General features: G+C 42.5%; 6 protein-coding genes across 12 annotated transcripts in view; 3 read left to right on the top strand and 3 right to left on the bottom strand.

The window, feature by feature from the left end:
- The window catches only part of rev1 (REV1 DNA directed polymerase), a 27,642-nt gene extending 18,479 nt beyond the window's left edge, over positions 1-9,163 (top strand). For both annotated transcript variants that reach the window (XM_042084161.1, XM_042084160.1), the window contains exons 11-22: positions 100-254; positions 646-765; positions 1,116-1,336; positions 1,654-1,826; positions 2,218-2,498; positions 2,695-2,882; positions 3,637-3,894; positions 4,203-4,302; positions 6,393-6,598; positions 6,789-6,939; positions 7,113-7,215; positions 7,598-9,163. In XM_042084161.1, the coding sequence (XP_041940095.1) occupies positions 100-254; positions 646-765; positions 1,116-1,336; positions 1,654-1,826; positions 2,218-2,498; positions 2,695-2,882; positions 3,637-3,894; positions 4,203-4,302; positions 6,393-6,598; positions 6,789-6,939; positions 7,113-7,215; positions 7,598-7,709 (2,068 nt within the window). In that variant the 3' untranslated portion in view covers positions 7,710-9,163. The remainder of the gene's footprint in view (positions 1-99; positions 255-645; positions 766-1,115; positions 1,337-1,653; positions 1,827-2,217; positions 2,499-2,694; positions 2,883-3,636; positions 3,895-4,202; positions 4,303-6,392; positions 6,599-6,788; positions 6,940-7,112; positions 7,216-7,597) is intronic.
- A 284-nt stretch (positions 9,164-9,447) lies between these two features.
- Positions 9,448-12,714, top strand: ing1 (inhibitor of growth family, member 1). The gene is made up of 2 exons (XM_042084166.1): positions 9,448-9,850; positions 11,267-12,714. The coding sequence occupies exons 1-2, from the start codon at positions 9,712-9,714 to the stop codon at positions 12,052-12,054; spliced, it is 927 nt and encodes a 308-aa protein (XP_041940100.1). The 5' UTR covers positions 9,448-9,711; the 3' UTR covers positions 12,055-12,714.
- Positions 12,715-14,325: 1,611 nt separating this feature from the next.
- LOC121701985 (ubiquitin-conjugating enzyme E2 A-like) lies at positions 14,326-17,634 on the bottom strand. Its single transcript, XM_042084167.1, has 6 exons — positions 17,424-17,634; positions 16,535-16,615; positions 16,089-16,114; positions 15,892-15,981; positions 15,484-15,572; positions 14,326-15,260 (listed from the first exon to the last, which is right to left on the bottom strand). Exons 1-6 carry the CDS (start codon positions 17,465-17,467, stop codon positions 15,132-15,134), a joined length of 459 nt encoding a protein of 152 aa, XP_041940101.1. The 5' UTR covers positions 17,468-17,634; the 3' UTR covers positions 14,326-15,131.
- Positions 17,635-18,398: 764 nt separating this feature from the next.
- ankrd10b (ankyrin repeat domain 10b) lies at positions 18,399-46,289 on the bottom strand. Of its 4 annotated transcripts, XM_042084162.1 has the most exons (8): positions 45,923-46,288; positions 44,147-44,299; positions 39,573-39,664; positions 33,621-33,718; positions 30,256-30,328; positions 23,405-23,658; positions 22,008-22,103; positions 18,399-19,228 (listed from the first exon to the last, which is right to left on the bottom strand). In XM_042084162.1, exons 1-8 carry the CDS (start codon positions 46,127-46,129, stop codon positions 18,909-18,911), a joined length of 1,293 nt encoding a protein of 430 aa, XP_041940096.1. In that variant the 5' UTR covers positions 46,130-46,288; the 3' UTR covers positions 18,399-18,908. The 4 variants fall into 4 exon arrangements, with proteins under 4 accessions (XP_041940096.1, XP_041940098.1, XP_041940097.1 ...); XM_042084163.1 differs by lacking the exon at positions 18,399-19,228 and having other exon boundaries at positions 20,138-22,103; positions 45,923-46,289; XM_042084164.1 differs by lacking the exons at positions 30,256-30,328; positions 33,621-33,718 and having other exon boundaries at positions 45,923-46,286.
- A 3,640-nt stretch (positions 46,290-49,929) lies between these two features.
- Positions 49,930-64,372, top strand: mfsd6b (major facilitator superfamily domain containing 6b). Of its 3 annotated transcripts, XM_042083393.1 has the most exons (8): positions 50,042-50,302; positions 50,931-52,503; positions 56,647-56,744; positions 57,699-57,860; positions 60,213-60,311; positions 60,946-61,253; positions 61,679-61,685; positions 62,691-62,782. In XM_042083393.1, exons 2-8 carry the CDS (start codon positions 50,933-50,935, stop codon positions 62,699-62,701), a joined length of 2,256 nt encoding a protein of 751 aa, XP_041939327.1. In that variant the 5' UTR covers positions 50,042-50,302; positions 50,931-50,932; the 3' UTR covers positions 62,702-62,782. The 3 variants fall into 3 exon arrangements, with proteins under 3 accessions (XP_041939317.1, XP_041939327.1, XP_041939311.1); XM_042083383.1 differs by lacking the exons at positions 50,042-50,302; positions 61,679-61,685 and adding an exon at positions 49,930-50,035 and having other exon boundaries at positions 62,691-64,372; XM_042083377.1 differs by lacking the exon at positions 61,679-61,685 and having other exon boundaries at positions 62,691-64,371.
- Positions 64,373-65,218: 846 nt separating this feature from the next.
- The window catches only part of nemp2 (nuclear envelope integral membrane protein 2), a 9,080-nt gene continuing 3,858 nt past the window's right edge, over positions 65,219-70,440 (bottom strand). The window contains exons 7-9 of the mRNA XM_042078406.1: positions 68,366-68,591; positions 67,151-67,351; positions 65,219-65,612 (exon numbers count right to left, since the gene is read on the bottom strand). Coding sequence (XP_041934340.1) covers positions 65,219-65,612; positions 67,151-67,351; positions 68,366-68,591 — 821 coding nt within the window. The remainder of the gene's footprint in view (positions 65,613-67,150; positions 67,352-68,365; positions 68,592-70,440) is intronic.

Raw genomic sequence — 70,440 nt, 5'->3', positions numbered from 1 at the left:
CCCCCCCCTCTCTCTCTTGCATTCACCCCTCTCCCTGCTTCTCTGGTGTTCTGTGGCGTCTAGCGGTGCGGTCCCCTAACCCCTCCGTTCCCCCCGCAGCTTCACCCACCACATAGAGGCTCTGAGCTGTGACGAGGCTCTGTTGGACGCCACCGCCCTGCTGGCCGAAGTGGGCGTCACGCCTGACGAGCTGGCCAGCGCCATCCGGGCCGACGTAATGGAGAAGACTGGCTGCTCGGCCTCTGTGGGCATGGGTGAGTGGCGTGACCTTTGACCTTTGTGTGGTGGTGACCGCTGACTGTCTTTCCACGATAAGTACAGGGATTTTACATGTTCATTACAATCAGTTCTGTGATTTAACAGAACATTTATTTCTATATATATACCCACTAAATGTTATTGTAGATTTATTTTTTATCCAAACTGATGGCGTACTACGTGTCACATACACTTTTATCAGGATGAGAGTGAGCTTGTGTTTAATGTACCAGTAGAGCCACAGGAGTTGTGAGAATAGATAGGGTTTATTCAGACAGGTCTCTCTCTGTCCTGGACCATAACACGCATGTGAACATACCTCTCTCTGCTTCATCCCTGTCCCAGTCCTCTAATTAAAAACATCACTGGGTCCGCCCCTGTTTTCAGGCTCCAACATTCTCTTGGCGCGCATGGCCACACGGCGGGCCAAGCCCGAAGGCCAGTACCTGCTGAGGTCGGAGGACGTGGACGACTTCATAAGCGACCAGGCGGTCACCAGTCTGCCAGGTGAGACTCGCTCACTCCCCCTGCTGGCAGACAGTAGTAACGACGCTGATCAGTCATCCTGGTCTCCTTTGTGTTTCCCTAGAATAGCATATAGCATAATATGAGTCATGCAGCAGTATCAGTAGTGAATGGACAATTAAGAGTTTCAGTGATCATTGAGTTATGGTACGATGCAGGAATGCCCCATGTGCTAGCCAAGCTATAGGGTCACAGATAGCGTTGGGAAATATGCAGTTGAGTGTACATTGTATTATGTGACATGTCTTATTTAGCTTATTGGCTTATTTGTCTTGTTGCTGCTGTTGTTGTTGTTCATTACTGTATGTGTGTATGTGTGTGCGCGCTCGCAGGAGTGGGCCGCTCCATGGGCAGTAAGCTGGCGTCTCTGGGCGTGACCTCGTGTGGGGACCTGCAGCAGGTGTCCATGGCACGCCTGCAGCGGGAGTTTGGCCCGCGCACCGGGCAGACACTCTTCCGCTTCTGCCGCGGCCTGGACGATCGCCCTGTCCGCAGCGAAAAGGAAAGGAAGTCCGTCTCGGCCGAGATGAACTACAACATCCGCTTCACAAAGGTCACTCAAAAAGCCCATGCACGCATGTTTTACTTGTGTTAAATCCACACTCAGTTTCAGTAGGAATAGTGTATCATAGAGTTGTGTTAGATTAGGAGTTAAGCAAACAAAGCACAGCAAGTTCTATTTGATGGTTGGGCGGTTTTATGGTTTTTACTGTTCTTAATGATGAATGATTGAATTAAGTGTGTTTGTGTGTGTGTGTGTGTGTGTGTGTGTGTGTGTGTGTGCGCGCTACCAAAACATTATTTAATCACTTTACTGAAAGTCTGAATAGGGTCTTGAGGTTGACTGCGGCTGTGTCTCTTTCTCGGTAGGTGGAGGATGCGGAGTCATTCCTCAGCAATCTGTCCATGGAGGTGCAGAAGCGGCTGCAAGGGGCGGGGCTTAAAGGTCGTAGGGTCACTCTCAAGGTCATGATGCGCAAACCCGGAGCCCCAGTGGAGCCAGCCAAGTACGGAGGTCACGGCATCTGTGACAACCTAGCCAGGTGAGAGAGGCCGCATTCCCCCATCATGCATCTGACATTGGTCACTTGTAACTCCATAGCTTAATTGTGATGCCCTTGATTATAATTGATTTTACTTTGTTTATGTTCAAAATTCAGTGAAAATCTCCTTGTATTTGACAAGCTATCCATCAAATAGTTGAGCTTATAAAGGGCATGTTGGTGCACAGTCTTGGCTCTGTAAATGGCAAAGAAAATGGCTTTCACTTTAGCTTGCTTTAGGAGCACTGATTGGAAGGGGTAGTGTATTTGATTGGCTGTTGGGCTAAAATCAACAAAATGTCACCTGTACTTTTCCGCTTTTGTATGTTTGTGTGTGATGTTTTTCTCGTTTCTCTCTCTCACTCTCTGCCTCTCTCTGTCTTCCCTCCAGGTCAGTGACGTTAGGTAAAGCCACAGACAGTGGTCAGCTGATTGCTCAGGAGGCCATCAAACTGTTCCACGCCATGCGTCTGGAGGTGTCGGACATGCGGGGTGTGGGGCTGCAGGTGCAGCTGCTGGATGGGGGCCCCCAGGTGCAGGCGCCCCCCCAGGACTCCCGTTGCTCCATCAGGGACCTGCTGCTGGCCCGCCGCCCCCCCCACACTAACAACACCACCATCACCAGCACCAGCAGCAGCACGCCAGCCCCCAGCACTGCCCGACCAGATGCAGGTGAGGGAAGGTGTACAGGTGTGTGTGTGTGTGTGTGTGTGTGTTCGTAGGATTATAGGACTACATACATTGTGTGTGTGCGTGTGTTTATAGGATTATAGGACTACATACATTATGCGTTCAATGAAAATAATGCCTAAATGCTAAAACTGTCAAAGAGGACGTCAAATAAAAATATACTTGTACCATTTTCCAGATGCAATGCCCAGTGGTTCTTCCTCAGGATCATCCTCCAATCAGGACACTCGCTCCTCCAGCATGCCACCGCCCACTTCCTTCTCTGATCCAATCCCCAGTACCAGTAAAGGAGAGCCCCCGCCCCACACTCCAAACCACGCCCGCTCCCGTCTCAACCTCAGCATAGAAGTGCCCTCGCCCTCTCAGGTAACTACACTCCTGGACACAATGAGCTCTCAATAGACCTCGTAGGTTCGCCTACAAAAAGGACCCTAAGCTGCCATCTTTACCATCTAAGGAGAACCGTAGCTCTTGAGTTGACATAGAAGAACAAACTTAATTTCACTATGTGTAATTACAATGTAGTATTTCATTGTGTGATATTTGTGCTATGAATGTGGATATGTGGATGTACTTTTTTTTTCTGAGTGCATATGACATAAATGTGAATGTACAGTTGAAGATTGTAAAATGGAATTGATATATAAGAAAATTCATGATATAAAAGAAATGATCTAAAAGAAAATTCAGCTAACTGTAGTCTGCTTATTCAAAGATCTTGCCAAAGGACGGCAGTTGAAAATGAGCCAGCTGGCTAACACTGGCACATTTAGAGAAATGTTGATTAATGTGTGCCTTATCTAATGAATGAATGAATGAATGAATGAATGAATGAACAGATTAACTGAGGAAAGAAATACAGTGTTGGTTGTACTGACCAGTGCCATGTACAGTGGCCGGTACGGTGTTGGTTGTACTGACCAGTGCCATGTACAGTGGCCGGTACGGTGTTGGTTGTACTGACCAGTGCCATGTACAGTGGCCGGTACGGTGTTGGTTGTACTGACCAGTGCCATGTACAGTGGCCGGTACAGTGTTGGTTGTACTGACCAGTGCCATGTACAGTGGCCGGTACAGTGTTGGTTGTACTTGATTGGTGCCGTACGTACCTGTGGTGCAGGTGGACCGCTCCGTGCTGGAGGCGCTGCCCCCTGAGCTGAGGCAGCAGGTGGAGAGGACCTGGAGCCGGAGGGAAGAGAATGAGGAGCAGCCTGGCGCCTCCTGTTCCTCCCCCGTGCGTCCTCCTCCTCCTCGGGCCTCGGCCTGCGCCTCGCCACCTCCCCCCGAGCCTCCCCCGCCCCCGGGCACGCTGCTGCTGCAGATCCCCAACCAGATGGGCTCCACGGGCATCATCCTGGCACTGCCAGACTTCTCACAGGTGACCAGCACTGCCAGTCAGAGGAGTAAAAACAATATGGACATACATACACTTATATGCATGCAGTTTTGTAGAATGCTTATTATGCATTCATGCATATATACCACACATACCATACATTTCATACATACTTTGCACATGTGTATATGTGTATAAATCCACATACTGTATACTCAGTATACACGTTTATATCAACTAAATATTTCATTTCACACCATATCACACTCTCACTCCTTGCAAATAAGGTGGATTTAGCCACTGCTCTACTTCATACTGCATTTTCTGACCCTCACTCTGGTTTCTCGTAGGTCGACCCGGAAGTGTTTGCAGCGCTGCCGAAAGAGTTACAAGATGAGCTGTGTTCTGCTTACAATCGCAGAGAAAGTGCACAACCACAAGGCACTGAGGGTAGGCTGCTCTTCCTTTATATAATATCTTCATACAAGATCATATGATACATATTTCATATGATACATATTTCGGGCAGCTGTGGCCTACTGGTTAGCGCTTCGGACTTGTTACCGGAGGGTTGCCGGTTCGAACCCCGACCAGTAGGCACGGCTGAAGTGCCCTTGAGCAATTGGACAATTGGATGCTGCCACAAAAAAAAATTGGATGCTGCCACTTCAAAAGGACTGCAAAACCAAGGCCACAACTCTCAGTACTAAAAAATGTCTCTTTAATTTCCATCTCCTGCACCTGCATTCAAGGCCTGCTAAATTGTTCCCACCACAACCACTTGGCCTGTACCCTGTCTGTTCACCTCCCACCAGACGCCAGATATGTGCCCAGGGGCTTCCGTAGTAAAGGGCCAGTGAGGGCAGTACCCGACCACGGGCTGCAGGGCCAGGGGGCTCTCTGAACAAGGCGAGGCCTTATATGGATAAAAAGCAAAAGGAGCATTCAAAGGAAGGATAAAGACAAAGTGAAAAAAATTATAATATAATAAAATGAACGTAAAGAACACCATTTAAAAGACCACACTGGGTAAAATATGATGTGCAATACAATGATAAAAAAAAGAGTGCTGTCTTCTTATAGAAAACAAAAAGGGACAACGATTCTATCTGTCAGGACAAGTGACACAGTGTCTGTAATAATAAAAAATATGACCATAATATTATATGTCCAAGATAACATGTTGGCAAGGAAATTCCACATGTTCTCAGACAACGTCAAAATTAAGTCTCTTGAAAGCATACTGTTCTCCTTGTGTGCTGCCCCCTGCTGACTAAGTTTAAAAAGGCAAGTGTGCAGAAGCTTCAGGTAGCTTCTAGTGCTTTAGCGCAAGTGACCTGTTCCGTAATGCACACTATTGAGAAGTTGGATGTACCAAAGTATGACATGCACAAAATAAAACAAAAACAAAAACATACCATAACACAACACCACAACAGCAGTGACCACACTCCAGCACCGCTGCCCTCACATGGTCTGGGTGAACACTGCGCATTGTTGGAGACTTGCATCACCACTGGTGGGCATCTGTACCATACTGGCGTGGCCGTTAACGTGTGTAGTACAGAGTTCAGTGGCTTTCATGAGAAGGTGTCACCTAAAAAGAAAAAAAAGCAGTCAGATTGAAGATGTAAAAATATACTTAACAGAATACATGAACAGAAATTCCCATTCCCAATCCATGCCAATTGCAGAAGGGAAGGATTATCGATCCACAGAGGCCCCTGGGAGGTGTTTGCTCAATGGGTAATAATTATTTTACTGTTACATAATGATCATGCAACCCAGCGGTCATGGTGCCATTAAACTGCATCCATAGTCAAATCAGATATCAACTACTCCACATAGAAGCAGGATATGAGGAAGGAAATATGGTACATGCTGTGAAGGTTTGCCACAAATTTAACCTCTAAATAATAAAGCTGTCTCTGCACTCTGCATATAAAATGCGCTATATAAATAAAGAATTACTTACTTACTCTACACAAGGAATTGGGCATTAAGAGCTATTGGCTTGTCGTGATTGAAACGGCATTGTATGTAAGCTCATTAATCCTCAGTTTTTGTATGGAAATAAATATGCCTGCTCTCAGTAAGCGAACAAACGGAAGAAACGCAGAGTACGGACAATTTGGGCAGCCGTGGCCCACTGGTTAGCACCTCAGACTTGTAACCGGAGGGTTGCCGGTTCGAACCCCGACCAGTAGGCATGGCTGAAGTGCCCTTGAGCAAGGCGCCTAACCCCTCACTGCTCCCCGAGCGCCGCTGTTGTTGCAGGCAGCTCACTGCGCCGGGATTAGTGTGTGCTTCACCTCACTGAGTGTTCACTGTGTGCTGAGTGTGTTTCACTAATTCATGGATTGGGATAAATGCAGAGACCAAATTTCCCTTACGGGATCAAAGTAAGCAACACTTATACTTATATATACAAGTGTTTTGGCTATTGAGAGCTATTGGCTTATAGCTGGCATAGCTGTTTGTGTAAGCTAAATGAATGAATGTTGAAACCCCTGTGTTGTTGTCCTCCCTCTGTTCTCCAGTGAAGCAGAAGAACCCTCTTCTGCAGCTTAAGCAGCCAGCTGCTGGCAGGACCAAGCGCCGCTACAAGAAGAGGGACGCCAGCCCGGCCAAAAAGGGCCCCAGCCCTCTCAAAAGGCTCCACCCAGCCACCAGCCCTGCCAAGTCCAGCCCCTCCAAGCCGACCCCACCACCATTCCGGCTCAAAGACGACCCCAGCGGACTGAAGGTGACTTATGTACCTTTTTTTATGTTATAGTTTTATGCCTTTAGAAGAAAATGTATATTTCCTCCTCGCTGCCATGACATAGGAGTAAATGCATGTCAATGTTTGGTCATTCTGATGAGAGAAGCCTCCTGAACTCCTCAACTTTTTAATTACAGCTCTTTTAACTTTCATCCATTGCTGTGCCCCACAGACGGAGAATGGTCCATCCTCGTCATCCATGAAGCCGGACGTGCCAGAGGTGCTGTCCAAATTCACCCCCCGCCCTGCCCCCACCTTGGCTGGAGCCAGCGAGTTGAGCGATATCAGGACCCTGCTACGGGAATGGGTCACAACCATCTCAGGTGACTAGAGGGGTGGTATGAACAATAACATGCGCAGACATTACATGTTCTGAAATTGCTTTTGTGTTAAGTCATTTAATACACGTATGGGCAGTGAGGCTAGATTGATTCGGTATGTATTCCTGTATGATGCTACTTATTAGACATGCTTGTTTTGGCCTTGGGTTCCTCAGAGCCTATGGAGGAGGACATTCTGCAGGTGGTGAAATATTGCACTGAGCTTGTGGAGGACAAAGACCTTGAGAAACTTGACATTATCATCAAATACATGAAGAGGTAGGGATTACTCTTATATTACTGGGTCTCTGCCTAAATCTTTTATGGGCTGGGTTGAACTTCAGTAAAGATTTCCATTGAAAAATAAGTTTTAGCCGATGCATTGTGGGCTGGTTGTCTGGACATGAACTAAGCCTAGACACCTATAAAACCATGTGCACTCTATCAAGTACACAAAGTTAAAAACGGTGTTTAACCAAAGTCTTATATTAGTCTGTAGTCACATTATGTGGAAGAACCCTCTTGACATGTTCATTTCATAAGATATAATATGCATATGTAAAGGAAAACAACCCTGCTCCCATTGTTAACATCTGAACACAGTCCATGACCATGATCTCTTTCCTTTCTCCACCTGTCTGCCTCTTTCTGTTTTACCCAGGCTTATGCAGCAGTCTGTGGAGTCTGTTTGGAGTATGGCCTTTGATTTCATCGTTGACAATGTGCAGGTGGTTGTGCAGCAAACGTATGGCAGCACCCTAAAGATCACGTAGAGGGGCAGAGCTTTTCCTACCCAGCTGCCAGCTACGCTCACTGTGACATCAAGTGCACCTCAGCCAAACATTCATGGGCGTGTGTGACATGACAGTTGCTCAGTCCAAACATTGATGCACCCTTCTGTGACATCGTAATGTCTCAGCAAGACATCACACTGTGATGTCCATGTTCCATCATTATGACATCATAGATCCTGTTGTATTTCTTAATAAAACGGATATGGTCCTGTTGGTGGGAGAAACTATTGAGCAGAATGTACACGGTATGTGGGTATGGTCATTGGTATGTTATCAGTGAAAGTGCCCAGAACTCAGTATAGCTGTGCATGCCCATTGTGATACAATGGCACTTACAGTACATAATACAGCAGACATCCACAAAACTGCTGGCCGTGTTTGTAAGACTAAAATCAGTATCTACAAATAAAACAGATTTGGATTGCAATGAGACTGTGGGAGGTGGGGGGTAGATAAGTAATAAAGCACTCATGACCAACAGAAATATAATGAAAAGTTGGAACGTTCACTGACAGCTTTCATTTTAATTATACAACCCTTTTTCCTTAGTTTTTGTTCTTTATTCTTGTGCACTCTATCCTTAAGCTTTCATTTGAAATCCTTAGTCTTTTCCCTTTATTCTTTTACTTTACTTACTGTGTGTGTGTGTGTTTGTTTTTTTTCTTCTTCTGTGAACTATGCCAGTGCTGGCTGCAAACAGGTAGCGCCATGGAAGTAAAACGTTACTTTGCTCTCTAAAAACGTTCACTTTTGTGTTTTATACAAAATGTAAACAGAGCATTGGGCATTTTGACTTGCTGATAGAGCAGTGCCAAATTTTGTCCACTCGGTCCATATGTAAATAATGATACAGAATTTCATTTAGATAACATTTACATATAATTATATCAAAGAGTTTGTTTCTAAACAGAAGTCACGTTTGTTTTTGAAATATTGTTTACAATTTTGCAAAAGGATTGCATTTTTTAAGTTTGGCAAAAAATTTACCATTTCAGGTGTGTTGTGTTGCTAAATCTTTGTCTCGGAAATGCATCAACTTTTCACCTAAAAGGTGACAGCAGGGTAGTGTTATTATATATGAGAGGTAAAAGACTTGAGACTAAACTGAAATATGTTTTAATTCAGCACACACACACACTCACTCACAGAATGAATGTATTTCATAACTACACACTAATTCTGACTGGGCTCGGTGCTCATTTCAGAGACCTTGGTCCATTTAATATTTACAGGAAACGTCCCAACATGTTCACATTCTCGAGAGATTTCTGCGTTATACCATATCAACTTGTTTGGAGAAGGGTCTAGATGTTTCTATTGGTCAGTGAATGGTCTATATCACTACTGACCCGTGCCTGAAGACCTGAAGCTGTGACATTATTTGTATGTTTTTTCTAATGTAACTTGCTAATAAACTTGTTGGAACTCTGTTACGCTGTTGCAGAATTTAAATTCTTATGACTTTGAGCCCTATATTAAAGACTGACATTTATAAACAAGAAATGTGGTTCCATAAATGTACTGTACGGATTAAAATGGATTTTAATGAGTGAACCAGCACGAATTGATAAACAGTGGCCAATAATGACAATGTTACATGTTCGAGAGGGGGAAATCTAGGTTAGGCTATTACACGCTGGCCATAATATGTTTACAATTACACCATCTCCGCTGTCAAGTGAGAATAGGTCACTGAGCGTTTTAACAATCATGTTAGCTATGTGTTAATGGAACGTTTGGCCCCACTGGCTTGCCGTAACTCTACACTGTGTACAGATCGGTGTAGATAGCCAAGAGAAAACTCAATGGAAAAGACAATCGAACTATCTAGCAGTGCTAACTGGTTAGCTCTGTAACAAACTGCAGCTATCAACACAGTCGCGTCACTTGCAAGAAAATCAAGCTGTGTTCCCCACTACGTTGACTGCCGAGCAGCTGTTCCCTCCATTGCACTCGAGTCGCTACGTGAAACACCAGCAAAATGTTGAACCCCGCCAACGGGGACCCAGTACACGTTGTAACCAGATATGTCGAAGAGTATTTAGATTTGGTTGAATCATTGCCTCTCGACTTACAAAGATGTGTGTCTCTGATGAGGGAAATCGACGCAAAATATCAAGGTAATCAAAGTTAGCTGTTCTTAATACCAAAGTCGCTATAACGTTTGCTAGCTAGCTAATAGTATGCTCAAGCTATGGTAGCTACGTTGGTGGATGATGTGTTGCTAGCGAGCAATGAAACTGCTCATTTTTTGACAAAAATGTGGAACATGTTTCAGCCTTGATCAGGTTTGCCATCTCTAGCCATGAAGCTAGAGTTATCAATAACGTTGGGCTGTTGATTATAGGATGTTGATGGGGGCTCTCTAATGGCATAACGTTAACGTTACCTTTTTATTACGCAGATAATTCAGAGTTCGTTGATTTGACGTCGGCTAACAAGTACAGTCTTATGTGCCAACAACCTACATGGCCAACATTACACATTCTGGATACTGTGTTGAGTATAAACTTGATACATACTATAGATCAACGAATCGCTTAGTATTTTCCAGCCAGAAGCATGAGCTATTATGGCAACAGGATAAACCGCTAACATACACGTTAATGCCAGGTGTTCGCGGCGTGGGTTGAGTTGTTTTTCTCGGTGAATGCATGTGAATAAACTGCCTATTTACGAAAAGATATGCGCTTGTGTTGAGCGGATAGGACTCTTAAATTCTGTTTTTGATTTCTTGGCTTGGTTGGTGCTTCATAATCGACTTTGTATTACGTTACCGCTATTCATGTCTGGTGTTACGACGTTAGCTGAAGTTGAAGGGTGGTCTGATTTGCGAAGTTTAATCGTTAAGTATTTTATTGCAAAAGTCTGAAACAGATGATAGCACTGTTTTCTTGCGTTTAAGATGATCTATTTTGTAATCGAATTTATTACTTTCTACAGTCTTTTATTTACGTTGGTCTGAGAAATGTTACATGTAATGTTTACCCGTTAACTTATAGTGAACGAGTAAGGCTTGTGATGGCTAGCCAGTTTTAATAGTTTGAGAGCTTGCAGGAGATTGGTCTATGCCTCAGTGAGGGAGGGGTTTGGCATCGAGATACGCAGAGTTGATTGGTTAATCGTTACCGTAACCCAAAGAGGCGTGTCTAACTTTGATGGTGGTTTCTTGGGATGACCGGGCGGAGCTTGTACGAATGAAAAAATGCTTGACACAAAAGATTTCCTGTGTTTAAGACAGTACTGATCTGGTGAACGAATATTCCGTTGTACTGCAGATATTATTGTTATAAGTTAACCTTTGAAATATGCAGCTTACAACTGAAATATGCAGCTTACAACTTGATACAAAAATCATTAAAGCTATATTTTGTACACTAAGCCATGGTGAAAAGAAGCACCAGCATAAGCCTGCGGTAAATTTAAAAGCAAATCTGTGGAGGTATGAACCTTGGCTTCTCTTTATTACACCATGTTTTTCTTCTATAAGGTGACAGTAACATGGTATTGACCTACTATTTGTTGTTGTGTTTCAGAAATCCTACAGGAGCTGGATGAAACTTATGAGAAGCACCGACAGGAGACTGACCCAGTCCAGAGGAGGCGACTTCTCCACACGATCCAGCGAGCCCTGATCCGGACCCAGGAGCTGGGCGATGAAAAGATCCAGATCGCAGGCCAGATGGTGGAGCTGGTGGAGAATCGGACCCGGCAGGTGGACTGGCATGTGGAGCTGTTCCAGGCCTGCCAGGCCGGCTCGCCCGAGACCAACACCCCCGTGGGATCCACATCCGCCGTGACCCCCGTTGCCATGACTCCCCCCGCCATGACGTCTGGCAAGCCCAGCGTGGACAAGCGGCGCGAGGAGACCCCCAGCTCTGTGGACAAGTCCGGCGGCGGCAAGCGCTCGCGTCGGCAGAAGAACGGCGGCGAGAACCGCGAGAACTCCAACTACAGCACAGACCATGGCGATGAGGTGGTCGTTGGCACGCCCAAAGAGAAGCGCGCCAAGTCCTCCTCCTCCTCATCCTCGTCCAAGAAGAAGAAGCGGTCAAAGGCCAAACAAGAGAGGGAGGCGTCGCCCGCCGATCTGCCCATCGACCCCAACGAGCCTACGTACTGCCTGTGTGAGCAGGTCTCCTATGGCGAGATGATCGGCTGCGACAACGACGAGTGCCCTATCGAGTGGTTCCACTTCTCGTGCGTGGGTCTCCACCACAAACCCAAAGGGAAATGGTATTGTCCCAAATGCCGTGGCGAGAACGAAAAGACTATGGACAAGGCGCTGGAGAGGTCCAAAAAGGAGAGGGCGTACAACAGGTAGCTTCCTACCTGCAAACTCAACACCCCCCATCCTCTCATGAAACTGGACATGTTTTCAATTTTTCAATGTTTCACGTTTTTTTTCATTCTCACTCTGCCGTCCCTATGTGTGTCACAAAAAATAATGCGTTGAAGGTCTGACCTTAGGTGTTTTGTTCAGATTTAATCGTGTTGGATATGTTGCTGTCAAGAAGGGTTGTGTGTCCTCGGTTAAATGTTAACTTTATATTAAAAACAAGAGAAAAAATATGCTTGGTTAGATTTACTCCACACCACACACCATTCCTTTCTCCATTGCTTGTCATCTTTAATGTGGAACAGTAAGCCGTGATTCTAAACAAAGACTGCCCTAGGAAGTGACCCCTCCTCAAATGGACCAGGTTTTTCTCCGGAGGGCTTTGGTCTTTGTTTATATACAATCATTTTCCTTACATCTGCCTTGTGACCCACGCCCATCCAGCCCTCCTGGTACTGTGTTTTGTTACTTTGAAGAATGTCATGTTGGTGTGAGTACATTTTCAACCATACCCTTTCATGCTTATTTGTCTTTACTGATGCGAAAACTTGTCAAATCCTTTTTTTATTGTGAGCATACATTGTTATGTATATATATATTCCAAGTACCTCTGCATAATGGTTACATATTAAAAAAAGACATGTATGCAGGCTGAAGTTATTTATAAATATATCAAGTGGAGGAGCAATACTTATGAAGAAAATACCTGGGAAAAGTATGGACAGTTAAACAGTCTGTACATTGCCATTATTCAGGGTTCACACACTCTTAAATATATCTAATACAAAGACTTCCCAGTCTTAGTTCCAGTCCCAGCCTGCCATTATTTAAAGCAGAGAACACAAAGGTAAAGTACTCATAACAGTTTAAATGAGGCTTTACAGTAGATTTAAAAAAAGAGGGGGGCTTTAATGTGTGAGCACTTCTTAATGTATTAATAGTGCTGCAGTGTTACAGTGATGGCAGACTATGTGGTTGTTTGCATTGTCTATAACAAAGCATAAATTCAAGTACTTTCAGTAGCTCATGTCTGTCTTTTTCAAAAAACTTTCAAGGGCCTTCATTTTTCTCAAATTCAGGACTTGTGGGAACCCTGATATTGCCCTTGTCCTATTAAACAAGGGTTAATTCATCAGTCACAGGCTTAACGGTACAATACAGTACATTTGAACACAGTCCAGTCCACAACCTTTGCACTTAGGCGGGAAGTGGATTGAGCGCCTTTCAGTCTGGAATCGGTCCAGATGAAGGAGGAAGAATTCTGACGGTGACTGTAGGGCTCACTTCAGATCAGCACAGCCAACAGGTCAAACGTGTTGTCCAGAGCATTAAGATAGCAAGATCAAGGCTAACTACGTGATGACGTCTGAGTGCCCCGATTAATCATCCTCACCTCTTGTCAGATGCAGGTCAGAGCAGCTACGTCACAACTCCTTTCGTGTTTCACCATTTCTATGTGGTTCCGACAGCTGAGAGGATTTTTGTTGAGGATTAAGAGTTAAAAACCCAAGGCGCACATAGGGGAAGGGGCAAATGCACGACTCGGATTCTTTTCTGCTGGTCTGAGCAGAAATTGCCATTTTGTAGTAATATAGTTTATCTTGGGGCTTTGTGACTTAATAACAATACCGAAACTGAATGACTGATATTGTATGAGGTAGTGGACCACATTAATCTCATAAAAATCATAGGACGGCCTGGGTAGTTTCATCTTTGCCAGTTCATCTTGTTAATTTTTAGAGCAAAACCAAAGCTGTTAAATCCTTGTCTTGGAAATTTACCCATCGTCTGCACACACCCTCATCTTCAAAGCTGCAGAGTATTCCAAGTATTGACCCAAATGTTCAACTGACACCTGAAGCTTCTGGAGAACTGCAAGAGGAAAGGCAAGGACTTTTGTATCCTAAATATAACCCTCAGGCTCAGGTCATGCTTACAAAACTGAAAGAAATAGTCATGCAACTAATGCTGGTGCCTCAATAGTCATCAGGCAACTGAATTCACCCTACTGACAGTGAGTGACTACTGACTTACTACAATCATAATCAACCAATCAGACTGCTCTGAAGACATTAAATATTTAGTTAGGGGGCCCACACACTGACTGGAGCTCAAAAACACCTACAGTGGCAATATATTTTAGTCTTACTAAAAAGTCATATTGTGAATCTAATATCTTGTATAATGCTACATAACAAATGCCGATTGCCCCACACAAATGTCCTTGAAACAATAATTTGACAATTTCATAATAAATGTAGTTTCGCCTTTTATTTTTTTTTTTTATTATTTACAAGTGCTGGAAAGAAAAAAAATCCCATCCTGACGTGGACAACCAGTGCAAAATCTGTACAGAAATTCAGACGAACGTTTCCATAAACACATGAGTAAGAAATATGATTGTGGGGTCACTAGCATTCATGCGTGTAAAAGCTCAATACAGCTAAGGCGTGCACAAAGCATTGAACTGAGATTTCATGTATAAGTGATAGTGCCATGAGGCTAGTCTGAGACCAGTATCTGCCAGTCCATGGGTGGGGGGGGGGGGTGCCCATATCTCTTGGAAAAAGGAGATTTGTAACAATAGCACAACCAGTCCATGGATCATGATTCCACATATCCTATTTAAAAAAAAAAAAAAAAAAAAAAAAAAAAAAATCCTTTGAATCCCCTTCTGTCCTTTTGTTGAGAACTTAGGCAGCCTTGGGAATGGAGTAAAGAAGCATTGATGTCGGTGACATACCACAATATTCTTGCATCAGAGAGCATCTCCAAAGTCAGCTGAGGGCTAAATTCTTGTAAAAAGCATCCTGTGATCAGACAAATTGAGCAGAGGGGATGGGGAGCACTTGAGGCAAAAAAAAGAAAAAAGAAAGAAAACAGGCGCAATCCTACACAGTGAGAAAGGTAAAGTGCATAAAAACTTAAAATCATAACAAGTAGGGCAGGGGGGGAAATCAAGAGATATATCCCACTAACTGGAAACCCACACAAAGCTCATATTTAAAGAAAAAAAAAACAAACAAACAAACAAACAATAGCTTGTTAGCAGGTGTGCGTGGTCAACTGTCCCTCCAACTCTGCTCCACAATGGCTGACACGCGTTTCTCATACTCCCGCTTGTTTTCTTGATAAAGCTGAGCTGCCTGACTATTCGCTGGACTGTTTGGGTTTGGTTCATCTAACAGGGACTGTAAAAGAAAAATGAACAGCAATCAAGAAAGGGGGATCAGTCTCCACAGTTGAAAATACAAACAAATAAACAAAACAAAAAAAAACATAACTAAAACAATGATAATAAAATAATGATAATAAAATAATAATAATAATAAAACAGCATATGCTCGCTGCTAGACAGATTTTGTGGTGTTTAACATTTTGTCGTTGGTTTTACTTTAGCGTGTCTTAACTTACCTGAATTGAAGTGAGAATAGAAGACACATCATATGTTGGGCTCCAGCGATTTTGTAGGATATCTAAGCATATACTCCCATCTGCATACACTAAAAGATAATAATCAGAGACCAAAATGTTAAATCATTAGTAATATACGGGTGGGGGGGGGGGGGGGGGGGGGGGCATATTTCCATATCATAGCACAACTTAAGTCAAGTCATGAAAGCAAACATGTAAATCAGCCCCTGTTCAGGATATTTGTCATGGAGGATGGCCCAACATTATCACAAGCAGCAAATCTGTGACCGTACAAGAATGTGCTGCAATAAAATCTAATTTTCCAAGGGCAACCTCAAACTGATTATTGATAAACATTATTGGTCATGCTCATGGGACTGCTTAGTAGTGGCCAAAAGAGGAATGTACCATTTGGATGAAACATCTTTGAGACAAACCGCACTGTTGGAGGTTTGTTTGGATATTCTTCTGTGAATTCGACTGTAAGTTTAAACGTGCCTATGAAATAAAAAAAAGAGAGCCAGAACAGTCACAGTAAAGTTGTCAAACACAAACTGTAAACACTCAAAACCTAATTAAGCTTCATAAAATCAAACCTCCCTTACCATCTTCAAACGGAGTTCCTTCTGGCCTGTACACAGAAAAAAACAACAACATCGGAAGGTGTAAATATTTACTAGACAACAGCCCCAGGAATGAGGAGCTAAGGTAGTGCTTGTAGCTGACTGCTTGTGCGGTATTTAGACTGACCTATTTAGGACACACATATTGCTACATGTGCGAAGTTGTAGATCATCTCTGCAGGCATGGCTACCATGACAAGCAACCAACCTAGCAATGCTAAAGTATCATTGTGTCAATCAAATTGCTACAGCGAGAGTATTTGCTTAATTAACTTGCAAGAGACCTCTGAATAATGGCCGACTTGTTGACTCTAAAACAACGGCCATCTGACAGCGGTTTCTTACACCATCTGCCGACAAATATGGCTATAGACGGCCACGATGTGCACTGTAGATACATGCATGCCCCGTTGCCAGGGTTTGCTTACCCGAATATGACTGCATTCCACACCATTATGTTGTTCTCGGATGGGGCTCCACTGACGCCTGCCGGGGGGTCCTCCTGGAGCCTAAGGTTCAACATCCATTTTAAGAAAAATAACGTAAGTTCCACGTGTCAGTTCGTTGAATTTCTAACCATATCCGTACACACTCCCAATACCCGTTACGGTGAACCTGTCTAACATAAGGTTTAGTGACTAATACCTTTTTCCAACACTAACGTTTGCTAGCGTAGCTAACACTCGCTGGTCACTATTTCAGAAGGTCGGAATAGCTTGTACTTTTAAGTAACGTTACCGTTAGGTTACTAAAATACTAAGTGCATTCTCATGTTCAATTTCAAGTCCAATCAAAACGACATGTGTAATAACCTCAGACTGTTTAGATAAATCAAATGAGTCCCAGGCAGCTATCTGCTAGCTCACTTACATCCGTATCGATAGATAACTTCTCTGCTTAGCAAGCTAACGTTAGCGTACACCAACGCCATGTAATCACTAGCACTCTAGCTAGCTGGCTAGCGTGAAGCTACCCAAGCTAGTTAATTTGTTGACCAGATGAAACACGGCAAAGCGGTAACGATAGCTGGAGAATTACTAGACATCTAAACATCATTCCACTAAAATGTCTCTATATACGAGATGTTACACATTAGCTTCATATCCCCGCCATGTTAAAAAACCTGCCTCGAACAGCTGACATATGTTCCATTAAGTTACTCGTTTATCGCTAACGTTAAACTGGCTGATGAACAGAAGGCTAGAACAGAAATCTACATAGCTTGCCAGCTATCTGGGCAGACAGCTACATTAACGTTAGCTTTAAACGTATCGACGTCAAACTAGCTCGGAGTCATCTGAAAATGTCATAACTCACCGTTTAAAATCTCTCATAAGTCGCCTTCTAGCTGGAGTAGACATATCTAAATATGTATATACACTGTACACAAATAAATGTCAATACCGAGAGAGTCTTGTTTACACCGCGGCTAAAAATAATATTACGATAGCTAATAGAACTGGCCAATAGCTATCTAGAATTACTACAGTATCCCCTTCCTCCTTGATGTCGCCTCCCTCAACTGAAAACGTACTGGTTGCTGCTGTAGGTGGTTTTTCTCTGTGTACTTTGAAGGCATTTCGGACTATACCATTTCAAATGGAGGGGGTTGACACTCTGATATTCGTATTTCTAAATACTAAGCATAACGTTATACGTCGTATGTCATGTAAATATATTGCACAAATGCATGATTAATGACATAACTTTAATAACACCAAAGTCTATAAACCATTCGCTATTTGAGCGTAGAAATCTACCCGGCATGTACACCAAATGTTTTAGTCTTCACCGATTATGGGCGTGGACAGAATGACGTACACAGAGTAGAGGGAGGTCAAAGTACCCCCAGCGATGAAAGTCGGTATCGCTGGTACAGTCGACAGGTGACTAGTGGGTGCGTGTACACGTGAAGTATTGAATTGGTTGGGAGGCCTGTGTGCTATGTAGACATGATTTGCATGGAGAACATTAACACTTGGTGGTGGTGGAAGAGACAGAAATTACAATGAATCATTCTGCATACACCCTCAGTAGTGTAACCATGTCTACCTTGCCTTATGTCGAACAGGTGCAGTCCGTCTTTGCCCCTAGAGCATTAAAGAGCCACTGACGTTGGCCACACTCATCCCATTGTAGTCGGCTTCATTCTCTCCCCCACTGACAGTACACGCATCCAAGCTGTTGTCGAGTTCTTTCTTTAAAACTGGTTCAGCAGTGCCACTGTCATACACCTAAAGTAGCCTAAGCCACCGGGGTTGTTTTTCTCCCCACAAATGAGCACATGGGGCATTTTACTTTAGTAATGTTTTTTAATACCATCTCTTTTTTTAAAGAACAAACTTATGTACAAAAAGAAAATAGTAACAGAACAAAACAATGCTTTTAAGCACAAGCTGTGTGATGCATACACACAAATAAAAACAAGATGCAGTTTATGTAAAGTTCAACTAAGACGCACTATAATACAAATACATAAGGTATATTTCATGATAGGCATTACTCATCAATAACAAAAGATCAGACGATAATGAATAACAAAAAAAAGGAAGGAAAGAAAAATAAATGCACATCAATGCATTAGGCCTCAATGGCTTCCTTATTTTTACTGTTAACATTTAGCTCTAAGCGCAAGTACAAAAAAAGGATAAGTTGCGTCCCTTTTGGTAAACATACAAGCCGACACATTTCTGTTAAACTACAGACTCCCTTCTTAAGAGGCACAGTTGCAGACTTTAAGCTTAAGGCAACTGATTCTGGACAGGCTGATAAGTGGATAATCCTTAAGGGCCAATGACACATTTAACATCCGTGGTAAAGGAGCATGGTGCTGTAGAGCATGTGGTCATAGTGTTCTTCAGCCTTCACAGAGGTGTGGTGGTCCATCTCACTGCCTCCATCCTCAATGTTTTCTGCCGTGTCCCCCAAGCCATGGTAGTTCCCGAAATGCAGCCCGTTGCCAATGTTACCGGTCTGGATGGCGTCACGCACGTTCCCTAAATGGCCTCCATGTCTGGTGTCGGCCATGAGGTCAACACAGTTACCAGGAAACCCATTTCTGTTCGCCTGGACGGTACTGAAGGGCTGAGGAACTGCCTGCAGACTTGAGCCATGGAGATCACCTGAAGTTGGAAAGGAGACCTCAGTCACATCCTGAACAACAAATAGGCAAGATGAAGCCACATAGCTGCCTGAAAATGGCTACATGGTGAAGATAATGAAAAATGCAAGTGCACATTTAATGGTAGGACTAACTGAACAGTGGTGCAACAGGGATGTTTTTAAGAGATTTGTCCAACAATCTCTTGTATACAAAAGCAATAAAATAGACACCATCCACGATAGCCCAGTTCCCAGTCCCTCTTTAGTTAAAAGCATTTGACCAGACCAACTACATTTTGGTGCCACCCTGATTGCAAAATCAATAGAGTCAATAAAGCATTATATAAGGCTGAGTGAGACCTTTGAACAATTGTCTTGGTTGTAGTAGGTCACGTCCTGATTCAAACAGATCCCTTGACATACAAATGGGAGACTAGGCATACTGCCCTACTTCTTAAACGTCTGGCCAACATCCCATTACACCTTACATCACAATGGGGCACACTGACAGCCATGACCCAAACAATCTAATCAATCTCACTTGAACTTGAACGCCAAGTTTGGAACATTGTTACAGTGAGTTGTAGAGCATCAAATTTACTTCTCTACAGTAAGGATCCACTCCGTGACATTTACTGTGCCATCATCAGAATGTTCAACACATTGTGAATTTGTTGTTTTCATGCATGCATTGGAAAGTGTTCTTCACTATAAAAGTATTTGGGGACCAGTAGGGGGCGCCAAGTACACAAACAAAAGTCAGTTGGTGAAGAGTCTGCTTGCTGTGGACTGTTCTATTAGTTTGTTACTAGTCATAATGAGTCAAAAGCAATAAATTAATTATTCACCACCATATGATCTCTCTCGCCCACTCTCTGCTTTAAGAGATTAGCATCAGATCCACACACAAGCATCCAAACAAGGCATTATGGTATTTCAAGACTGAACATTTAATGGAGTTCAACAAAAAATACAAATACGTTCAACTGTTTCAGTGTTCATCACCACGCTACACTCTACATCAGAGATGCAGTCATTAACATGGATAATCCTGTCTGGACGTTACTTCAGCGATCACCAGAAAAGACCGCCATTTCATTGGACCAGGAAGTTCAGGCTGAAACAAAGTATCTTCTTTTGATTAGCCTTAATGTCCAACATGTATTTTCTTCCCTTTAAAGCATTGTTACATAGGAAAAGGCATTTTTCTAAAGCATCAGTTTCACTACACCATTGTCTTTGAGTTGCCATTACACTTTTTAAAAATAAACTCATAACTTCCAAAATAATCACTTATTTTCCAACATCTGCACTTGACACCTAAAACAAGCTGAATATTAAACACAACAAAGGGTTAAAAAAAATAAAAACACTACCCTCATATCGAAGGGCCCCATACATGTAGAGATTATAAAGAATGTTTTTTTTTTCTTTTTTTTATCATTTAACTCAAAGAACTGATACAGAGAAAACTACCCTAACATAGTCCCACTCCGCTTCTAATGGAAAAGGATAGGCAGACAGAGGGTTAAACAGCACCTTGCCACAACCTAGGAGCGCACAGAGAAGCTGCACAGCGAAGGTTAATGTATGTCATACATTCATGTAGATATGCTTTGGCATAACGAGAATACAAAATTAATTATAACAAAATAAAAAGGAAACACATGAGACATGTCAAAGTTGGACTTTGCACCGCAAAATGCCCAACACCATCAAAGGGATAAGTAGGCCTATTTTTTTGCACAATTCTGGGGCAATAGTATTTCCTCGGGAGTTACCTCTTCTCAGGGAGATTGAACAATGCAGATGACAGAAGTCACATATGTAGCAGGAAGCTTGTAATCAGCATCGTTCGCCCAAAGGGCTTAACGACTTATGGTATCAGAGTTACAGTACCAGCTCTAAACACAGTACATGCATACAGTGGGCTTGACTTGCACAAGGACCATTGCTAATGTTATTGCATGTCTGAGCATGACATCCTAGAATGGACACCAGCGATGCATAAAAGTTCCAAATAACTTGAATGAGGAATGTATCTAATGAAATGGAATCTTGCATTTCACACTAGAACAATATTGATGCAACATACAAATAATATGGATTTTGCAACAATGATCAGACAGGACAAGGAGATGACAATTCATATGATAATGTATTCTGGAGGGGCATAAATGGTTTGGCCAGTTTTTCAACTATATACACAAGCATGCCTGTGTACTGACTGGAGGATGCGTTTTAGTTTTCATGAAAACAAAAACGTATTCAAGTTTTACTACCATAACAAAATGCTAGCGCTACCACACACAGGCAGAGTTGTACAGACGTAGGGTGGTAGGAAGTAGGGAAGTCAGAGGGACAAGAGCCTACCAGAACGAGATGCTATATATGAACATCTCTCCATTCAACATGGGACGAGTAAGCCAAACCCACTCAACGCAACACCACACAGGTCACATTCAACATGGGACAAGTAAACCAAACCCACTCAACGCAACACCACACAGGTCACATTGACCTCACTGGCGTTTTTTTTTTTTCCTAACACGCTCAAATCTGAAAACGACTTGGCCAGTGAGGGGGTGCCAGCCAGCCACTAAGGCCACTACAGGTAAGCGTAGGAGTTGGTGACACGGCACGGGATGTGCATGGAGGCCACTGTGATGATCTCCAGCTCCTTGGGAGCGGTGGGCGAGCCGTCCATGGGCACGGCCTCCAGCTCGGGCTCAACGCCCATGTGCGCCTCCGGCGGCCCGACGCAGCCATTGGACCCAAAGGAGAAGGATCCATTCCCACCTGTGGTCGGTGCCGCTGAGCAAGACTCCATGTGCATGGCTTCCATCAGGTCCTCTTGGGCACAGCCGTTCAGGGCCTTCATGGGGAACTGGAGAGCTGTGGATAGTGTGAGGGGGGTGCGGAGCACAGTTTATTACAACAGGATAAGGAAATATTGTCTGTAGAAGCAAGAAGGTTTTTTAGTAACCCTCTAAATTAAGAGTAATAAGCACTTGGGTAAGGAGGTTTAATGACTTTTGTGATTCACTGATATTTGATTTCATGAGGCCATTGAGCCAGGTGGTTTTCACACATCAGATGAACCACAGGGTAGAGGTCTAATAGTTGAGGGTTTAATTAAGTTTTTTTCAGATGTCAAAAAAAGATTTTCAGAAATGTAACAGCTCTACAGCTCTACCACTATAGCCTGTTTGTGCACATCTTTAGAAATGAACCCCTAACATTAAGGTAGCACCCTGCAGTACCCCTGCAGTAACTGAGCTACCTGAACTCTCAAATCCAAAACCACTACATGCCTGCCAGACAAGCTCTGCATTTTCCAGGCTGTTCAGGAATTATGGAAGTAAAGTAACACGTATGAAATTCTGCAGTGCGCACAACATATAGCTGTAAGGCCAGGGGCAATGCATGTGGGTCAGTCTAACCGTGATGAATGCCGTTTCCTGACTAGGCGTGATGGCTAATTTTTGAAAATATGATCATGTCTTGGCACCAAGCTGAGAGTGGGTCACCATAACACTCTAGATGTGTGGAGCTAAAGGATGAAGTTGGTCCTATTGATTTTGCCAGGCTGTAAATGATCAATCACATGCTTAGAGATGGAGGTTGCTGCAGTAAAATGAGTTATCTCTGGCTGTAGGAGAAAGACAGTTCCCAGAGAACATCTCTCTCCATTAGAGTATGGGAGCATTAGGGGACTGGCATTACGCCAGAGGATGCATCAACGCAAATGTTTTAGTTTCAGGTTTGTCGTCTATTTACAGCCTCAAAATACTAGGCAATTAAGCAATCGATAACTTACAAACTTCCATCTACGAAATCTCCTAAGGCATCCAAACTTTTATTTTGTTGTCCTTTGTTTAATCTCACAATTCAATGCAGAAACTGATAACCCATATCACACATCCAGAAGAACAGTAAAACTGTATATCTCAATGAATAAATGACTTAGCTACATCACTTATTCTTAGAAGGGGTGGAGCGAAAAATCCATAAAAGGCATGGATCTATATTATGATGCAATCATTAATGTGGGTGACGTATTGTGATTGTACCATCTACTGCATACTGTACCATCACTCTGATGCCCACCCCTTATCCTAAAATAATCAGTTTATAATATAATAACTTTATAAAATAATTAGTCTCCATACTCTCCACAAAACCCAAGGACTTACTGTCAGTTCTGGCCTTCTTGATGTGATCCGGCTCCATGCTGTCCAGGGACCTCTTTCTGCTGGGCGCCCCCTTGAGGAAGCTGCGCAGCTGGGTGATGGCCTGGTCCCCGTTGGCGATGGAGCCGTTGGTGGAGGAGCCATTGGTCATGCAGTTGAGCTGCTGGTTCTGCGCATTGGCCAGCAGCTGTGCGCACTCCTGAAAGCCCTGGGCATGGGCCAGGTCGGCAGCAGTCAGCCCACTGGCGTTCCTTAAGCTGCACGTCAAGAAAGCTGCCTGTTAGTGGGCTTTACTCCTCAGCGAGTGTGGATTCACATCCACACAAACACACACACACACACACACACACACACGTATACACGAACGCACACACACACACAAACAAATGAACAAACACACACTTACGCACACAAATACACAGTCAAACCCTGTCTGCTACTACTTCAAACTGATTAGATGGCCATCTTCATTCAGAATATGAAGTGTGATCCGCGAAAATAAAAATCATAGAAATTGAATTTAGAGTATGTAAAATCTCACATTTCTCATCAATCTGAAATTGTGAGACTAAAGTTGCAGTAGAACATGACAAAAAAATGCATTAGCACTTAAATATTGCCTGAATCAACCATAATAGCATAAACCCAAACCACATTCAGACTGCACTGCGTCCTCAATGAAAAGTAAGAAGCCAATTTCATTTAGTGTGAAGAAAATGTCTTCGTTTTGGCCATAAGAAAAGAACAAGATGACTTCATCCTGGAAAGCAGAATATTGAACAGGCAAGCAGGAATGACAAATCAGCAGGTCTCCACAATGAATAATCAGCTTGTATAGAGCGAGAAAGGCCGTCTCTGAAAGAGGTTCTCTCAAAGTAGTATCTGGGTGATCCTCTTGAAGATGTACACAGAATAGGAGTCATGAAGCTGGATGATATGGTAGTCAAGATCCTTCAATGGCAATCAAAAAGGCAGCTCCATGAAGTCTGTTTCTGAGCAAGAAAACAAGGATCATAGGTTCTCTCTGTTCATGAAATGTGTAAAAGAAAACAGTCTTGATGGTTCCATCACAAACATGAAGAGCAGATGGGTTGATAAATACTGCAAAACAAATTGTTACCAAGGGGATCCACTTGATAGAACAGAAGGCTCAGGCCGACTCATGGCCTTGTGGATGTGGTATTTGGAGAAGCTTTTGTTGGCAAGAGAAACTGCTGAATAGGAGGGAAATGTGATCCTCTCAGAAGGGACGGTAGCTGCAGGAATAGATGGAGGAATAGATGGCACCTTTCTTTGAACGCCTCGGCTCTTCTCACCTACCTGGCCACGATCTCTCAGAGAACAATGCTGCATTTTTTCCCATCTCATTTGGAGTAAAGCAGTTTAAAGCAGGGATGGCTTAGAAGCAGTCTCAAAATGTAAGTTTGAGAATAGCCAGCTATCAGCAACAAGCAGGACAAAAATGAGGTAATGTTTCTCCTAAACCCCAATGATTAAACTCACCACTCTTAGAATTAAGCATCCAATACAGGCAAAGTGCAGTAACAGCTATGTTTTTGTCATATTCTACCACAAGCCATAACTGTTGGTGTTCAGGTAATGCATGAATGAACAAACCACACAAGGTTGGGGCACAATGGCTTTGGAACTTACCCATGAAGTCTTAGAAGGTGAGTGGCAACTGTGATCCCCAATTTGTTATAATGACCAGACACTTACACTGATGATGCTGGTTGGAAAGGCATGAATGTCCCCCTGGATTGTGTGTTATGGTGCTTATGCACTCAAGCTTATGTAATAGAAAACCTTAACCATTTTACACTTTTACACTTAACAGTCAGATGAGTTATTTGAACTGCTTCATATATTTATCTTGGTGGTTTATGCTACTTTAGTATCTGAAGACAAGTGGTGGGGTTTCAAATCCAAATTTCCAATCAGCTAACAGAGGTCACATTATGGGCACTATGACAGAATTTTCCATGAATACGGGAGGTCATTTATTTATACACTGCTTCCTTCTAAGGGAAGTGGTGGAGGCTAGAATTCCCTGAAATACATCCAGCCCCTCTCCTTTAAATAAATAAATAAATAAATAAATAAATAAATAAATGGACTGCCTGGAAGCTTCTTTGGCAGAGTGTCAAAAATTCCCAGAAGCTGACTGCACAGGAGAAACAAGTTCAGTACTTGTTGTTCTATAGCTCTTCAGCATCATCAGATTCTGTTTCCGTGGCAAACAATTATTGCAGCACAAACAAACTGGTCTTTGTCACAGAGTGGTGCCTGCCTGTATCCACGTGTCTGAAAACTCAAGCCTTTTTTTTTTTTTGCTTGTCCATGCCAGGCGGACACACTTCCCCCTTGTGTGGACACTGGGGTGCCTTTCTATTCCTCACATTCCACTCCATGTGACTAGGAAGTATGTGGTACAAGTGAAAAAGACTGTATGGAGAACACGTGTCTTGGCATTGCATTTCATTTATGAGGTCTCTCCATGGAAAGATGAATGTAAAGCTAAGCTACACATGTAGGCAATTTAGAAATGCATCTATGCCTCTATTGTATATGTATACAACTTTACCTATGTGACATGAGTGCATAAAACAATTTAACCACAAACACAGGGAGATATTCATTTGATTTAGATTCTAAGTTTCTGATTTAGTGACTGTTCATTCATTCATGAATTCCTGATGCATTGTTCCATTTGAAAACTCCTGTCTGTCTAAAGCACAGTACTCAAAACATTCAACCAAAATGAACATTTAGATGCACTTAAAAAAATAAATAAAAAAATAAAAAATCATTTATAGATTAAAATGTTTTTCATGAATCACTGTTGAACCAATGAATAAACATTCACATAATCCCCTCCCCATCCTCCCTCAAAGGCTGTCCAAATCTAATAGGGAAAAAAATAACGCTTCAAAGTAATTCATACTGATTTCCCCCCAAAATGTGTGCCAAGTACGACAGCAATCAGGCAGGTCTCTGCAGTTGATTATGGTCTTTGGTGCCATTGCCTTGTTACGGAGTAGGTCACATAAAATAGTGTACACAAAGCAGAATACTATTCAGCCAGAAACAATACGGACTGTACAATATTGGACAGACTGCAGAGGCACCCTCGCCCTAACTTAAAAGCAAGCCACCACTGATCAATACACAATCTATTATTGTACAATGTATTTATGGAAAGTCTACAAGCGAACAGTACATTACGATTTTGGCTGTAGGGACAAACGTTCCTATCCTTTCTTGCTAATGGAACTGTAAAGTCTTTTTTAACAGTATTAATTATACTTTCATATATTCAAAGCACCTTTTGTAACAGTAAAAATACACTTAATGCTGTGTGACCTACCTATAACAATATGATCAAAATCAAGAAGGTGACCAGTGCAACAACCCTTACACTGCTAACAAAATGGCAACACAAACTACAGCTAACCAACACAAGTTAGAAAATCTGGGAAATATGCACAGAAACCAATGGAACCAAGGAAAGTCTTACCCTTGCATTGTAACCACACTCTCATACAACTTCAACATTCACCCTGGGAGATATGGTTAAACTGTACTCCCCGACTTCAACTGACATATCACCACAAAGGTATTTAAGTGCACTATGTGCTTCTACACTATGACACCACACAGTTTTCATGGGTTGGAAAACTATGAAGATCAATTAACCAGCTTCACTAATGCAAGCAGCAATCCTGTGACTGAAAGAGCGCTCGTGACAAACTTGTGGACTTTTCCTGTGCTCACATAAACTGAAAGTTCCTGTACCATCCTACAGCCGGAAATCTGTGTATTGCTGATATAAGTAATATCTATGTATTGCTAATCTACATAATATCTATGTATCAAATTAGCTTTAATATTGATAGCCAGCATGTAATATTTCCTTCACCAGAACTTTAAATATCCTTTTGGGATTGTATAATAACATAGGTAAATTTGGAAGAATTTATAGCATATATCAGGTCCAAATAAATGGAGACTGAGCATATATTACGCAGCATTTTAATGAGCGTTTCCGGCAGCCTTTAAAATCTGAATGTCTAGACAATTTTTGTGGCAGACTTTCCACCAAACTCTTCTTGACCTTAGAAGCACAGAGGACTGTCTGGAGACCAGATTTAGCACACACAGCTAGAATAAACAGCAACAACCGTAACAACCTTTCTCTCACCAAAAGCTGCAGCAAGGTTCAATGTAACCAGTCTGCCCACTGTATGCAATGCCATTCACAAAAACAAGTTGTGTTTCTACCCACTAGCCAACTCAATAGGTTCATGCTTTATGCACATTATTCACATGTCTCACAGGCAATAGTGGCACCAAAGAGCAAGAGAACATTTCTGAAGACACCCATCCTCTCCTTACTCGTGTCTGTAGTATCTTGCTTGCTGCATTCAAATGATAACCCGGTCTCCGCTTGTTTGTGATTAACAGGATAAAACTAACTACTTTTAGAAATCACCACCAATTCTAGGATTCACTTTGACATTCCATTTTCAAGTCATTCGTTAAAAAATATTTGTAGTATCTTCAATAAAGCTGGCTATTCACTTTACATAGATTAGCTTTCCTTCCAGTGCACAGTCTTGTGTAAATATACATTAAATTGTAAAATTAACAGAAAACAAGACCATGACTTTTATTTGCAGTCAAAGCTCAAAGACTATATACTTCTAATACTACTACTTCTTATACAAGGTTGTGCACTGGAATGGTAGCACCAATGTTGAGCGCAACATATTTTGTTGTGTGATATGTGGGTGGGTTTTATGAAAGCCGTAACCCATTTAAACTCACCAATGAACTGGATAAAATTATATAAACCTAACCATGATTGGTAGGGCTTTGATAATTAGATTCAGGATATTTTTTTAATGTCAGCAAAATGCTGTTGAAAAGCGGCTGTCAATCTATAAAACCACTGTCTGAACTAAGGAACAGAGGAGCATTTTAAATGTGAAAAATGTGAAACATGTCCTCATCTTAACTGTGAGGACAACAACTTCGAATATGGTGGTTTACTGTGTTATCAGAGCATAGAACTGGGATAAGAACATACTGATGATTCTGCCATGTCAACTAAGCAAGTGATTTATATACAATGGCCTTTAATTAGCTGCCAACACAGTAAACCACCATTTTCATAGGACTAGGACATACTTTGATGATTTCTGCCATGTCAATTAAGCTAGTGATTTCTATGCGACAGCCTTTAATTAGTAGTTAACCTCACAGTAAATCACGACCTTCTGAACAATACAGAACTCTTCCCTCAGGGGCCCTTCCTTCCTAATCCTATGCCCCCCACTACCTCATTATTCCACTAAGATGGGCACAGTTGGAGTCACAATCGCATAACACGGAAGACAGGGGGTAGACAAAAGTGTGCTTTGTTGACCAGTACCCCCCCCCCCCCCCCCCCCACCCTAATCATCAGCCCCTTAAACATCAGCTCCCCAATCCCTCCCTTTCATTTCCCTCACTCATCTACAGCACATACAGTTCTCTCCTCGCGCTCATCTACTTCCTGTCCTTTATTTGCAGTGTGTCCTCGAAGCCCTCTTCCATCTGATGTAGAGCCCAAATCTGACAGCAGTCATTTTGCTTCTGTGAATTTGCCAACTTCTTAATGAGCTGTTGAGGGCATACCAGGCCACCACAACAAACAAAAGAGGAGAGAGGAGAGCTCATGGCACTGTGCCAGTTACAATCCTATTTTAAAGAAAAATAGAAGTAACTGCCACGGCAAATACTCTTATAAGACTCATTTTTACATTTTAGAAATGTTTACAAACTGCAGAGACACTGCCTTTATTACAACAGACAGATGTCACATGAAATGGCAGCTGTCTGTTACATAGTGTTACTGACAGAAATGGTATGACGTGATTCATATAAAATATGCCATTTGTTAGGAAGCGTTATTTTTGATTCCCCTTGCTGCAAAGCAGATTTGTTTGTCTTTGCTGCCCTCAGCACACATAAGACTAAATTCCTGCTGCTGTTTTCCTCCCTTCCTAATGGATCACCTGCAACACTGCTCAACACCATGCTTACAACTTCTGTGACTTACATAACATCGTCATTAGGCCTGACCTACACAACCTAGGGGTCCTATGATTAGTGTAAAAATGAAACAAATAAGTTCAATAAAATAAATACAAAAGGAATAAATAAAAGTTTTAGATTTTTTTTATGGGCATAGTTAAGTAAAAGCATGCATTTCTAATAAACATGACTATAAAAAAGTAAATCAAACTTTTAAAAAACTTTTCTACAAAAGCATCATTTCCTATCAGTAAAACCAATCACCGCAAGAAATACCTCAACAGATTGCCAGTGTGTAGAAACTGTAGGAAGCGATACAGAGACACACTCCTAATGCCACAACTGTGCGGTTTTCCAAGAAGGGAACTTGTGGCAGAGTCAGCAGATTCTATTTGGATTGCTCTCCCCCTTTTCTGGGATTACTTGAAAAAATCAAGTCATTTCGAATTCAATGGCTGCAAAACATGGTAGACGAGTAGATTTCTTCTTTTTTGTTCTTATTTGTTAACAGTTAACAGAGATTTAAAATATATATGTATATAGATGTATATCTGCAGAGGGTTTGGTCATCATGTCACTTTTCTTAAGGGCAAAGGTGACAGGTGATTAATTCAAAAGAACAGACCGTAATTATCATGTCATAAAAGGTTAATACTGCAGGTGACATTTGATCATAATAATAAAAAAAACAAGTCAAACTTCTATGCAGCAATAGACAGTGGTTAAATATGGATTAAGGGACATAATGTGCATCTAAGAAGTCAAGACCTGCTCACCTCACCCTGGTATCTATTCTGGCATCTATGTAGAACCTGATACCCAGCAACAAACCCCTGTTCCAACTAGGGGCTCATGGGAAAGAGAATAAATATGTAAACAAACAAAAAAAGAAAACAAGTGTTTTATAGTTACATCATTCAGACTAAGTAGAAGACTAGTAGTCTAATGTTTAGCATATTTTAGCTTAGCTTTTGCAAGGTTTTTATTGTGAAAATTTGCTATATGCTTGTATAACATTCAAAACTGGATATTGCATACATAGGTCCTCTCACACGCCCAATGAGAAACGTATTTACCAAGAGAAGAAAGTGAAGGGGGGGATGGAACAGGCCACTCAATTTGATGCCATTAAGAGAGTATGTAGCCTGAGTAGGGAGGATAATGCACATCATTCAACGCAGATAATGTCTGTATCCATCTCAGTAATGCATCTTTTATTTTTATTGACTGGCCCTAATGCATCATTTTACATACTTGAAAAGTAAGGGGGGGGGGGGGGGGGGGGCAAGAATGCTTTCAGACCACCAAGTCCAAGCATTAAATGGTCAAAGAAGGAATATTCCTTTATAAAAGGTTGAACATAAGAAAGTGACAGGAATGTGCATTTTGTTTGAGGCTCAAACGTTTAGGTAACCAGACATCCTTCATATCATTCTTCTTCTGATCTTCAAAGAGGAAAAAGGAGTGTCCAATGGATCAAAACAAAAAAGTACCTCAAGCTTTTTTGGAGGCCAAACTTGAGCAACCGTATACAATTGCATTAAAAAAAAAAAATGTGGGCCATACACGGATATGTTTAGGGTATGCATCTAAAATTTAGGAGGTACATTCTGATTAATTGTTTTCAAATTTTCTAGAATCTTCGGTAAGTCTTCACTACACAACAGAATGGCAAAATACGGAATAGATCCTTAATGGGAAAGTTTGTCTTGAGAGAACAGGAACCAGGGAAGTAGACCAGTTGAATAGTTGCAGGCCCATCATGAAAGTTGATGAAGGAGCTCTGGCAAAAGGGAGGTCAAGATAACTCTGACAGCAGCTATGACGACTGTTGCCAGAGTAAAAAGGTCAAAATTCTGGCGGTCATCTTGCCAGAGAGAAGGAAAAGTTCCAGTGGAGCTTCGGTGACTATGGTTGTTCAGAAAGAAAACCCATCAGCTGCTAGTTTTGTATAGTAGTAAGCAGTAGTGATAGTAAGACTTCGGAGAGGAAAGTATCAATATCCAGTTTTGTGGTCAAATCATAAAATGTCTTGTATTAAGGAAACTTTGAACTTTAACACAATTAAATTATTTTGCAATACGGTCTCTGAAGCCTACTTTGAATGCATTAACTGTCATTTTGTTCATTTAGTTATGAACATTTTTTAAACATCATTTAGGTTGTATACATTTATGCCACATTTTCATTTTTTCCCTACATTTTCTATTATTTAACATCTGACCAAAGTTTAACAGTGTGCAACATTTCTGAAAAAGAAAAGGTTTAATTCAGTCTGAACTTGATTTTGAAAAGAGTCTACAGAATGTTAAGGAAATTGGACAACACCAAGAAAGGCATACACAGGGCGCCTGCCAAAATCTTTTCGGCAGAGGAATGCTTCTTGTGGAATGCGGCCTTAGAAAACATTAGCAGGTCTGCAGTCTTTGCCTCCTCTAATCACACACGCTGGCACAGACACCTGGTTTACAAGCGCATCTCAGCAATCTCCTCGTATATAAGGATGACTCTCTGGGTCAAGATCCCCACAGAGAAAATGCCGCAGCAGCTTGTCTTCCAATTTCAAGAGTCAGTGAAACTGGGTCACACTATTTTTTCCAAGAAGAATACATTTAAAATACCCTATGGCAACACAGACTGTGTATAGTGAAACTGATCTCATAATATTTAGATTTTTGCAATCAATGGAAATTTCTTGCTAATGAGGCTACATTACTATCAGTGTTCTATTGCACCTGCACCATTTGGAAGCATTCTGCATCTGCATAGCAACTGCAATGTAAGACGTTTACTAACTTGGCTGCAGATACTAAGACTGACTGTGTGAAATAGTCCTCTGGGACATTTTCAGTGATCAAAGGACCAAAATGGATGGAGTGTTGGCCTACGTCTCCGTGGGACCTATAAAGCGTCCATCTTTATTTTAACTTAAGGTCAAATATGCTACAGACAATCAGTATTCTGCAAGTAGTTTGACGTTTGGCTTTTGGAATTTAGTGAATTTAACATTCTCTAACCATTATGTTATGGAACACCTTCAACTGCTTCTAATTTTGCTAACCATGCTGTTGTTAAATGGCACCAAAAGAACCAAGTATTTTCATAACAATACTTACATATTACCTACATATTATAATTGGTAATTACCAATTACCTTGCATATTTAAAATTGTATTCAAACTCTAAAAACGTGTATATTACTGTTCTTATTGGCATTGGTAGCTTGTTAGGCAATGACAGAGTGTGGCTTCACACCAAAATCCAGTTTGGACCAAGATAAGGGATAATTTGAATTTCAAATATGAACATTTAAATGAAACCACACCTCTGGCCTGCTCTTTTCTTTTTTTTTTTTTTTGCTGGGTCAATGCCTCCTACGACAATTCAGACAATTTCAACTCAGTGCCCTCCTAGTAGTGACTCATTTAAAGTTTGCAGAACCTGGTGAGATATCAATGTCTGTGCAGCAACAAAATGGCTACCCATTATTTTATTTTAATTATTTTATGTATTTATGCATTTAGCTGATTTACCAATTGCAGGGGCCAGTCTCCCTAAAGCAACTCAGGATTAAGTGCCTTGCTCAAGTGCTTGCACAATTTCCAAACAATGCACATAGAGCTACTCTATGTGTCATTATGCATTAACAGATGTCCATAGTGGGGAAAAGTCTCTTTTTAATAAGCGCTTGATAGCCAAGCCTTCTTTGCGCACATAAGCAGTTTTGTTGGTGATTTTGTATTTTCTGCTTTGGTTCTTTGCTGTTGTTATTATTGTTGTTGTAGCAGCAGAATTTCATGTCATAATGTGTAATGTTAAGGCTTAGGCTAGCTATTGATTGGCCACTGAGAAATCCACTACCTATAGCACAAGGAACGTAACACCTCTCCTATGTATATTTGAAAAGATTCAAGTCTGTGAAATGTCAAAAATAATAATTGCATTAAATAGGTCATATTTTTGTCTTACTATTGTTTAGCAAGTAATCAATCTAGACAGAAGGTGTGCTGTTAAATAAAATAACAGTTACAGTTTGAGAGTTGTTTTGTTTCATAAAAGTTTGTTTTGAACTGTTAAAACTAATATTTGCATTCAATGAAAAACAAAAGGGGGGGGGGGGGGGGACCATGAGCCCCTCTACCTGTTAGTCTTGCGCCTGGTCTGAGTCTCCTTGAATTACCTCTCACCCTTGACCTCCAGTACTGGCACAGACTAAACCTACTGCTAACTCTAAAACAGCTGTTGAGGGAATACAACAGAGTGAACGAGGAACGGTACTTACAACATGCTTCAATCCTGACTTAACCCTGCAGCATCATAACTACTAAGACCTTAGAAAACACATGAGTCACAGAGCAATTACAGTGATATCTGGTTTCTAAAAATAAAAACAAAATACTCAAGAGGCTGGAGACCAAATGCACATTTCTTCAATGATGCCATCACAAGAATAAGGTTGAGTGTAGCTGTGGGGGAAGTTGACGTTAAATATTAAGAAGATATCAGGTATCTGGTATCAGACTGGGTCCAAGTACCCAGTTTAATCAATGTATAACCAGTGAATTTGAATGCTGAGTGATATGCTTTCTGGACAAATATAAATATCTGGATAAATATTGCGGTCCCTTGCCACGTCACAAAGCAAGACATAGGCTACTCATTCACTCGCACACATAAAAGGCAATCTTAAACCCACAGCATAAATGCTTAGGAGGTTGACGGGAATATAACACTTGTATGTCTATCGAGAGATTATCATCTGTGAGGAAACTGGCCAGTTGTCTACATAAAGGCCTCCAGAGACTATGGGTAATTATGGTTTGTGGGATTCAAAACCTCTACTCTGTTCTAGCATACTGTTGGAAGCCAACAAGTAAACTGTGAGCATACAGAGAGACAATTTCATAAAGCGCTATGGATTATGGGAAATCCAAGAGAAAATCTGTCTAGACTGTATAGTATTTTTCCCCCCTAGTAATTTAATGGCAGAGGCATTAGCAGGTTATGCAGTCACAACAGAAGCCATCAACATCCACATCCATTACAGCGTCTTTGGGCTTTGGGCTGAAACTGCCTGGCTAATACATGTTTATATTTATAACCTCAAGCTCACAAAAGGGGCAATATGCAATGATATAAGCATTCAACTCTGAAATCTAAGATTTATGCAAATACTGAGTCATTATGTTTCTGTGGTTCCTGAGGGAATCAGCACACAGCTGAATTGACACATTATTCTCACTGACCTGATGATGATAATGCATTCAAACAAAAGGAAGATTTCAGAGCTAAAATTATCATCAAACAATCTTCTGAAAGGAAGAGCTGACTACATGCAAATAGAGGCTAAACCATGACACGTCTGAAGCTGAGCAAACACACACACAGCATTCAAAGCCACTGGAAGTTCTCAAATTCCCAGAATAGAAACTCTTGACAGGTAAGACAAATACTGGGGCACAACTGGCCCCAGAGAAAAGCTTCCTCTGCAGTGTCTTACTTCCTCCAGCAACTCACTTCTTATGAGACTTAAACCCTCTGCTACAGGGTATTCTGAAGTAAAGTACGTTTACATTTCACAGTTCAGCAGCTGGAAGAAGGAAAACACTACAGAGCCACTTAAGCCACCAAGAACCCTACTGGTACTCTTCCACAGATGACATCACAAACATACTCAAATTCAGTTCACTTTAGTCAATAACTCTCCACTATGGCAAGCCATTACTTGAAAGAGTGAGATCTAATTCAGTTCATAATACTTTGTCCTTTTTGATGATAGAAAATGATACAGATCCCAGCCTCAGTCAGTGTTAATCTCCAAACGGACTTTCAACTCTAAATGACCTCAAATGAGACATTTACATGTATTTCTTAATGTGAGGACAGGCCAGTAGAGATAATTATTTATACCAGACTGGTAGTTATACACAGTAAATGAACACTAAATATAGCACCAGACAGCTGCCAATGATGGCCCCTTTGGGAAGCTTTGACTGGTAAACAGAGACAATCTTTAATCTAAGTAATTTATACAAATAATTTTGATGACTTGTGATTTCACAAGGGTGTTTAGTTCTAAATGTTAGTTCTAAATGTTCAAAAGATTACAAATAATTTACTTGGCCGCTAAGTTTTCCATGTCTATGAAAACTGACATTTTAAACACTGTTATTGCTACACTTTTTGTAAACGTCAAAAATACCCAAATTGTGAGGTAAATGTGGCCGCGATAAATTTATGCCAACAGACACCGCAAGGAAACAGGACAAAAACAGGGCCCTGAGAAACTAATTATGAAAGTAATGGCAACCCAGTAAACGGAGAGGTAATGACTAAATCATGGCGATGAAGCACAACACATAAAGTTTTAATGCATGTACACATGTCCCTGTAAAGGGGGAAAGGGCCACTTAATGATACTCTTGCTGCTGAGTGCAACTGTGGAAGATACCTTTGCGGTATTTTCTGGAATCAGTGACATGTTATGTAGGATAAGGACATTTCTACCATTTACTTGCAAGGAGATAAGCATCTTCAAAACACTGTTGGTCTTTTCCTTCCTCGGCTGCAGAAGTGCAACAGTAGCTTTCGCTTTTCTTTGCCAGAGGTGAAGGCATACTGCACCAACAAGTAATGCAAGTTGTTATTTTTAATCCTATTAGCGTTCTTCACGACAGGGCAAAAAAAAAAAGAAAAGAAAAAAAGAGAAGAGAGAGAGAGAGAATCTTACAGGCTCATTCAGAGAACAGGCTTGAGAGAAGATTCTTGAAAAAAAAAAAACAAATAAAAAAAAAATAAAAAATTTCATCCACCAAGCTACATCTTGTTCAAAAAATTCCACAGCAGTGTGCATACAAGACGTCGCCTGAAGGTCCAGAGAGCTTGAGTGTGAGTGTGTTGGGAATATCGGCAGCTGCTGCCACTCCCGACCACAGGGCAGGTTACTGCGGTGCCTGGGGTGAGCCTGCCAGGGTGACCCAGGATGAACTATTTACTCGTCCATCAGTAGGCACACAGAGAGTGTGGCAGGCCAGCATGGAATGTACCTCCATTTACTTTTGAGGAGTGGCAACAGCTTGCACTGCAGCTTACACTGTAGCAGAAGTCTGAAGTCAGATTTAGATCACTCCTCAGAGTATTTGGTGAAGCTCAACATCACAACGGGTACCTTATTAATTATTTAGGCTTTTTTGTTGAGAAATTAAGTCTACTTTCTCTGAGTGTACTAGGTTCTGGGAATGGGAAAATGTGAGCCTTTTTGCAGAGACTGAGTCTAAACCATTGAGTGTGTTTGACATACTCAGAACCACATGTAAAAAAGGTATGAATTGATGCTGAAGGTTGGGGCTTTGGACAGTGGTTTGGATGATGGTAAGCTCTAGGCTGTGTTCAGCTCATGCCATCTTCCACCAAAGTGTCCCTGATTATCAATGTACACCAGCCACTGGTTTGCATGGAGTGGGAGATCAAAATTCCAGCACCTTTGGCTCCAACAGATGATTTGGTAATCCAAACTGTTCCCTCTCCACTTTCTCTTCTGCAGTGGTACGATGCTAAGAACACCTCTCGTTCATATGGCAGCTTGGTCATCCACACGCAAATTGTGTAGATAGACGTCTCCCTCCCTCATATATATATTATTTAGGCTTTTTTGTTGAGAAATTAAGTCTACTTTCTCTGAGTGTACTAGGTTCTGGGAATGGGAAAATATATATATATATATATACACACACACACACATACTGTGATGTTATAGGGCACTATACTACCCAATTCTAGTTCTGGAGAGCAAAAGCATGTGGTTTATGCAACACTAAGAGTAGGTTGCCCAGGATCTAATATTAAAATGTTTCTAGAGGGTATTAATCACTTACTGAAGTGCAACTTCCAAGCTTACCAGAGAGGTAGTGTGGGTCCCTGGCGTAAAGGGAGAGTGTTGAATTTGGACAAGCTCTGGGAAATTTGGTGTATCCTTAATTAACGTGGTCTGTGGCCAACAAAAACGGCTCCAAGCACAACTTGGACTTCAGCAGAAGTGCATGGGAAAAAAAAAAAACATTGGAAGAGAAGAGCTGAACGTTTCTTCCAGTGACCGTGTAACAGATCATACTCCAGGCATATGAATGAACCCATCTCCTAACAAGTAAATGGTTCAGGGAAAAGGTGTTTTCATTTCATTGTTTTGTGTTCAACCCAAAGGAGCAGCTATGAAAAGATGTGCATTTGGTCCATCCAGCCAGCTACAAAAACACACACTTACCAAAGCAAACCGGTTAAAAAGGAAAACTTCAAACTAAATTGCCTCTACCTTCTACATGAAGGAATGCAAGATAATGACATTTAAACATTGTACTAGAGAGACTAGTTAAATATTGCATGATCATACATGAAATAGGTATCAAGTACATGCTCAAGGAGAGACACAAGTTGAAGAAGAACTCCATCAAATGCAGACTATATTAAAACATTAACAAATGTCATTCACCCCTTATCAAGTCACTTTTTGTCTAATAAATAAAATGGTCAAGCACCCAGCAGTACCTATAGTATCTGGTTGAACACATGTTTATGGAATCCTGGTGGGTAATACTACAGAGTGAGACTAGTGGCATGTTGAACCCAAAGCCTGACGTGTGCAGATTTGGCGAACAGTGGTGAACGCTCATGGTGGACATGTTTTCTTTGAGATTTTAAATTTGAACGACTTTGTGTACACATTTCAATTTGTTTTCTTTTGAATGTAAACAAAAAGGCAACAAGGCAATTGCCACAAACATTCTCCTGTATGCCAAATTTGAAGAAACCTCTGGCTCTTGGCTCAACATACAATTAATCTCGCCTCATAGCAAAACCCTCTAGTCAGCTACACCGATTTGCATCTTGTGACTGAAACGTTGTCTGAAAACTATTCAATGATAACCCTAGGACGAACTCTGGCCATATTCAAACACTACTGGAACACTAAATGCACCTTATGAATTGAATTGAGCCTGTGATTTGAATCAGTCCTATTTTGTTGTAATTCTCCATGTGAGCCAAGTAGAAATCCTTGTGTAATTTATAATAAACATCCCTGGTCTTAAATAATATGATTTTACTAATATCCTAAATTACCATTCAGTTAGAGATGTATATGGTATGATTCAGTTTTTAATATAGTAAGCATGTATAATGGTTTCATTTCCCCCTCTAGGCAAAAAGCATAACATATGCAGTTTTAATGTCACTGTGACCATCTCAAATCACAAAAAAAGGGAAAGACTCCAAAACACTATAAAATCCCAGAGCAACTTAACTGCACCAGTGCAAGAGTGCAGGGCCGCGTTTCCCAAAACCATAGTTGCTAACCTGTTAAACTTAGTTGGTTGGCAATGGGAAATTGCATTGCAACCAACAAAGTTGCTAACTTAGTTAGCAACTATGGTTTTAGGAAAAGCGCCCCAGATCGACTAAATTAAAGGAACCGTATGCAAGAAAAATATTTCAATTAATCATAAAATGGCCCTGATATGTCACTAGACATTAAGAATTCATGTTCATTTCAAATACTTATATCACTGACAACAGTAGTCCAGCCAGGATATTGTCATTTAAAAAGTGAAGTTGCAGCCCTCAACTGATGTTGATGTTGTGTTTTGGCCTGATGCGCCACCCTCCACCTATCTACTAATCACAAAGTCAGTAGTGTTTTGGCATCCGTTTTAGCAACCTCGAGTCGGGGGGGGGGGGGGGGGGGGGTGTGGGATACACCGCTCTTCAGTATTTTGAAAGTGATTGCAGTACCAGTTTTGGCCACAATCTTACATATGGTTCCTTTAAGTACAGTGCGATCCCTAAATTGAACTCTGAAGAGTAGTGGGCCCATCTAAGTGAAAAAAAAAAAAAAATACCACCAGGTGCTTGAAGCTCACTATTGTGACCACCATTGTGATTAGAAGGGGACATAAAAAGTGAATGAAGACTTTTGGAAAGGTGAGTGTGCAAAAGATTTGATGGAGTTCCCCTTGAACACCGTGCAGTCCGAGCGTGGGGAAGCAGCTAGGGGCAGTAGAGTTAGAGGGCAGGCTAGGCGGGGGGAAAGGGCAGTACTTACTCCGCTTTTGCCCCCCGCATCAGGAGGGCATTAATACAGTCGATACTGCCGGCACGGGCCGCCTTATGGATGGGGCTCTCACCCACATAGTCCTGCAGACAAACACAAAGGCAGTTAATGAGAGCAACAGCGAAGGTAAGGTGTGTGTGTGTGTGTGTGGGGGGGGGGGGGGGGGGGTGTTTGTTAGAGAGTGAGTATGTGTATTAAAGCTCATGGTGGTCAAGTCTGTCAAAACTAAGAAAAGAAAAGAAGGCATTCAAATGCATCAGTGACCTTTTTAAAATGCTCACATTCTCTTTTGGATCAGTAACCATAATGAAACAAGAAGTGCACAGTTCACTGTGATGGCCTACACCCTTTCCTGGCACATAGTCAACACAAACAATTAAAAACAGGAAGCACAAGATGTTGAACTGAAACTACTGCGAATGACACTCTATTCATCACAGTAGAGACCAATTATAAGCAGAGAACAAAGTGTAATTTGTGTGTGGTGAGGCAGGATACAGTTAAAAACCATCACTACCTGAATCATTGGGCTCAATAATCATGCATTTAAACAGTTCCTTCTACCCCTTTCCTGGTGTTCTGAAGTCATATTGTAAATCTGAGTATGAAGTTCATTTCATCTCCATTGGGATCTGTGATAAGCCTTCATCTCATACCAGGAAAGGACAACTGATCTAACACACCCCTGCGATCACTTTCTCCAGTCCAAACCTCCCAGAGCTGGGCCTATTTACTAAGAGTAAACCAACATGTGCACATCCCCTACAGTCCACTGCCTTAAAAGGTCACTGAAGTGGTTTTAAAGGCTATGATTTCATGTCTATTGAATTACTCCCATCATAATTCAGGAGATGGAGCTGAAAAACAACTGCTTGGGAGGGTGGTGTTGGGGAGAGTGTTTCCTTTATGTTGAGAGAGTATCCATGACTCCAGAAAACTGGTAGGACTAATCCATCAAGCGTTTTTTGTATAACCCGTTTTGGAGGTTTTGTTTATTATCTTAAATTTAACTTGCACTATATATATATATATATATATATATATATATATATATATATATATATATATATATATATATATATATATATATATATATATATATTTTATATATCAGTTTGAGTAAATTGTACTGATGTTTGTATACAGACACTAATTTTGACATGGTAAAGGGAAAAGAAAATGTAAGCTACTTTACAAATAAATGCACAATTTACTCAAATATATATATTATATATATATATATAGTAAAAGTACCTCACTTGATACAATATTCGTATCTCACAGAGCCTTTTTTTCCCCAACATAATTCTGTACCATCTTCCATGTGTTCTTCCGTAAAATATCTATAAAAACCCTTTCAACCCTGTGAGGATTCATCCTAACCCACATTGAAGCAGGACAGCTGACATAAACAAGAGGAGACAGATACTCAGCATGTTCAGACACGAGCCCGGCAGCTTGAACCTCACCCCTGAATTCACAGCATCCCACAGACACCACTCACAGAGGAGAGCACCCCCCCCCCCCCCCCCCCCATTCCCACGGCAACCATGACTTTTATGACTCCTCACAGGCACAGAATATAGGTCAGTCTGCAGCCCCAGTAACTCGTTGTTTAGTGTCTGATTGGCTGGCCGGGCAGCTGCTGCTATCAAGCTAGCGCTGTGCCCAAAGTTGGAAGGGGGGGGGGTGCCATTAAGATATTCAAATGAACCTTTCTTTCAGTTCAGTGATGTGTGCATAAAGGACAATCTGTGAAAGAGCAGTGCCATGCTATATTTGGTGCCACGTACGTATCGGCGCTTATATAACCGTGGTAACAGTGACCTACTAATCTGGATTCCCTCAAGCCCCGAGCATCGGAGGATGAGGAGGAGGCCGGCTATCTGAGCTGACAAGTCGGAAATCTGACTGTGCACACACACACACAGTGTGCACGCGCGCACACACACACACACACACACAGAACCCTGGGCAGAGGGTGCATAGTCTTACTTTTAAAGAGGGCGTGTCCAAAGTGAAGGTGGGTGTGTGGGTGCTTTCGGCCATGCGTACGTGTGTGTACGTGTGTAAGTACCATGTGTAACTGAGATTAAGAGCTTGTAGGGTGTGCAAACAACATTCACTGCTGACACACACTGGTAGGCTGATTGGGGAGCTCAGACAGGCTTGTTTTAAATTCCACACTAAATGCAGGATGAGGCATGGTGGTTAAGAGCTTGTATGTCTGTCTCCATGTCCATCTCCAGTAAAATCTGGAAGTCTGAGCTATCCCAAGGTCAAGCTGATATTCAAATAGGATTGGTTTGAGCTCAAAAACACCTAACCCAACAACATCGAATTTCCCCTTGGGAATCAATAAAGAAAGAAAGAGAAAAAGAAAGAAAGAATCTATCCATCTATCTATCTATCTATCTATCTATCTAGACCACTTACTAATTTCAAACAGTTCTCAGCTCAAATTCACCAGATGCATAAGTCCTTTCATTTTACCTGGGCACACAAGTCAGTCTTGGAAAAAAAAAAAGCTAAAGAGAACAATATTTAAACTTTCAATTATTTTATGCCACAGACAGTGGAAAAGCTCATTCTCAGTTGTTAGCTTCATCTCATTCCATTCCAGTGAACTCCCGAGACCTTAAAAAAAAAAAAAAAAAAAAAAAAAAAAAAAAAACTGCCGACCTGGCCAGAATCCAAACCTGGCCACCCAACATTTCAGTTCAGTTCATATTTTTAGAGATTTGCACAATGGTGCTTTTGCAACTCGGCAAGACACTGCTAAACATGACTGGATGAAGCAACTAACTGAAAGATTCGCAACAATCTAACTGACTACAGCAGTGATAAGTACCTATGCAAGAGCAAAAAGGTCTTAACAAATCCATTAACAATAAATAAATAAATAAATAATAAAAAAATCAACCCTGAAACATAATACCCAAGTCATACGTGAAGAAAGCTGAAACTGCAGCATGTGGCCTTGTGGGTTACAATCAAACTCATCCCATGGTGCATGAATGCAGCAGAGCCACAGCATCTGAAGACAAACATGACAGCATGCAGCAGTACCAGGACCATGCAGTCATTTAACTACTCTACAGCATATACACAGTGCTTTTTGAAGGGCACCAAGTATGACATCATTGCATTAACAAGAAAACATTCCCACCTCCTCAGAAATTTCTACTATAAGGTTCCCAGACATGGATCTAAGGCCTCTGCTAACTACAGCCAGCCCAGTCTGCTGTCCACTGCAGATTTTCCACCTTCCACCATTTTCCTTCCTCCTACAGTAGGGCTGAATGATTTATGGAAAATATCTAATTGTGATTTTTCTGACAGATATTGTGATAGTGATTTAATTTTCTTTATAAATCAAGCTTCAGTTCAAGATTTACTAAAACACTCGTTGAAGCTTTAGTAAGATACCCTGCATTGAAGCTTTACTAAGATAAACCTGATATACACTAATCCAAGGGTGAATTACTTTAAAATATAGTTTTAACATGGGCCACATCTGATTAGTTAGCATGCTGAGCATGGTACCGATGATTAATGAGCATGACCATTACACAAGAATTAAGCATGACCATTACACAAGAATTACATGAATTCAATGAAAACCTATATGTAGCATTATTGATCACTGGGTCAGAGCCGCTAGCTGCACAATTAATAGCAACCCTTGAGATAAACGGAGATTATTACTTGAGATTGAGTGCACATTAATATTCTGTTCAGCTACCATCATCAACATACACAGTTCTCATAGGTAGAGGATAGATAGACTTCTCTGCATAGTCTGTCTGCCTCTCCACCTTCTCCATGTTTGTGTATGTACTGTCCACTGGCCTACTGTTTTACTGTACTCCGTTTACACGCTATATTAGCACATATGCACAACCCCTCCCTCCCTCCCACAGCCTGGATTGTGGCCGTACTTAATTAATACTTTTTATTTAATACTTCACCAATGGCTGTAACCCTATTACTTCAACCTATTCTTGCACTGATATTACTTTATTCTCGTATATGTCCATAGTTATTTTATGATGGTCTCTAGACTTTACTCTTGCACTGTTGAACTTACTTATTTGCACCATGACTCACTCTCATAGAGCACCTTACCATGATTATGGAACACCTTACCATGCATATGGAACACCTTACCATGCATATGGAACTACATGCTCAGTCCCTGCCCTATCACTGCAAGAGCCTCATGCTTGATCATCCTTAAGCACACTATGTGGATATTTGATTTAGTTTTTTTTTTAATCTTCTACTGTATATATTGTGCAATGGAGTTTCTTTATATTTATATACTTATATTCCTTTTTCTGCTGTAAGTGCATGTTGTGTGTGATGTCTGTATGCTACTGAGACCTTGAATTTCTCCTGGGGGATCAATAAAGTATCTATCTAGCAAATAACAATTATTGTGCAAGGAGAACCAGACACATTTACCCAAATAGAACGTTCAAGCATTGTTTTTGTTTTTATTGTTGAAAGGGTCTATAGGTAAACCATTCAACCCAATCACTACACGGCCGACAGTGACCTACCTGTCGGTTGATGTCGGCCCCAGCTTGTAGCAGCCACAGCAGGCAGTCAGGGTGGCCTCCAAAGGCAGCGATGTGCGTGGGGGTCTGGGCGAAACGTGAAGTCTCCAAGTTCACACCACAACCCACCTGCACCAGACGCATCACACACTCCAGCTGTTGTCAGTGTGGTTGGTTGGTTGGTTGGTTGGTGGGCCAAGAAGGGGGGCGAAATGGGAATTGAAGTGGTTGTAGGAGAGGGGGTGCAGGAAACGAAGTGAAAAAAGCAGAAGAAATGACCAGGACCAAGGTGGAGGGGAAAAGAGAGGGTGGAAAGTTAATCACAGGAAATGAGTTGGTCTTTGTTTTCTGTCTCTGAATGCACAGCATTGTTCTGTTAATTGCACCCTGCAAGGCCACAAGGCAAGATCACAGCAACACAGCAACAAATCCAAAGATAACGTTTCCCAGCAATAACTCCGCCACTCCCTCGAATCTCTCCCCGTCCTCTCGCACACCATGCACACTGTACTTATGACACATTTACTAACCGCACACGCAAAAAGACACACACGCTCTCTCTCTACATCGACCATGGTATTAACGTTACATGACTCCGAGTCCGAGCAGTCTGATGCACGGATGTGCTGCTGCAACTGTGGCAGGGCAGATAAAGGTTTCCGTGAAACGTTCTCGCTCGCACGTCTGTCCAACATAGCCTTGTTAACACGGAAGAAAGGGAATGGTAGACCAGGCGAATGAATGGGATTGTTGAGGGAGGGAGGGAGCGTGCGAGCGACAAGAAAGAGTGTACATTCCAAAGTAAAATGAGCACCGCTCGAGCGAGCAGTTAACATGTGCTCAATGTGCATTTTAATATAATCAACATATTAATGAAGTGCTTTCATTGGGTAAATTCATCCCAGTCTATACAGTACGTATTATTGAGTGTGCAGCTGCAACTCTGCTGTGCTGTTCGTGTCCTTCAGGAAAATGTTTCAGGTTTTCCAACAGATTCTCCTCCTTACTGGAAGTGGCAGCTAACGTTATGGCGAGTTTATATTTCTAATTTTAGACCCATGACCGCCAGTCTAGACGATAAGGGCAAAGGAACAAAGTATCTAAATGTACCACCTAAAATAGACCAATGAAGCACAGCAAGCTGCGATAACCAAATGTCTTTAACGTCAAAAGTATTTAACTTTAAGTTGTCAACTAACGTTATTTTTCCACGGCAAGAAGAAATGTAAATACGAAATGTTAAGTTAAGACAGTCATGAAGAAATGAATTGTGTTACAGTTGATCAGTGTTAACTGATCGATTAGTTTACGTTCACTGGTTTATCAACAAAGCAAATCTCACGTAATCAACACGCAGACCTTTTGCAACATTAATTTGGCTAGTAAGGATAACATTTTGAAAAACTGAATGACAAAGAAGTGCCCATGCCTTTGCTAGGTGCGACGACGGCTAACGTTAACGTTATTGGTTCTAGTAAGCTAAACTTACCTAACATTGACATAATAAATAATCAGGTCTGTAAAATGACTTATTTCAAATATATTTTCGTTGTAACTGCAAACGATTACTTAATTAATTCAAAAACAGAAAGTTGATGTTAGATAGTTATTTTCCTGGTGAGGCCACCTTATGTTATCGTTACGCATTTGATAATGGCGGCTAACTACAATGTTTTATTCAGCCAGGCAAGGAAGCGTGAGGCATTGTTTAACGTCTTGGACTCCTTTGTAAGACAAATCATCAGCCTTGTACAGAAAAAGAATAAAGACACTAATTACCTTTCCAAAATGGGCCGCCCAATGTAGCGGTGTCCATCCGTAGAAAGAATCTTCCACGGCTAGGTCTGCCTGGTTGGTAGTACACTGAAGAATCGAGCACAAGGCGCCTACATCTCCATCCCTGCACGCCCGATGCAAAGGGAACCGAATGTTCAGCACCTCCTCGCTGGAGAAGCCAGACTCTATGCCCACCGACATTCTGCGCATATAGGCTACGATTGGTTTTCTCTACAGTGAAAAATATACACTACGGTTAAGCTATTGTTTTGTATTGGAAAATTCTGCGCTTGTGCTGCTGCTCAGTATCGGCTCACGCCGCCCTGTGAGCAAACAGTGAGCACACACGCAGAATCAAAGCTCATGCCGACTGACAGAGAAATAAGTTACAGGGTTAGGCTAAATGGAAATCCTGAAATGGAGTACCCCCGATCCGAGGTCGTTTGCGCTCAACGCTTTGTAAAATCTGTAATGGATTACAGTTTCGAACTGGACAACTCCTCCCGAATTCATTGTTCTAGTTTAGGCATAGGCCTACTACCCAAGTTGCTCTTGACAAAAGCATTTGCTAAATGAGCTGAGGTTGACACATAGACTCATGCAATTTGTTAAAAATGTATTCGTAACAACCCCAATTATCACCACTTTTGTTCAGAAATTCTAAAACAATGATGTTTTTAACACTTCAAAATAACATTTGCTAAATTAACCTAACATTTTTCAGTAGCCATAGGTGTGTAGATTTGAACAAAATCTGGTTTGGTTCTTAACGGGAGCATTTACTGCCTGAAATATCCGATTTTGTGTACCACGCTCGGAGTTATAGTGCTGGCCTAATATTTTAGCGAACTTATTTGTAGCCTACTGCTGATCATTCCGACAGCCAGCACGACAATACAATAAACGTCAGGGTTATCTGACACGCAGGCTACACGCATGGAGAATGCCAATGCACAGGCTACTTTGCAGTGGCAGTCAAGCGAGCAGGTGTGTCAACGACAACGGTAAGTTACCAGGGCTGTCTGCCAATACATACCCCATAAAAGGCCAAAGTAAAACATTTTGATATTGAATTTGACTGACAGAGCTTTCAATTTGGCAGCCGTGGCCTACTGGTTAGCGTTTCGGACTTGTAACCGGAGGGTTGCCGATATAACCCCGACCCCTCATTGCTACCCAAGCGCTGCTGTTGTTGCAGGCAGCTCACTGCGCCGGGATTAGTGTGTGCTTCACCTCACTGTGTGCTGAGTGTTTCACTAATTCACGGATTGGGATAAATGCAGAGATTAAATATATATTTATACTTACAATTAACCACATTATAATCAATAGGTCAAAATCATAATTGTGTATCTGTGCCGAATTTCGTAATTCAAGTCCAGTGTAGAACTGAATAAGAAAATCATAAGTCTGTATATCTTGAACTTCCAGTATGTGAGAAACTTGACTTGCCTTAATATCTCCAACCTTAAGTATGCAGCTAATAAGGAAGTATAATTGTTATTTAAGGTGAACTTCTCCCCACTGTGCAATGCAGAAAAGGATGCTACAAGGAAGGGAATTCAAACACACTCAACACCTTACCATCTATTGATGTCATTGTGGTTCATTGAGATATCTGACATTTTTTCTGTTAATTGGCTTGGATACAAAAGGACATTGTTGCCTTTGTCGGTGTCCTTATGTGAACTTGCACAGGTAACCTTGCTCATCTTTACTTGCGTACGACTTCACACTAGTGCTTCAGGGCAGCCGTGGCCTACTGGTTAGCGCTTCGGACTTGTGACCGGAGGGTTGCCGGTTCAAACCCCGATCAGTAGGCACGGCTGAAGTGCCCTTGAGCAAGGCACCTAACCCCTCCCTGCTCCCTGCGCGCCGCTGTTGTTGCAGGCAGCTCACTGCGCCGTGATTAGTGGGTACCTCACTGCGTGTTCACTGTGTGCTGAGTGTGTTTCACTAATTCACAGATTGGGATAAATGCAGAGACCAAATTTCCCTCACGGGATCAAAAGAGTATTTATACTTATACTTCAGACCAGAGCTGATGCTTAAGCAAAGGCCGTCACTGAAAAGCTGTGAATGTCATTGAACACAGCTGTTCTCACATTAACTGATTGCGATAAACATTAACCATTGTTGCCTAATTACCAATTATTCATCAAGTAGTAACTTTTTTTAGTGTTTTTCACATAGTATTTTGCAGTATTTTTAAAATACAAAAATACACACCAATAAAGTATTTTGATACAAAATACAGAGCCATTTCCTTCAACCCAATCAAATAAAAATGACAAAATACTATTTTGTATTTGAAATACATATAACATGTTTCAGAAATCTTGACATGTCTAAGTTTTGGGTTGCAATACACAGGTAGTGGGCTCTCTGTTAATTTTAATGAGTAGGCCTAAGCCTAAAGTTACAGCATTTCTATCACAATTGACCAGACTTTGACCTTTGGTCTGCTTTTAACAAAATTCTGGCTATGATTGTTCCTTGTATTGCATCATGAGCCATCACTGTGCCTATTGCATTCTACTGTTGTTAGCCTTAAGCCTAGCTCAGTCATTATGTTATACCACATCACCCTCCATTAGAAGTGCAATGAGCTGCATTGAGCATAATAAACTGCGTTTAGAATTCCAAATTCATATTTCTAGATATTTTGGTGAAAGTAACTCAAAAGTAATACAATAGTAGTGTAATGCCTTACCATTCAGATACATATTATAATGTAACAAATTATTTTGAAATGACAGTAATGAGTAATACATAATACGATTTTGAAGTAACTTGCCCGACAACCATCACTTTCTATGTATGTCTGTGTTTGTGTGTGTGTGTGTGTGTGTGGAGGGTTAATCAAATTCTATGATTGCCACTGATGTGAATGATCTCACAAATCACACAAACCAAATCAAGTTTTAAAAAAATCGCAAAAGTATCGAAATTGAGATTCTTCACTTAGTATTGGTATTGAAACACTAATGTTGGTATTGTGACAACAGGAGTTGGGGATGTGTCCCCACCAAAGCTAAGACCAAACCTACGCCCTTGAATGCACCTCTACTTGTTGCATCAGTCCATGCTAAGCAGCACTTGAACTTTATTGGACGGCAGCTCATTCCGTGCTTGAGGTTGAATATAGCCTTTTCCTATTTTAACCACGAGATGGCAGCATGTCTCAGGGCTGAGGAACACTTCACTCCTTGGCAATGTAAAACGTCCTTGTAGCCTGTAGCTAGATAGATAGATAGATAGATAGATAGATACTTTATTGATCCCCAAGGGGAAATTCAATTCAAAGCTATAGTTGTCTTGTGAGAAGAGAGACACATCCTGTCTTAACAATTTCTATATCAATTTGAAGTTCGATAAGCCTTATTCTCTAGCATACCATTCTAAAACTCCCTATTTACCTACCCTATTCTTGAGACATGATGGTAAGGGTCCGAAGCACTGTGTCGAGAGAGAGAGAGAGAGAGAGACATCATAACTGTACAAGGATACAAGAATACAAGGAAGTTTATTGTCACATGCATTACTGGATGTAAGAAATGCAGTGAAATTATGTGGTGTCAGCCTATTTGTGCATTTATTGGGGGGGGGGGGGGGGGGGGACTAACTGATTTAGGGGGTGGTGGTGGCGTCGCTTGACTAGCTGGCTACATTGTAATTTGATGTAGAACTAATCAAAGCATAAAGACTGTTATGGGCTGATGTATAAATAAACGCTTTTCCATTCATTTGAGACATATTAGAATCAATATTTGTATTTGAATAAGTAGGCCTATTGGAGACTAAGCGTTACCAAATGTGGTTACCCTTTATGGCTTTGAAATGGGCAGCTTGTCATATGACAATTTCAAATTGATTTATTCAAAATTACATATTTCTACGTTTTTATGACACAATGCATTTAATATGTGGTGGCAGATAATGGAAAATTTGAAATAAAATGTATCGTTGAGTTTGCCTAGGCCTACGTTTGATGGTTTTCGTAGCTAATGTTACGAAGAGTCACCCACAGGTCAAAATCGCAGCAGTCGCCGTTGGTGAACGAGACAGACGCATCCCAAGCCCATCCCATCCCCGCAAACTGCAAATGGTAGGCAGGTGAGAATTGACGTCAACAGCAAGCGGTTAGCCCAGACTATTGCATGCCTTGAAGTATGTGAAGTGGAATCGACTATACGCCCGATGTGACAAGGTCCTTTAGACTCCTCCAATTTTTGTCCTCATTGATTTCAAATTAATCGGATAAGCGCCGGGGGAGAGTGCTTCTCCAAACGATGTTTTTAGGACATGTTTGGATAGAACAGGGTAGCCTATTATCCGCCGAAACGAGGCGGTGAAGACTTAAACTTTCATTCAAATATCTGGGTAAGTATTTACTCGTTTTTCGCCTTTATTTTTGTGCATTATGATAGAAACTGGAGCCATTCTTTCCTATATTTACCCTGGTGCATGCGTGAAGGGTTGACAAAAATGTCGTCATTTTAAAGTGCAAGATGGTGCCAAAACAGTTATTTATTTCATATTTCAATTCGCCCAATGTTGTTGTAGATATTAGAATTGCCTAGCTCGCAGACATTAGCTCGAGGCTATGCAGAAAGCTTACGAAGACGAGATGAGTTCAGGCAGGTGTAAGAGCGCTGTTTGCTTACTACACCAAGTACGCCTGGCCAGCATTTGTTTTTGAGTTGCCTTGAGCGTAAAACTCTGAATCGTCTGATTAGATATTTAGAATATGGCCTGTCATATTGATTCTTGTAGCCTAATATATGTGACGTTCGTTTATGAGGACTGGTACAGGACTGGTGCCATTTCTCATGGTGCTGACTTGCCACATGTGCCTGTTCTCTTTGCCTAAAATAAAAAAAATAATTACAATATTTATGTACACTTACCAAAATGAACCTGTTTTTTTCTGAAGTTGCTATAACCATTTGCCATGTCATAATTATGAGTCCCTACAGCGGTTTACAAACAGCTGCATTTTCTATTGTAGAGATGGAGAGTGACCGTGTAGCCATCTTGAATGACGATGAGGAGGACCAGAAGAGGAAGTATGTGCTCTCAGAGCCTTTCAACACCTTATCCATGGACCAGGCGTCCGACACATCCCTCTCCGGGCCGACCCCCTCCGAGACCCCCTCCAGCATCTCGGCCTCTCAGTCGGCCCAGAGCATGGACTGCTTGGACCGTGGCTGCTTGCACGTAAACAACCACCTCCTGGTGTCCAAGGTGTTCTATTTCTTCTTCTACGCGGCCTACGGCTCACTCCACCCGCTCCTCGCCGTGTACTACAAACAGCTGGGCATGAGCCCCAGTCAGAGTGGCCTGCTGGTTGGGATCCGCTACTTCATCGAGTTCTGCAGCGCCCCGTTCTGGGGTCTCATGGCTGACCGCTTTAAGAAAGGCAAGGCCGTGTTGCTCTTCTCTGTCTTCTGCTGGATAGTGTTCAACCTTGGCATTGGCTTTATCAAGCCAGCCGCCATGATCTGTGTGGAGAAAGACTCCATTGTTAACAGTAGTCACCCCCTCCCTGCAGGAAATCATACCAGGAATCGCAGATACATATTTGAAAGCCCTCTTCCCAGTCTCTCACTAATGCGGAACATGGAGCCTGCTTATAGTACTCAGCATAGATACATTAGGAGTGTGGATGTCAATATATCAGACCATCCAGTTGGGTCTCCTGGTTTAACAGCTCACCTGCCAACCCCCAGACCTATTAATGAAGCAGTTATATCCAACAAAACCAGTCCTGCTGCTACCATGACCACCATAATAACACCAATCACTACCTCCAAAGCTGCGACAACAACCGCCACCACCACAGCAAAGCCAAAGGAGCATAAAATAATTTTCAACCATGACCAAGTGGAAACCATCTTCCTCCTGATCCTGTTGGTCATCATCATCGGGGAGTTCTTCAGTGCCCCCGCGGTGACCCTCGTGGACACGGTCACGTTGCAGTACCTGGGCAAGCATCGAGACCGCTACGGGCTCCAACGGATGTGGGGCTCCCTCGGCTGGGGCCTGGCCATGCTCTCGGTGGGCATCTGGATCGACCACACGCCCATCACGCTGGTCGTCCAGGGCTTGGGTTGCGTGCTGCCCCATTACAAGAACTACCAGATTGCCTTCATCGTTTTCGGCGTGCTCATGACCCTGGCCCTGGCGGTGGCCACGCAGTTCTACTTCGATCCCAGGGACTACCAGCCTGGGAAGGAGGGGGAGCAAGAGAACGAGGTCGAGATTCCACACGTCGTCCAGAACATTCCAAGCCCCGAGGCCAGCTCCGAGGAAGCCCCCGTGTGCCCGGAGTCGGCGCACCGGCCCCTCCCCATCAAGGAGCTCTTCCGGCTATTCTGCGGCATCCAGTACGGTTCGGTGCTGTTCGTGGCCTGGTTCATGGGCTTCGGCTACGGCTTCGTGTTCACCTTCCTCTATTGGCACCTGCAGGACCTGAAGGGCACCACCACGCTTTTCGGCATCTGTTCCGTGCTCAGCCACGTGTCGGAGCTGGCCGCGTACTTCACCAGTCACAAGCTGATTGAGCTGGTGGGCCACATCAGGTGAGTGGGTATGGTAAACAAACCCCCCTCTCCCCCTCTCTCAGGGGTGCTCAACTGCAGGGCACAGGGCATTATATACTGCAGTGCAGCTCCAGTGGTTGAAGAGAAATGTGACAAATACACGATTTCTGCTCCATTTGATTCAGATTTTCCTAGTTATATTCTATTCTTATGCGTTTTGGTTCTCTATTACATTTGGGATACTGGGGAAAGCGTGTCCGTGTCTCCGTAGAGACTTACTTGACCTTATCTTTGTCTGTCGTGTAGCTGCTTCTCATATTATTTGATGATGACAGGAAGCTGGTTGCGTCAGTGCACCAGTGACATCAAAGATCACATCTTCAAGTTTTGTTGTCCCGACATCAACCTTCTTACTGCGACTTAGATTTAAAGCGCCATTGACACCAAAGTGAATGGGATGAATTGGTGCTGATGTTTTGATAAATTATATTAAAAGGAAGCAAAGCAAAACATCTGAGTAAAATTGATGCTTTGGACAAGAAAACCTCTTGAAGATTGCCCCTTACAATGTCTATTATTATTGTTTAACATTTGATGAATTTCTTTACAGTAATTTCCTGTGTATTAGCTGCAGTGTGTATAAACCGCAGGACAGTGTTTTTAAAAAACAAAAACAAAACCATATTAATACCATATTAACTGCCCCTGTGTATTAACTTGATGGTTGAAGATATTTTGCAAAATCGATGTATAAACCTCGGCTAATAGTTGGGAAATTATGGTATGCCTTTGTGGTTCTACAAAGACAATGTGAGAAAGGTGTACTTGAAGTGCATCATTTCACTGACTACGTTTGCATGCACATCAGTACCCTGGTTATGGTCGGGATTTTGAAGTATCCTGGTTTTGTTTGGGCATGTAAATATCATATCCCAATTTCAGAGCCCAGGACAATCCCTTATCCCGGTTTTGAGAAATCCTGTTATGCTAGCTGGAATACTCCAAAAGAGTCTGGGATGCTGTTCCTTGTATACACCTTATCCTGGTTTATCATGCAAAAGTTTGTACAGATGATCTACCATCTTGAACTTGACTAAGTGGAACGGAATGCCCAGCTGAGCTTCTGGCATATTTACTTACCACTGGGCCTGGTTTATTCGGCTCTCAGCCTGACACTAAACAGAGAGCCAACTGAGCTCCCTGGGTTCTGGTTTAAGATGATTTGTGTGCACTGCCCACACTGTGTAGTTATTATTAGAGAGATTAAGGACATGGGGTCCCTTAAGGAAGGTCCTCTCCATATGGCTGTGCCATGGCACTGTTTCGTTAAGAGATGTGGCACCATATTTTTTAAACCCTTTCTGAAATAACATTTGGTCCTCAGCAGTCTTGATGAACAATGGTACTGCATCCGTCTATGGGCGGATGCAAAGGCCATATTAAAAAAAATGGGCCATTACTAAGATAAACAAACGGCTTTTGATTGGACATTTTGCAATCCATGATGGCTGCATTACCGCTAAGCATGGGGACGAGGAGTGCGTCCAAAGGTCAACATGTTTTTGTGGCACAGACCTGGCACACACACAGACAGACAGAGAGAGAGAGGGTGCCAACTGGTTGTTTGACTCACATTGCTAAGTGGGCAACGCTTGGCCACACAGTGAGCAAACTGTGTGGTAATGTATGTACACACCAGCAGGTATCATGCCACATTTTGGAAAAACACACGTTAGTAGGCATTAGAGAAATGGCAAGCCGAGAGAAGAGAGGACAAGATTCGTCTTTACAAAAAGGAAGAGTGGGAGAGGAAAAATCGACATCCTCTCAGATGGTATTTCTCAAGTATCTGTTAAATTTGGCCTGCATGACTAGCTGAGATAAATGGCTGACTGGTGGAAATGGAGGGTTGAGCCAAAGCCTGTTGACTTGCAGCAGCCTGCATGGCTCCTGAAATGGGCCAGGGCTCTCTGCTGTCTCCCTTGGCAGAGGTTCAGCCCGGTTTAAGTGTGAGCCGTGCCAAACATGGGTGGGCACCATCAGCCGACCGCTTGGAGTGAATTTATGGACAGTCCAATGTCCACATCATCTTAAATGTTTCAGATGTTTGGTTTAACACTGTCAAAAGAGAACGTCTGTGTAATATTACAGATAAATAATATTGTACAAGGTCACACTGGCTTACCTCCCTACCCCCTTCTACTCCATAATGCATGAGTGGGTTTGTTGTTTTAACTGAGATTATTTCCAGTCGTAACTAGACAAAAGGCACAGAGACATCGAGGATGTGGCACCAGACGTGATGGTAAAACTGTGGGCTTTGTTCAACAGTCATCCCATCCCCCAGTGGACATGTGTTCATTGTGATGAATGTACAAACATCCTCATTTCTGCTACCGTTTGCTTTTATAATGAGTTGATCTGAAGGTCTATATGCACACACACAGAGTGTACAAAAGCAAATGGGTTCATGTTAAACTGAGAAGAGGCCGTTTCATAGCGTTAGTTTGACCACTGGAAAGAAAGAAAAGAGTGCTCTCTGGCATTGAGTTTTTTTAGTTTTGTTTTTTTATTCAGCTTAAACAAAGCCTTAATTGTGTGAATGTCGCCTCTGCAAGAAAGAGAGTGGGACAGAGAGACACAGATAGGGAAAGGGAGAATACGAGCTACAGTCTTCTCTTTCTCCTTCTCTCACACTCTCTCTCTCTCTCTCTCTCTCTCTCTCTCTCTCTCTCTCTCTCTCTCTCTCCTCTCACACTCTCTTCTTTCCTCTCTCTCTCGAATGTCTACTTTGGTGGCCTGTTTTCAGTTATGTGTGTGGAGAGTTGGACCAGTGACCCTGTAACTCAATCCCCTGTGCCATTAGCTGGGCCAGATGCTTTTGTCTAGGCTTTCCGACATCGATCCCACGCCCTCCCAGCCCTCTGCGGATCAATCAGAAAGGACAGGGCAAGAGAGCAGGCCGGCTAGCTGAGATGGACAATAGTCAGGCTTCAGCGGGAGAACACACACAGCCCAGGCAACTGGGGAAGCGAACAGTCAGAGGAGTTGGAGAATTTGCATGCGTATCTCATACGTCTGCGCAAGTGTTAAGACTTATCTCTGTAGGTCAAGGCTACTGCTCCACAGCCTCCTGCTTTTAAACTACACACCTTTCTACAGTTTATTTTTGTAGTATAGTGTGGGTGTAAAAATAGTAGGATGATAAGGATTGAATGGAGACTAGCATTTATTTTATAGCATTTCATTTTATGTTGTTGTATTATCGTTATCAGTGATTGAGTTTAACTACTGTGGCTCATTTGAGCATTGCGCTAATGATGTAAAGGTCCTGTTTCAGTCTCTAGGGAGTTCCTCCATTTAGAAATGCCCATCAATGTACTTTCTTCACTGTGGTTGGAAGGCCTTGTGAAATGATCTAAGTATGTTTTTGTGTAGAGTGAGGGACAGCTGTCTGTGTCCTGTTGTGAGACACACACACACACACACACACACACACACCCATACACACCCCTCAGGCCTCATAAATGTCCTTGTTTCTAACAGACACTCCCAAAGGGAGAGAATGAGTCACACTGTGAGCCAGAATAGAGGAGAGAGCAGGCGGCTGACATCACTGCAAGAGTCCAGCAAGGCTTAAGGAGACACACTCTCCAATATACATACCAAACAAAGCATCTCACTGTGGTTTACCACAGACTAGCTAGATAGATAGATACTTTATTGCTTATGCTTAAGACATCACACACAAAATACACTACAACAGGGGTTTTCAACCAGAGGTCCACGGCCCACTTGTGGTCCGTGAGGACATTGCTGGTGGTCCCTGACCATGGATTCAGTAATGTAGTTTCAATGTGTGAATCCATATTTTTATTCAGTGGTGGTCCTGGGGTTGCGTAATTAGTCAGAATGGTGGTCCCTGGTTCACAATCAGTTAAAAACCCCTGCACTGCAACATACACAGAATGATAAAATAACAAATCCACATGACCCATATGGACATCTGACCTCTGGGCTATTGAGGATCAAACCAGCATGATCGATTTGAAACTACTATCAAAAGTGGTTCCCTTCCTCATTAAATTGTAAAATCATATCATAACATGGGGTCATATGGTAAACTCTTTTCCAAACCTTTTTAAAATGTTTTTTTTCCCTGACTTTCTCCTGACTCCTCAGGGTACTGTACATTGGACTGGCCTGTAACACCGCTCGCTACCTGTACATCTCCTACCTGGAGAACGCCTGGATCGTTCTGCCCATGGAGGTCCTTCAAGGTGAGCAGGGCAGCGAGTCAACAAGATGGCCTTCTGTTGACTTTTGAAGGAGGAAGTGTTTGTATTGCCTTGAAAAAAACTCTCACACACACCCACCCACACACACACACACACACACATATATATATATATATATATATATATATATATATATATACACACACACACACATACACACACAACACACACACAGACACACATACAGCTTCTTGCTCGCCACAGGTTCATGCAAGGACACGAGTTTCAAGTTCAGTTATTAACAGGCAGCTGTTAATATCTGAAAGAGGTAAATGTGCCGGCGACAACATAAGTTTGAGGAAGAAGAAGACCCAGTTTTTGTATTGCACAATGTTACATTTCAAGTCTGCAATTTGTACGACCATTATCTCACTAGCAGATTATAGTAAGTGCAAGACATTTGCATTTGAAATTGCACTTTTGATAAGGAACTTACAGTGTACTAAGGGACAGCTTGCTTGTTGTTAGTTTAAGTATATTTACTGTAAACATGCCTAATCTACTAGCCTTTGCATCATACACTGCAGGGTGGTGGATTTGTTGGATAGTGTTCAGTCATTTCCCGTTACAGACCTGTGACCACAGGAAGGCCAGTTCTTTGTCATCCCACCTTGCAGTTATTACCCTTTTACTAGATTTCTCACAAGCACTTGAACTAATAACACAAGAACTGACAGTGTCATTTTCAGTCCCATTGAAATCAATGGTCAAACTACTGTAGTTTCTGTTTTCTGCCACAGGATTCATATTAGCATTGTGCAAGTTATTCTCACTATATTCTGTATGTGTGTGTGTATGTGTCTGTGTGTGCACGCACGCGTGCATGCATGCGTGTGTGTGTGTGTGTGTGTGTGCGCGCGCGCATGCATGTGTGTGCGTTTGTGTGTGTGTGCGTTTGTGTGTGTGTGTTTATTTTATTTGTTGTTTGTCCCACAGGTATGACGCATGCCTCTGTGTGGGCGGCCTCTATTTCCTACCTGAGTGCCGCGGTGCCGCCCGCCCTGCGCACCTCCGCCCAAGGCATCCTGCAGGGGCTGCACCTGGGCCTCGGCCGCGGCTGTGGGGCCATGATCGGAGGAGTGTTTGTCAACTACTTTGGTAAGTTCTCTGACCCAACAGCTATGAGCCATGATGGCAGTGCTAACCGTGACGATGCTAAACATTGATTGTCTCCTTTTCAATCAATAATTTTTTAATCAATAAATACCCAATTCTGCTTGAAAATTCCACTACAGAATGTACAATACTTCCAAAGTTTATTCCACCAGCCTTTTGTATCAAAAAAATTGTCCCTGCCCCCAAACTTGGTACATTTTGGAGTAATTGAAATGACATCAGTATGTCCCTTTCTACTGTAATTTTTCAAATCAAAACATTTATCCAAATGATTCTGTTTGAATATTTAACTACAGAATATATCTCCCCTTGAAAGTGTCTCACACAGTTTTCTTTTTTTTGGACTACAAAAATCATGATCTGTTGATAATGAGCCATATAGCAGAAAGTTTAGTCTAAAATTATTTACAGAATGCTGGATGCATAGGTTTTATTCTGAGACCATGGCCTTGATATTACTTTGTTGTATGAAGACAGTAACTGATAGGATCATACTCGTATTGTTTAAAGTAATATTTCATTCACATCAATGTGAGTTACCGTCTATGCCTCCCCATGAGTGCTTACTCATAAAATAGAATTACTGTTGAGGTGGCAGTTACTGTATGTACCAGTTCTAGAAAACACTACTATGTGTTTTAAAAAATGGCCAGTGAACAGACCATAGCAATCGGCCTCATTGCACCTCTTCCTTTTTACAGGTACAATACCCTATGAAAGACATGCCCAACTTTGACTAGCCTTGAGTTTTCATCGTCACCTATGCAAAACAAATAAAAAGTCATCTCTGAGGGCTGGGTCATTATGTTGAAAACAATGGCAAATATTTGTCTTGGTCACAGGTACTGTTGGTGTCAACCTACAGTACACACACACAGGGCCATCCATGATGGGTAAACTATAAAAGGATCTTTTCTCCTGTATGAATCCTGTGGGATCTGCTAGCCATTTCCCTAATGGCTTTTTTGTTTGGAAAATGCAGACAAAGGCCTTTGCTTGAAAAGGCACATGACCACAGAGGGATATAGGTCTTATTAGTGAAGTCAATGGCATGCAATGCACTGTATTTGGCATTGATTGATTCAATCGAGGAATTGAATTTCAATTCACTACTTAAAGTATACCATAGTTAATTTCCACGTCTGTTAATGGAAACTAGTCATTTCATATATATACACAGGAGAGGTGTTAAATTCCTCGTGCTATAGCTAGGGGATTTCACACAGCAGCCAATCAACAACCAGGCCTATTATTTACCATAAAAAACAAAAATCATTAAAAACAACCTATGTGGGCGAAAAACATCAACAAAAGAACAGCCCTCGACAGTATTTCACTGGTGTTATCAAGCAGGCACCATCTTTCATCAGTGTTTCATTGAATTGACCTATTGGTAAACCCCGACCGTCAAATGCACATAAGCCATCAGCAAATTAGCACCAGCTATACTCTGAAGCTCCATAGAGTTGCATTAGAAACTGTGATTTTTGTCCCATGACACCTCCACCCACCCCCCTCCATGCTCATTATGGGTTCTCTACCAACCAGCAAGTACCAGCAAATTCTTTGGTTATTCCTCTTCGTTGCTGTGGTCTGATTAGCAACATAACCAGATAAACCGTAGAAAAACATTGCACCCCAAAATGACACAAGAATGCATTTATTGTACCCATTTTTGTTATCTGCGCTAATAACCTGCATTAGTGCTTCCTGTTTCTTTTTGTGCCGGGATGATTACAGTTCTGTCAGGTCCATTAAAGTCAAGAACAACACAGACAATGAAAATTCTTTAGGACATTTTATTGAATATATTATTAATTAAATTTGGCGGTATGGCTCTGTTCAGAGGAGTCCCCAGACCTTTCATGAGCACCATGAAAAAGCAGAGTCAGGGGACAGCAGCAGCATTAGGGGACGCCCACACAGTTTAACACTGGGAGAGCTAACTATTCCCCCATATGAACAGAGCGGCAACTATGACATAAAATGCCTTTGCCATGTTATACACAACAGGGTGGAGCAGGGGAGGAGGTGGGTTGCAGCAGCAAGCACTTAGGAATGACTAAAGCAGCTTTAAATAAGGCGCTCTGTTTGCGTGTGGCCATTTAGAAGCGAGGAGATTTGACCAGCTGATGCGCTGACGCAGATCAGCTGATACGACCTTGTTGATCAATAGCGGTTAGCGGCGTCTTGACTACTTGGCCTGCCAGAACTGACGCTGGACGCTCAATTTTAACTTTGAAGAGTTTTATCTAAGGTTTATCTATAGGTTTAGCTAAGGTAAACTTTCAAGCTAAGGTTCTTGTTTTGCTTGTTTTGCTTCTCTGTGCGTAGGAGCTGCCCAGACATTCCGAGGGATTGGAATGGCCTCCCTCGTCATCCTCCTCATCTTCTCTCTAATTCAGTGCCTCGTTGGACAGAATGAGGACAAGAGTAAGTACCTGAGTCCCTTCACTGTTCTCTCTCTCTCTCTCTCTCTCTCTCTGTCCCTACTTCCCTCCATCTCTCTCTCTGTCCCTACTTCCCTCCATCTCTCTCTCTGTCCCTACTTCCCTCCATCTCTCTTTCATTCCATCAGTCTCACAATTTCTCTTGTCTCTTTCTCTTTTCTGCCATCGTTCCCTCTCTCCCTCTCTTCATCTCGCTTGTTCATCTCGCTCGCTTTCTCCCGTCTCTCTCTCTCTCCCTTTCTCTCATCTATCTCTCCTTATCTCGTCCGTCTCTCTCCCTCTCTCCCCCCTCCATCTCTCCCACTGTAGGTCATTAGTGGAAAAAGTCTCCCCCTCCATGTCATGTTTCATATTATGTAAGCGTTCTCTGAGACAGCCGAGTTTCTAAAAACACCTGAGGTGGAGATGGCAGGAATGATAAATGAGGCTCTGTTTGTTTATTTTACTCCTCTGTCCTCAACCACCCACCCACTCGTTCCTTCACTCCTCCTGTCTCCCTCTCTCCACCATCTTTTTCTATCTGTCTCTCCATCCCTACTCTATTTCTGTTTCTGTCTCTCTCTCTCTCTCTCTCTCTCTCTCTCTCTCTCTCTCTCCCTGTCTTTCTCCATTCCCAGCAAAAGACCACATTTTGGCTGAGAACATTCCGGTCCCCTCCAGCCCGGTCCCGATCGCCACCATAGACCTGATCCCAAACCAGAGCAGCTCCGAGTCCCGCCACCCCACCACTGCAGTGGCCGAACCCAAGGCCCCGGCCAAGAAGACCAAGCACCAAGAGGAGCAGGAGGATGTGTCCAAGCCCGCCTGGGTGGTGTCCACCTCGCCCTGGGTCAGTCTGGCCTTCGCCCTCTACCAGCTGAAGGAGATGGCGGCCCTAGAGAAGAGCGACCCGGCGCTGGCAGAGCAGACTCAACCCCAGCAGCAGGTACGCTGGTACCCCATGTGATGATGCCTGATGTGGCTGTGGTGAGGTTGGAAGTGCTGATCTGCATTTGATTCAGCCCAGTCAGTCTATGCCCATGCCGTGCCCACACTCACATTGTGCCAGTTGGAGTTCCGAAGGGCTGCTTTTGTTGAACATTTGCTTTTTCATTTATTTTTATTTATATTTTTTCTTGTGCTTTCTAAATTCTTGCCTTTATAAATCATTAAGACTATTATTTTGTTAACATATCTTTGTTGAACAGTTCATATGTGAATAATGACTTAAGTTTCTTTTTGATAATTTTTTGCTCTCAAATTACTCTTGCTGCAGTGCATCTGAATACAATGTGCATGCCTGACACGCTTGAATGAAACTATGAAAATAAAAAAAAATGTCTGTTTATTTCATGCTTTCAATGACCTCAGGATAAAGGTGAGAGTGAATCTGTGAATGTACAGTGTGTGTGTGTGTGTGTGTGTGTGTGTGTGTGTGTGTGTGTATAATATATATATATACACAGTACATACACATACATACACATGTGCATGTGAATCTGTACATAAATGTCTCACGACATTTATGGCCAATGACTTGCCATTCAGGACTGAATAAATATACAGGGACTGCCCTGAAGATTTGATCATATTTATGGCATATTTGAACATATTTATGGCATTATTAAACAATGTATTGTGATTATATGTGATGTGCTATCTTGTGTTATTTTTTTAGACAGATTATGTTTGACTGTTTCATTCTTTTTTTCCCATTGTACTAAAAATGTCTCGCAAAGAAAGGAGACTTAATGCTTTTGTCTGCTCGTGAAGCATCATCAGCTAATCTGTTCACTTGAGTAAAGTTAGTTTCAGCGAACATATATCACAAAATAAAATATTTTTTCTTTTTAAAAAAAAAATAAATAATAGAATCACCAATACTTACTTGCTTAGAATGTATAAACACTCCACACAGTTTGACAGCATGGATAATGCAACTGCTACTTTTACATTTGTACATGTGCAGTGAAGCAGAATATATGCAAAAAGACTGAGCAGTAGTATCCACCTGTGGCACTTTCCATTCCCCCGACTTTATCTTACTTGGGTTCCTATTTGGGCTGCTCAGTCTAGCCTGTGTGAACCCAAGAAAACTGCAAACATTTATGTTTTGAGGCAAACACACACACAAACACATTTCTACCTGTTTACAAAACAGTAAATATCAAATGGAGTCGTGTACTTACATGTAAATTGTTTATGGTACAATGTCCAGCCTATTATGTATATATTTTTAAATAGCACCACACACAAGAATCTTGTAATACATACACCACCAGACAGGAAGGCCGGCAACATAACACTGGTCTCATGAAGGAGTGTTTTGCATACCCCTCATCTATATGGCCTAACATGGTGCTCTGTTCCTCTGCATTCACAGGAGACAAATGAATTTATGTTACCGGACAGTTCGAATGAAGACACCATATCCCCACCCATCATGGAACGAGAGTCCAGCTCAGAAGGATCGTCCACATTTGAGCACATAGCGGAGGCACCCACCAATGTCAGTAGGGCACCCAAAGGCCCTTCAGAGGCCCCTGGCGAGCCTCCAGACCTCACTACAGAAGACCATCTGCCAGCAAGGCACCCCGAAACCTCACCTACCGCTTCTGATGAACCTCACAGAGCACCTCAAAGTCATCCCGCCAATCAGTAGCGTGTGGACTCACTAAATTCCGAAGCATCCAAAACTTCTCCATCTCGGGAGAATGGAACGAGTATCTCCAGAGGATTGCTATACTTTTTGGGACCTAAAGGGAATAATAACTGTAAAAAAAGATTTGTATATTCTCGTTTACTTGTTTACATTTAGTCTTACACTGTAGCCGTCTTCTTGTTTGGTCGTCTTTGGCCTCGTACTGCCACTAGACCTTTTGCCTTACCCCTGTTGCCATCTTCACTTAAGGGCCTCTGAGAACTTAGTATGCGCCTGTATTGCACTGGAATGCACAAAAAGACAACTGACTGAGATAGATTAGCACTCATTCAAACTTTGTGGAATGTGTTACAAGGCTACCCACCGATGGATGGTACGGCAGAACCTACAGGGTATTGGTTTACTGATGATTGTATGGCTATTTGCAAGTCTGCTCGGCCATAGTGTGGATGCTGTGTGATGCCTTTGGTGAAACAATTGCCATTTAGGGTGGAAGTTACATGTGAAACGAGACAAGAAGGTCAGACAAGGTCACATGAGGTGAATGTGAAGAGTCACTTGTTTAGAACATCATGTGAGGCAAAGACTGGCACTAATCCTGCTGCTTAGCATCTGTCAGAAAACGCATCAGCAGAAACTCAAACGTTAGCACTGTATTAATACAAAGTTAGGCTGTTTTAGCCCATGCCTAGTAGCAGCACCATGGTCTGTGGTGCCGTCATTTGTCTTGAAGCTACATTACAATTCACATTAGCATAAGGCACTTAACGGGTCGGTGTGAAAATCCTTACGTGAAACTTCTGGTACGCAGCCACATTCTTAAGCCTCTGCAACGTATGCCTTCACTGGATGTGATGCCAGGGCATATGTATAGCCTATTAGAACATTCAGACTTACCATCACTGGTTAGCCTTTACGTCATAGTCAGTCATAGAGTTTGTTCTCTTTAGGGCTCTGGTCACTGTGAACTAAATTAGAATTTAGACATATTCTAGGAATTCTAGTCTCCCATTTCATCAACACCAATAGCCTGCATCCTATTGTGTTTGTATATCAAGGATGGAATCCAGGATCTAACCTTCAACCAAAGGACACTCTACAAGAGTACTGTTGGCTTTGCTTTGTCTAGAGGGCTTTCTATGTTGAGTGTATATCTTTGTATGCGTGTGTGTGTGTAAGTATGTGTGTTGTGTGTTTTTCCAACTCCAACTAGCAAGCACCTTTCTGTTCACTCTGCACTTAAAGTGTGATTCATTCCCAAATCAGCTTGTTTACATGTAATTAGACAAAGAAAGTGTACAAATCTACAATAAAATAAGGTTGTATTTATTTAAAAATTAAAAGAAACATTCTGTGAGATAGTCGACTGATTAAGAAGTGGTTATCAAGTGGTTCTTCATATAAAAATCAGCTATAAAAGGGTTTTTTCACATGAGAAAGGACTATATAAAAAAAAAAAAACTCATCAAAAACCGTATTAAAAACACACCTTTTTACAATGTGTAGCACATGTCTATGAAGAAAAACTGCCAAGAGAGGCACTGACATAACAAAACAGTTTAAAACACATTACAGTTACACTGTGGCAGTCCCTGAGAGTGACTATTACACAGAGAGCCACTAGAGGGCAGTAGCCTCCTGGACTCTCTCAGCACCGGCACGCTTCTACTGCACACTTCATTATCCGATCAGAGGACTCTGCTGCTCTGCCACAGGCACCAGGAGTAGGAGACGAGAGAAGACACAGGAAGCTGCACTAATGATGAATAGGACCCACCTGAGAGCAGTACACACTCGGTTCAGTGTCATCACGCTAATTCCTTAAGATGTGGCGGGAAACCGCAGCCCTGCAGCCACGTTCGGGCTTGGATATGTTTGGAGTGGGTGGGAGACACATTGTTTTAAATCAAATGAAGAGAAGAAAAACTAAATAACAGAAAACAACTATTCCAAAAAAATCTCTAAAAATGACACATATGAAAGGATTTTGGAAAAAAAAGAAGAGAAATAAAACAACAGCTAACCATCCAACATTCACAGATATCACTGTGATTAGAATGTCCTCTCTATCCATCCGTCCCTGAAAACCACAGGGGCTGTCCACTGTTAGTGAATCAGTGCACTCCAAAGGTCCTTTTCCAGTTCATCTAAAGTCTAATGGCCATGGATTTGGCAGGCAGTCGCCAGTAGTGAGATATCCCCCGAGAGGTTCAGTGAGCGTCCAAACCATTGGCACCACGTCGCACAGCTCAAAAGAGGTCTTCCTCCTCTTCCTCTACATCCATGGGGAGTGGGGGGTAGAGGGCGGGGGCTGGGGCAGGGGGGTAGGGGCAGAACAGAGCGGGGGTGGGTGGAGGGGGTGTGTAGACAGGGAAGCTGGGCAGGGTGGGGCTCGGGGTGGGGACGGGGGTCGGGGGCGCCCTGGCGTACGGCTCCAACTCGTCCTCACTGAAGTCGTCTCCACCACCACTGCCGCCGCCGTTCAGGTCATCGCCATCGCCGTCGCCATGGTGCAGGCCCCAGCTGCGACTGCCACTGAAGAGTACGTTCTCGTAGTAGGCTCCGCCCACGCCGTAGTGGCGCTCGTGCTTATCCTGTTCTGACGCGGTCACGTGGGCACCGCTGCGCAGGAAGTCCGCAAACCTGCACGACCAGGAAGACCAACGGTCAGTAAGACAGAAGGACAGAGAAAGGCAAGCAGGAAGTCCGCAAACCTGCACGACCAGGAAGACCAACGGTCAGTAAGACAGAAGGAGAGAGAAAGGCAAGCAGGAAGTCCGCAAACCTGCACGTCCAGCAAGACCAACGGTCAGTCAGACAGAAGGAGAGAGAAAGGCAAGCAGGAAGTCCGCAAACCTGCACGACCAGCAAGACCAACGGTCAGTCAGACAGAAGGAGAGAGTAAGGCAAGCAGGAAGTCCGCAAACCTGCACGTCCAGGAAGACCAACGGTCAGTCAGACAGAGAGAGAGAAAGGCAAGCAGGATGCATGTTGTCTCCTTACTGCCTCTTAGTCCAAAAGTGAAATACACTGAAAGTAAAATGACTGGTATTCAGCAAACGCTCCGAAGTACCACAGACTCAACGGCGGGTTTGAAATTTAACAACAACAACAACAACTCAACTCTTCATCTACACTTAGTGACGCTAATGGTCTGACAAACGTACAGAAAGAAAGAGAGACAGAGAAAGACAAATGTAGTGTGTGCTCGCTGATTCCTTACTGCCTCTATCTCTTGTTAACATGTCCCCCTCTACACTCCTCTAAGCAGACTTCGTCTACTGATGGTGATGGTAATGGCAAGTTACACATACACCACGTTGCCACCAAACTCCAGTGCTCGTCTGTGCCTCTCTATCCTGGGAGACAAGGCCAGCGCATCATGCAGGTTAGCATAGGATGCTGCGGATCAGCTGGAGTGCTGTGATTGGTTGGGAGAGGCAAACAGCTCCCGTCATACGCTCTGTTCCATTCTCCTTGTTGAGGGATGAGTCATCAGATGATGCACGAGAACACTTCTGCCTTCTAAAGGGCCAGGACACAGCTGATCACAGGTTCCCCTTGGAAGCCATGGCTGGGAGTGTGAGTGTGAGTGTGAGTGTGTGTGTGTGTGTGTGTGTTCTCCTGCACTGATCTAATTTGCTTCAAATATTTCTACAAAGACGGCCACCACGCCTCAGCCACCATGCCTTTACATGATGATCCACATTACGATCCCAATGCTGTAACTTAGTTTCACTTTCCTCACTGACCAAATACAGCTACACAGATGTCTTTGTGAGGACGTGTGTGTGGTGTCCGTCCACCTCCACTTCCCCCTGTTACCCAAACTAACTGCATAGCGAGCGCAAGCAATCCAGCTGTGAGCCGCCTGACCTCCTTCTTCAGGCATTAGGAAGTTACGGTGTGTTTATTTATGTAGGTGATGTAGGTGCACTCGAATAGAGTTGGAGGACAGAGACACAGTGCGAATATCCCTCTTAACGCCATGATTCTGTAAGCTCAACGGCCAATTGACTGGCTGGAATAATGTCTGGCTCAGTCCAAACCAGTCTGTTTACTCCCCATTCACAGAGCCAGGGGTGTGTGCAAACACTGGATCTTTTTTACAGAACTACACAGAACTGACAGCTTGAGAAACACAGACGTCGCCTTTAATCTTGCGTAAGCGGAGTTCTTACCTCTGTGGATTGCTGAGCTTGAGAACCGTGTCCCAAGCAGGGAACCCTGGGGTTCTGCAGGACTCCCTCAGCTGTTCTAGGGAGGCACGAGTGTGGACCTCCCCCTGTTCTCGGTACTCCTCCTCCGTCAGGAACCGGGTCACTGGCCGGCGCCGGCGCCGGAACAGGCCCAGGAAAGAGCAGAGGAGGTTCCAAATCAACCTAGACGGAAGACAGGCAGTCAGAACCATGTCATCAATTCAGTTCAACGTTCAGGTTTGTTTGGTATTTCTCAGAACTCTCTGCTTATTCAGAACTAAGAATTCCTTCTAAGAGTTCTGTCTTACTTCAGAGACAAAGTTAAAGTTACAGCATTTGGAATAAAAGTGACAGTTATGCATTACTTTTCTTTACTTGCCATAATTACACGCCAGTCATAACGCTCAACAGAGTTGGAGGATTGGAACAGCAGAGAAAAATAAGAGCTTAATTAGAGCAGTTGTTCTGTTTTTGCTCTGATGACGATGATGAAGTTAATAATGTGAGGGGGCGGTGGTGGTGCAGTTCTTGCTCTTTCTGCAGAGAAAGTGTTGTGTGTTGCACTCACTAACACTAATGTACAGAGCTCATCAGGGACTCCACATGACTCTGATTAGCTCTGGCTGCAGGAGACTAGCAGCGCCCCCTGCAGGTCACAGACATCAATGTAACCCCCCCTCACCTTACTCTAATTGTACCCTAAATCATATGTGATTGATGCATATAAATATTTCTTGCATCAACACTGTACACACAGAAAAAAAAAACATGATGGCTTAAAGCAGCTCTTTTACAAATGGGGCACAAAGCAAGGACAGCTTGGGTGTTCTATTCAGTTCTGAATGCATCTACAGACCGAGATCGTCGATCACACTGCTCGGTTATCAAGCCATGTGTATGTACACGAGTACACATCATTTACACCTCTATCTAAAGTAGCAGCATCATCAGTATCTACAGTATGATGCTTATTATAGTAATCACAGAATCAAAAATGAATATACATTTAAGTATGTTTTAACAAACATCTTTAACCACATAATACATTAATGGCAGAAGGCAAGATCACACTGAACATGTGTTACATCTCGCTACTAGATATAAGTCGTATCTTTCCATCTATTGAACCATGTATGTGTGTATGTATGAATAGGTCTGTGCATCTAACCATCTCTTTAAACCAGCAGCCAGGCATACCTGCAGATGCCGATCAGAATGGTAGCCACCACTGGCAACAGCTTGAGGCTCATCAGCGCCCCCATCAGGGTGTAGGCCGCTGGTGGGTAAGAGATGCCCGCCCACAGCATGGTCATGGCGGCGCTTTGCACGCACCAGGTCATCAGGGTCAGAGTTCGCTCACAGGTGATGGGGCCGCGCTTGTAGCACAGCGCAAAGCTGATGAGACCCGTTACAGCCAGGTAGCCTGGGAGAGGAGATGATGGGGGGGGGGAGGGGGGGGGGATGGGGGTTAAGACAGAATGTCAATGACTGCACACCTACACTAAAGATAGAGGTTAAGAGGTGAGGGTTGAACATCAGGCTGTGCTTATTTAAGGCTGTAAGAGAAAGAAAGAGAGAGAAAGAGAAAGAGAGGGAGAGAGACGGAGAGAGAGAAGGTGATCCACAGAAACACAGAGCAGAGGAAGAAAATGAGAGCTTGGAGATGAAAAGAGAGAGAGCGCTAGTGAGAGAGAGAGAGAGCTAGTGAGAGAGAGAGAGAGAGAGAGAGAGAGAGAGAGAGAGAGAGAGAGAGAGAGAGAGAGAGAGAGCTAGTGAGAGACAAAAAAAGAGAGAAAGAAACAACACATCTAAATTGTAATCCCCTGAGCGTGTTTTTTCCCCCTGTTGTTGTAAGCATAGCAATCGATGTTCCAGCTGCATTTGCAGCTCCTCCTAATCCTAATATGCCTGTGGTTCTCTCATTTCCATAGCCTGGCGAGCGCTGAGAACGAGGGGGGGAGGAATTGATTTGACGGCCAAACGCACATGCAGCCTATCGAGCAGTCAAGAGGCAGTCGCTCGACCACTCCAAATACTTTGCATCCTTATCACCATCATGCCGGGTAGACTGGCAGAGATGGGGATGCACGATGGAGGTCAGAGCTTTAGTGCCGTCTAGAGGGGGTTATTTAGAGTTTATGCATTATTCTTCAGATAATAGCTACATAATGTAGTCCTGTCTGACGGTACAGTTACAAGGGCTACCGTGTGTACACAACACACACACACAGTAACAATTTTAAAAACATTTAGCAAAAGGACATATGCACATGAATGGACTGGATAACATAAATTCCTCTTGCAAGATCTAAACAAAACAAGTAGAGCTACTGACAATACAACAGGCAAACTCTATCAACCTGAAAGAGGACTGAAGCAGCTTAACCTCCATTTTCTGTTTCTAGGACAAAGACGCTTACTCAACCCTCAGATTGTAGCATTGCTTGTGGGATACAATTTCTCTGCAATAAACCAAACTAATGAGTTAGTGTCTGAGTGAACCAGGGGATCAGCGTTTAAAGGATTAGCTTCAGCCAGTTAGTATCCCAGTTGGTCACCACCATCTTTAAAATGGCGTCTGACGTGCTCACTTCCGGTCACATTTGAACTACCCAATTAGGTGTCTACTGGTGGGCACAGAAGCCATTCCAAATGGACAATTGAATCAGAGAGGGTTAAAGCGGAGCAAGGATCTTTGATTGAATGTGATGACCATCAATCATGTGGCATCTAATTGGCTTCTTTGTGAAAATGTGTCTGGAAGTGACAAAATGTGTCTGGAAGTGACCAAATGTTGGACACCATTTTTAAAAATGGCAGCAGCCCACTGAGCATATTTTTGGCTGAACTAACAAGTCTAGCATCAGCCACTGAATTGAATGGTGCCAGTAATTCCTCAGTGTCTCCAGTTCTACTGTATATAATACCTCCATGGTGTGAATAGTGATTCATTTCTAGAGGGTTTCTGTAGTTCCACTGGCACTGCAAGGTGGCAGAAACACCAAGGACACAGGTTCAATACCCAAATACCACACACAAAGTCTAGAGAGATAAATAAAGTCTATGCCTGTACTGTACTACATATGGCTTTAGACAAAAGTGTCCGTTAAATTAATCAATGTAATGCTGGATATCCTATCCAAATCCAGTACAACTTAAGCACTGCTAAACAGACATAACAAAAACATTTGGTTTCTAAAAAGAAAATGTCACAGAAAGCTAGAGTGAGTGCTAGAGCATTAAACTACAACAGTTAAAATAAACCTCTCCAT

Source organism: Alosa sapidissima, chromosome 2 (assembly GCF_018492685.1).
Source record: "Alosa sapidissima isolate fAloSap1 chromosome 2, fAloSap1.pri, whole genome shotgun sequence".
NCBI classification, from domain to species: domain Eukaryota; kingdom Metazoa; phylum Chordata; class Actinopteri; order Clupeiformes; family Clupeidae; genus Alosa; species Alosa sapidissima.
Note: the sequence above shows the minus strand (reverse complement) of the source record. Positions and strands in the feature narration are given on the sequence as shown.

Excerpts from the sequence above, each read along its gene's own strand:
- mfsd6b (XM_042083383.1), top strand. The coding sequence starts at position 50,933 with ATGGAGAGTGACCGTGTAGCCATCTTGAATGACGATGAGGAGGACCAG. Across the intron at positions 57,861-60,212 it reads AGTGTTTGTCAACTACTTTG|GAGCTGCCCAGACATTCCGA; the intron begins GTAAGTTCTCTG and ends CTCTGTGCGTAG. Across the intron at positions 61,254-62,690 it reads AGACTCAACCCCAGCAGCAG|GAGACAAATGAATTTATGTT; the intron begins GTACGCTGGTAC and ends CTGCATTCACAG.
- ankrd10b (XM_042084162.1), bottom strand. The coding sequence starts at position 46,129 with ATGCGCAGAATGTCGGTGGGCATAGAGTCTGGCTTCTCCAGCGAGGAG. Across the intron at positions 39,665-44,146 it reads GGGCCGACATCAACCGACAG|GACTATGTGGGTGAGAGCCC; the intron begins GTAGGTCACTGT and ends GTTTGTCTGCAG. Across the intron at positions 30,329-33,620 it reads ACCAGGCGCAAGACTAACAG|CCCCTAGTTGGAACAGGGGT; the intron begins GTAGAGGGGCTC and ends CTTTCCCATGAG.
- ing1 (XM_042084166.1), top strand. The coding sequence starts at position 9,712 with ATGTTGAACCCCGCCAACGGGGACCCAGTACACGTTGTAACCAGATAT. Across the intron at positions 9,851-11,266 it reads AATCGACGCAAAATATCAAG|AAATCCTACAGGAGCTGGAT; the intron begins GTAATCAAAGTT and ends GTTGTGTTTCAG.
- LOC121701985 (XM_042084167.1), bottom strand. The coding sequence starts at position 17,467 with ATGTCTACTCCAGCTAGAAGGCGACTTATGAGAGATTTTAAACG. Across the intron at positions 16,616-17,423 it reads CTTATGAGAGATTTTAAACG|GCTCCAGGAGGACCCCCCGG; the intron begins GTGAGTTATGAC and ends GTTGAACCTTAG. Across the intron at positions 15,982-16,088 it reads AGGAACTCCGTTTGAAGATG|GCACGTTTAAACTTACAGTC; the intron begins GTAAGGGAGGTT and ends TTTATTTCATAG.